Raw genomic sequence first — 72,089 nt, forward strand, 5'->3', positions numbered from 1 at the left:
AAGTCAGATTTTCTAATAGGTTTTAGATTCTCTCTAAACTCAAGTCATTTTCTAAGACTCTTAGTTATTTTCTCTTATTCTCTCTGTATCTATCTCGTGTGTTGAGAATTGCCCACACTATTCTAGGTAATTCTAAGGATACTTTGGAAGATTGTGAAGATAATAGAAGATTAGTTCAGTTTCTTGATAATACTCTGCGACAGAAAGGATACAAGGGCTAGAGAAACTAAAGGAATGACTCATTCATTCCGCTGTGTATACTGTAAGTATTCTTATCATTGTTTCTCTGCGAATTCAATTTTAGAAATATGTTCTAGGTTATCTCATATTAATTTGTTTAATATTAGATCTACATAAAAATAAATAAAGATCACGTATGAGTTTCCCAACAATGGCAATGACAAGAGCCCTAGACCCCCAACCACGAATGACAACAATCATAACAACCACAGCAGTCGTAACCATCACAACAATGATCGTAAATGCGGAAACCACCAAGACAACAAATTTGAGCGCCCCAGTTGCCCTAAATGCTCGCGTCGACATTTGGGGGAATGTCAGGCCAACACTAACAAGTGTTACAAGTGCGGTTAGACAGACCATCTGAAGAAACATTTCCCACGGTGGAAAGCACGAGCAGGGTAGGGCAACAATAGCAGTCTAGTGTCAGGAAGAGTCTTTGCAATGACCCAAAAGGAAGCATCCAACAGTAACACTGTGGTCACAGATCAACTCCCTATTTCTGATATGATATGTAGAGTCCTCATTGATTCTGGAGCAGCTCACTCTTTTGTTGCTATGAATTTAATTGATAAACTAGGATTGCCTGGTAAACTATTTGAGAGTAGTTTTAGTACCATGTTACCATCAGGATGTTGGGAAACTTATACAGGATCTTTATTTATTTTCATGTAGATCTAATATTAACAAATTAATATGAGATAACCTAGAACGTGTTTCTAAAATTGAATTCAAAGAGAAATAATGATATGAATACTTACATTATACGCAGCGGAATGAATGAGTCCTTCTTTCAGTTTCTCTAACCCTTGTATCCTTTCTGTCGCAGAGTATTATCAAGAAACTGAACCGATCTTCTATTATCTTCATAGTCTTGAAAAGTATCCTTAGAATCACCTAGAATAGAGTGGGCAATTCTCAACAGATGAGATAGATAAAAAGAGAAGAAGAGAAAATAACTAAGAGGCTTAGAAAATGACTTGTGTTTAGAGAGAATCTAAAACCTATTAGAAAATCTGACTTCTGAACTTGTCTTTTGACTTCTCTCTAAGCACTCCTTTTATAGACTCAATTAGGCCATTTAATTTAATTAAAAAATCAATAAAATAATAGCCAATTTGAAGCCCTAGGTCGAAATTATCATGGGCTTTAGGCCCATGAAATTTTCCATTTGATTATAAGCCCATTGGACTTAAAATCAAGGTCTGTATTATTTTCTATTGATTTAATTAATTAAATAATTATTCAAATCATTTATCAAATTAATTATTTATAATTTGAACCTTGATTTAAACTTATTTATAAATTTAGATACCAATTTATCTTAATTAATAAATCTGTCATAATTTCTCTTTTCTTCTCTAAATTGTATAACTCTGTGAAACTAACCAAAATTGACCTGGTCAACTTTGATAATTCTAATTGATAATTAAATCAATTAATTGAGACTATCGAAATGATTTTATCCAAGGTACAATGGGGACCATGGGCCTATGAAATCAAGCTCCAATAAGTTATCATAAATCTAACAAATAAATTTACTAACTTATTAATTCATCGTGACTCCACTAAAGACTCGGAATTGCACTCTTGAATTCATAGAACGCTCTATAACAAATATCGATACGCTATTAATTATCCATTGTTACAACCATAATTTTCACTCAATCCTCTATAGACGATCTACAATGAGATGGGACTAAAATACCATTTTACCCCTCATTGTATTTTATCCTTAAAACACTTAGTTCCTTGTAAATGATATTTCAGTAAACTAATATTAATTACTAAAATGAGATCTCTATCATTTAACACCTTGAACCAAACTAAAAAGAAACCATCATTTCACTTTTTCATCAGAAGCTATAGATGTTCATATCTATGATTAACACTCCCACTCAATTATACTACCGAGTTCCCAATATGGAAGTATGGGCTAGTCCGTAGGGTAAGCTGGTAACAAACAAGTCAAAGAACTCAAATAATACAATCAGTTAGAATACTAACCACTCTGGATTGAGATTGAATTGACCTATGGTCAACTATATGATATGACTAGAATAAATAATAATGGTATGCTTACTTATCTTATCCACTGTCAATATCGGTCATGTTCGATGTAACAAATACATCCCATCTTATCTACTTTGATAGTGTTCTGGAAAGAAAATTACACCACAATGTGTAAGTGGATCATACCGTAGATTGACAAGTCAGTGTAAATCCTGTGAACTGACTAATCTTAGGACTAACTTATATTTGAAGATATAATCATATTTATATTCCACTGTGATTATGTCACTATAAATATGATTAGCTATATACTCGGGATTTAATAGAAGTTTATATTAAACAAATATTCATGAAAATAAAACATGTGAGCAAAGTGATTGACTAAGTCAAAAAATGATGTCTATTCTTTTATTGATAATAAATGAGATTACAGAGAAATTGGGTTTTAATTAGGGTACAAAACCCCAACAAACTCCCACTTGCACTAATTGAAACTAATGCCTTAATTCTACTAATCTCATTTCTTTGATATGCTTATCAAATGTCGCTTCTGGTAGTGTCTTTGTAAATGGATCTGCAAGATTGTCTTCAGATGCAATCTTCATAACCTTCACATCTCCCCTGGCCACATATTCTCGAATAATGTGATACTTCCTTTCTATATGCTTACTCCTCTTGTGACTACGAGGTTCTTGCGAGTTGGCTATCGCTCCTGTATTGTCACAAAACAACACAAGCGGTTTATCCATTTCTGGAATAACACCAAGATCCGACTAAAACTTCCTTAGGCAGACTATTTCCTTAGCTGCTTCTGACGAGACTATGTACGCAGCCTCCATGGTGGAATCTGATATTGTAGACTACTTTACGCTTCACTATATCACAGCTCCACCCCCAAGAGTAAACACTGTTCCAGAAGTAGACTTCCTGTCATCGACATCAGTTTGAAAATCTGAATCAGTGTAGCCTACAAGGTTCAGAACACCACCCTTGTAATCCCTATTCCATCTTAAATACTTTAGGATATGCTTAACTGCTATCCAATGTTCTGGTCCTGGGTTTGACTGATACCTGCTCACTACTCCCACTGCATAGCAGATATCTAGTCTAGTACACAACATGGCATACATTAAACTTCCAACTGCAGATGTGTAAGGAACTTTTCTCATTTCATCTTCCTCTTCAGGAGTCTAGGGAGACTGCTTCTTTGAAAGATGAATTCCATGGTGGGACGATAAACGTCCTTTCTTGAAATTTGTCATTGAGAATCGTTCAAGCACTTTATTTATGTAAGCTGCTTGAGATAGAGCTAAGAGTATGTTCTTTCTATCTGGATAACTAGAGCATAACTTGCTTCACCCAAATCCTTCATCTGGAATTGAGTGCTCAGCCAATTCTTCACATCTGACAATTTCTTAACATTGTTTCCAATGATTAAGATATCATCTACATAAAGAACAAGGAATACCATTATTTGATTTGCCTTTAGTTGGTAAACACAAGGCTCATCAATATTTTTTTCAAATCCATAGGTTTTGATTATTTCATCAAACCTAAGGTTCTAGGAGCGAGAAGCTTGCTTAAGTCCATAAACGGACCTATTCAACTTACAAACTTTTCCTTCTTGTCCAACTACTTTAAAAACTTCTGGCTGATCCATATAAATGACTTCATTAAGCTTCCCATTAAGAAAAGCTATCTTAACGTCCATTTGCTAGATCTCATAGTCGAGAGCAGTTGCTATGGATAGGAGGATGCGAATGGACTTGAGTATGGCTATCGAACTAAAATTTTCCTCATAGTCCACGTCTTTTGTTTGGGCATAACCCCTTGCCACTAATTGAGCTTTATAAGTCTCGATGTTTCCATCAACACCTCGTTTCTTCTTGTAGATCCACTTGAACCCAATGGCCCTAAAGTAACTAGGTGCTTCCCCAAGATCCCAGATGGAATTTGAGTACATGGACTCCATTTCCTGTTTCATGGCTTCGAGCCATAGTTCCTTCTCAGGGCTAGCCATTGCTTGTTTGAAAGACAACATAACGTCGTTACCAATGTCACCAACAACCATATTGGTTTCACCATCCAAACCATAGTGAATTGGGTTCCTAGAAACCCTCCCACTATGACAAGGCTCTGTGACTGTTTGCTCAGAAACAGTGGTACTTTCTTCATTTAAATCGACTTGTGTCGGTTGGACACGAAAAGTGGGAATTTCATCATAACTTGCATTGATGATGATGGAACATTGGTTGGAGTCAACACTTTAACCATCTCCTCTAAAACTACTTTGCTGCGTGATTTGAAGTTTTGGACATAATCATTTTTCAGAAAAGTAGCATTTGTAGAAGTAAACACTTTCTTTTCTGAATGACTATAGAAAAGTCCACCCCGAGTACCTTTAGGATAGCCAACAAACATGCAAACTTTAGTTCGCGGTTCTAGTATTCCTTCCTTTTTCCTCGGGACGTGGGCGGGACACCCCCAGATTCTGTAATGGTGTAAACTAGGTTCACGATCATTCCAGCATTGTAAAGGTGTTTTGGGGATTGATTTTGACGGCACGACATTGAGAATGTCATTCGCAGTTTCAATTGCATGTCCCCAGAATGAAGTTGGTAGAGTTGAGTAACTAAGCATGCATCGAATCATTTCCAATAAAGTTCTTTTCTGGCATTCTGCTACACCATTTTGTTGCGGAGTACCTGGGGCAGTAAGTTGTGATAAAATCCCAAGTTCAGTTAAATGATCTTGGAACTGCATATCCAAATATTCTCCACCCCTATCAGATCGCAAGATCTTTAATGTTTTACCTAATTGGTTCTGAGCCATCACTAGGAATTCCTGAAACTTTGAAAATGTTTCTGTTTTTCAATGCATTAGGTAAAGACATGAGTTTCCAGAGTAATCATCAATGAAAGTGACGAAATACTCAAAACCACCATTGGCTTGTACATTCAAAGGTCCACAAACATCTGCATGCACAAGTCCAAGTGGTTCTTTGGCCCTATCACCCTTTGCAGATAATGGACGCTTGGTCAGTTTGCCTTATAGACAAGATTCACAGACAGGTAGTACACCTAAGGTGGGTTCCCTCAAAAGCTCGTCCTTTGTAAGTCTTTGAATCCTATCATAGCCAATGTGACCTAGTCTTAAGTGCCATAAATACGTCATATTATCTTTATCGATTTTTTGACTTTTATTGGTCCTAGGTTTAGCTACTTTGAATGAATCATTGTTAAGAGCGAGGGGTTTGTTAGGTCGCAGAATATAAAGCTCATTTTCCAAACATGCAATACACAATTGTGATCCATTTAAATAAATAGATATATTAGAACTTGTGAAAGTCATAACAAATTGTTCTAATTGCACATGGAAACTGAAATTAAATTTCTACTAAAATCTAGAATAAAAAATACATCTTTTAAAATTAAGTATTTATTTCCGAACTTCAGACGATCTATTCCTCTAGCTTGGACCGCAACGAACGCTCTGTTCCCAAATCTAAGCTTTAATCCGCCTTCGTCCACTTCCTCCCACGATTCAAGAAGCTGTAAAGAGTTGCAAACATGGTTGGTAGATCCAGAATCAATAATCCAAGCGGAATTATCATTTTCTAAAACACATGTTTCTAAGATAAATGAACTATAATCATTACCTTTGTTTTTTGCTGTTAGAAACTTGGGGAAATCTCGTTTCCAATGCCCCTTCTCTTTGTAGTGAAAGCACTTATCTTCAACTTTCTTGTTTTTCTTGTTCTTCCCCTTATGCGTCTATGCATTTGGTTGTGCACTCGTCTTTGCAGCCGTAGCAGGCTTGAGGTTGTTGTTTTGTCCATCATTCCTCTTGTTTCGAGCTTTCGAAGATGAAGCTGAATTAGCTTCAGTCTTAGCTGGATCAGCAGCAACCACATTAGTCTTATTTTACCCTCCTTTACTAGGTCCACTCATGATAGGCTCAAAAATATGAAGCTCGTTCAAGAGCTGCGTCAGACCATAGTTGAGTTGATCACGAACGTGCGAACATGGTGCCATTCGAGCATTCACGGTGTCATCACGTATGTGCGGAGATGGTGCTATCCAAGCATTTATGGTGCCATCATGAGCATTGACGATGCCATGACGAACGTATGGACACAGTGCTCGTTCTGGGAATTCCTCAATCATGATGAACTCGGAGTTGTCACCAATCAACACAATGTTGATGTTTTGCTTCCATTTAAGGAAGTTTTCTCCAATGAGTTTCTCCATCAAAAGTTGAGAAAGGATGGGATTTAGGTCATTTATTTAATTAAAAAATAAATAAAATAATAGCCAATAATCAGCCCTAGGTCAAAATTATCATGGGCTTTAGGCCCGTAAAATTTCCCATTTGATTATTAGCCTGTTGGACTTAAAATCAAGGTTTGTATTATTTTCTATTGATTTGATTAATTAAATAATTATTCAAATCCTTTATCAAATTAATTATTTATAATTTGAACATTGATTTAAACTTATTTATTAATTTAGATACCAATTTATCTTAATTAATAAATCTATCTGATTTCTCTTTTCTTCTCTAAACTGTATAATTTTGTGAAACTATCCAAAATTGACCTGGTCAACTTTGATAATTAAAGACTCGGAATTGCACTCTTGAATTCATAGAACACTCTATAAAAAATATAGATACGCTATTAATTATTCATTTTTGCAACCATAATTGTCACTCAATCCTCTATAGACTGTCTACAATGAGATGGGACTAAAATATCGTTTTACCCTTCATTGTATTTTATCCGTAAAACTCTTAGTTCCTTGTAAATGATATTTCAATAAACTAATATTAATTACTGAAATGAGATCTTTATCATTTAACACCTTGAACCAAACTAAAAGGAAACCATCGTTTCACTTCTTTATCAGAAGCTATAGATGTTTATATCTATGATTAACACTCCCACTCAATTATACTACCGAGTTCCCAAGATGGAAGTATGGGATAGTCCGTAGGGTAAGCTGGTAACGAACAAGTCAAAGAACTCAAATAATACAATCAGTTAGAATACTAACCACTCTGAATTGAGATTGAATTAACCTATGGTCAACTATATGATATGACTAGAATAGATAATAATGGTTTGTTTACTTATCTTATCAACTGTCAATATCGATCATGTTCGATGTAACAAATACATCCGATCTTATCTACTTTGGTAAAGAACATTACACCACAATGTGTAAGTGGATCATATCGTAGATTGGCAAGTCAGTGTAAATCCTGTGAACTGACTAATCTTAGGACTAACTTATATTTGAACATATAATCATATTTATATTCCAATGTGATTATGTCACTATAAATAGGATTAGCTATATGCTCGTGATTTAATAGAAGTTTATATTAAACAAATAATTATGAAAATAAAACATGTGAACAAAGTGATTGACCAAGTCAAAAAATGATTTCTATTCTTTTAAAGATAATAAATGAGATTACAAGGAAATTGGGTTTTAATTAAGGCATAAAACCCCAACACAGGAGACATTATGTTGTCGACTAGGTGGTTACAGTCAGCTTCCATAGTTGTTGAGGGTAGAGAATGCCCAACAGATCTCATAGAGTTAGACATACCAGATGATGACACTATACTTGGCATGGATTGGTTAGCCAAATATGGAGCAATGATAGACTATCGGTGAAAGACAGTATAGTTCAGACCAAAGGAAGGAGAACTCTTTTCTTTTAAGGGAGAAATGACGGGATTTCTTCACCCATTATATTGACATTGGAAGCTCGGAACATGATGTAGTATGGGTGTTCATCATTTTTGGCAAATGTTGTGGATAAATCTAAGGAGACGGGGTTGAAACCAGAAAATGTCCACATTGTTTATGAGTTTGCGGAAGTGTTTCCCAAGGACTTACCAGGTTTACTCCCGGACAGAGAAATCGAATTCGTGATCAAACTTGCACCAGAAACAGCATCAATATCCAAAGCGCCCTACCAAATGACACCTGTAGAGTTGAAGGAACTCAAGACCCAGCTACAGGAATTGTTGGACAATGGGTTCATACGGCCTTGTCATTCGCCATGTGGGGCACCAGCTCTGTTTGTGAATAAAAATGATGGAAGTATGAGGATGTGCATCAATTACCGAGAACTCAATAAGGTCATGATTAAGAACAAATATCCTTTTCCCAGGATATATGAAATCTTTGATCAACTGCAAGGGGTAGCAGTGTTCTCAAAGATTGATCTGTGATCCAGGTACCATCAGCTGAAAATGAAGGAAAGAGATATTCGTAAAACAACTTTTAGAACTGGCTACGAGCACTATGAGTTCTTAGTGATGTATTTTTGACTCACTAATGCCCCAACAACATTCATGGACATGATGAACAGAGTGTTTAAGGATTACTTGGATAAGTTCGTAGTGGTGTTTATAGACAACATCCTTATCTACTTAAAGACTAAGGAGGAGCATGAGGAGCACCTGTGGTTGACGCTCAATAGACTGCGAGAGCACCAACTTTATGCTAAGTTCTCTAAGTGTGAATTTTGGTTTGAACAAGTGACTTTCCTAGGGCATATAGTGTCCAATAATGGAATTGCAGTGGATCAAGCAAAGATCGAGGCTATTAGAGACTGGCCTCAACCCAAGAATGCCTCAGAGGTTTGAAGCTTCTTAGGGTAAGTGGGTTATTACCAGAAGTTTGTTTAGGGTTTTTCTAAGATTTCTACATCCTTGGCCAACTTAACCCGCAAACACCAAAAGTTCACATGGAATGAGAAGTGTGAAGAAATCTTCCAGACTATGAAAGATAAGTTGATCTCTGCACCTATCCTTTGTGTTCCCACAAAGGGCAGGAAGTTCGTGGTGTATTGTGACACATCTAAGAATGGTTTAGGTTGTGTGTTGATGCAGAATGGGAAGGTGGTAGCCTATGCCTTAAGGCAGCTCAAGGACTATGAGTAGAGATATCCCACCCATGATCTTGAGTTCGCAGTGGTGGTGTTCGCATAGAAAATTTAGAGACATCACCTTTATGGGGATAAGTGTGAAATTTACACTAATCACAAAAGTCTGAAGCACTTCTTCACTCAGAAAGAGCTGAATTTGAGACAACGACAGTGGTTAGAGTTTGTGAAGGACTACAATTGTGAGATTCTATACCACCCAGGCAAGGCCAACGTGGTGGCTAATGCATTGAGTAGGCGAGGACATGGAAGTGTCTCATCTCTGAGCACAATAGAGACACCTCTGCAGAAAGAGATTATTAATGCCAGTATTGAATTAGTAATAGGAGGCCTAGCAAACCTCACTTTACAGTCCTCCCTATTGGAACAAATTAGAGAAGGGCAGAAAGTGGATGAAGCCCTAATGAAGCAAGAGGCTTTGGTACTAAAAAGTATTGGCAGTGACTTCATGATGTCCTATGGTGGATTTCTGCGAAATAAGGATAGGATCTGTGTGCCTAACAATGATGAGATTAAGGAAAGTATTATGAAAGAGGCCCATACAACACCCTATTCCTTACATCTAGGGTCGACAAAGATGTACCAAGACCTTAAGGCATTGTATTGGAGGTCTGTAATGAAGAAAAATGTTGCTAAGTTTGTTGCCAAATGTTTGATATGCAAGCAAGTGAAGGCAGAACACTAAAGGCCAGCTGGGCTACTCCAGCCACTTTATGTTCCAGAATGGAAATGGGAAGACATATCGATGGATTTTGTGGTATGGTTACCTAGGACCACAAAATAGCATGATTCTGGTTGGGTAATAGTAGACAGGCTCACTAAGTCTGCCCATTTTCTACCAGTTAAAACCACCTACTCGGCGGATCAGCATGCAAAGTTGTATTTTAGCGAGATAGTGTGACTTCATGGAGTTCCAAAGTCAATTATTTCTGACCAAGGGTCAGTGTTCACATCAAACTTTTTGAAGGGATTGCAGAAAGCTATGGGTACAAGGTTGAAGTTCAGTAGCGCTTTTCATCGCCAGACCGATGGGAAGTCTGAGAGGACTATTCAGATTCTAGTACATATGTTGAGATGTTGTGCATTGGACTTTTCGGAATCTTGGAGTCGATATCTACCCCTGATGGAGTTCTCCTATAACAATAGCTATCAGTCCACTATTAGGATGACTCCCTATGAGATGTTTTATGGACGCAAATGTAGATCTCCCTTATATTGGGATGAGGTTGGGGAGAAGTAGATTTTAGGCCCCGAGGCGGTTAGGGAAGCCAGTGAGGCGATTGAGAAGATTCGCCAAAGGATGCTTACCGCTCAAAGTAGGCAAAAGAGCTATGCTGACCTTAAGAGAAGTGACATCGAGTTTTGAGTTGGCGAGTTTGTGTTCTTGAGAGTCTCGCCAATGAAGAGTGTTATGCGTTTTGGGAAGAAAGGGAAATTGAGCCCGAGATTTATAGGTCCATTCGAGATTTTGGACAGAGTTAGGCAAGTTGCGTACCATTTAGCACTGCCCCCAGCACTAGCCAAAACACGTAATGCCTTTCATATCTCGATGTTGCGTAAGTACGTGTCAGATCCCTCTCATGTTTTGAGTTATGAGTCGTTACAGTTGAAGTAGGACCTGAGTTACAATGAGCAGCCAGCCAGAGAGTATCATCAAAAAGGGAATCAAGGAACTGAGATCCAAAAGGATTCCATTAGTTAAGGTCATGTGGAAGAATAACATGGAAAAAGAGGCAACATGGGAGCTGGAGGAAGACATGAGAGAAAGATACCCTGAGTTATTTGGTAAGAAAGAATATTGGGACGAAATTCCTTTTAAGGAAGGTATATTTTAGCGCACCAAATTTTTTTTTATTTATTCAATTTTGTGCTTTATTTTATTATTAATTGTAAGTGTTAGGAAATTATTTTTAATTGTTTGGACTGTTTGGTAGAAATTATGTGAATTTAATTATGTTATTTGTTTTATTTAACTAATCTATTTTAAGAGCTTTCATGAATTTTTGTTGGGTGCACTAAGGTCCATGGTTAGTAGAGATGCACTTGAGCACTTTGTGTATATGCATGTGCATGGTTGCATGGTGAGAATGTAATAGTTTTTCCCATGCATTATTTCTTTTATTTTATTTTTATTTATTTAAGTAATTAAAAGAAAAAGGAAACGAAAGAAATAGGGAAGGAGATTGGCATGTGGAAGAGAAGGAAATAGAAGGGATTTCTTTTCCAATTATTTTTTAAAATTAAATCAAGAAAATAGACAAATAGGGTAAGGCTTTTTATTTGATTGACTTGTTCTAAGTATGGAAAGTAGAATTATGAAGAGGTTAGTGTGAAAAGGCCACACATAGCTGAAACATAGAGAGAGAGGGAGTGATGGGTGGTCGGTCAAGGCAAGGGATTTTGTTTCCCTTTTTGTGCTCCATCACTTGAATTGGGGAGAGGGAATTAAGGGAAATATTAAGGCCTTAATTTTAGGCAAGTGAATTAAAGGGGCTCGACTGGTTTAAGAAAGGGAAACAAGAAGAAGTTGGAACCATTTTGTGGTGGTTGTTGTGCGCATAGAGAAGGACGAGAAGGAAAGAAAGAAGAGAAAGAAGGAGAAGGAGAAGGAGGAGAAGAAGGGAATTTCAAACCCTAGGGTCTAGAGGTGCCAAAGGGTTAATCAAATCTTGTGTATCTTTGATCACTACAAAGGAGGCTCGTTGTGATGTATTCACACTTTACTTTTGCTTGGACCTGAGGTAAGGAAGCTAGTTAGAATTTTCTATGAATTATGTTATGAAAGGTATGACTTTTTATGTTGCAAGAGATAAAGTGTTATGGAAAGCATATGTTATGATAAGTCAAGTGTTATGAAAAGTGTAAATTCTATGTTTTGATATGAACTGTGACACATGTGCTTGTATGATGAATGAAAAGCAAAAAGGTTGCTAGCGTGTCGAACGCAACACAATAAAGGAATTACTAAGGATATGACGTAACTCAAAGGGCGGACACGTCAAGGTTATTCGAGGACATGAGATCTTATTTACCTCATAGAAGAGGTCTTACCAGTTTATGTTTTTGTTGGTTACCTCAAGATGTGATATGGAAAATAGATGTGTCATGATCACAAAGAGTATGATTATGATGTATGGCTATGATAACGATTATGATTATGATTTATGAGTATGAAGATGATATGTTTTGCCCCGAGTTACGATACAGATATGCTCTTCTTGTGTCTTCTTTGATATTTTTGTATTTGTTGAACTTCCTTACTCAGATTTTAGCTCACCCCCTTACTTTTCCCCCTTTCAGGTAAACAATAGGGTTTCTCCTTGGCACGCGTAGTGATGTGGGAAGTTTCGACGTCTGAGTATGTATGGCGTAGGGTGTCCTATGAACGAATAACGATCAAGTTGAGCGCCACGAATAAAAAGAACTTATGTTATGATTTTTATTTCAATTACGTTAGTGGGACTTACAACTTTATTTTACTTCTGAATATTGCATAAAGACACATTATTTTTATTTCAAAACTATTAGACTCAAATTGCATATTTTATCAAGACCCCACTGAGTTTTTTCTTGAAATGGTATTTTTTTCCTAATACTTGTGAGTTAAGCGGCGTTTTATAAAGGAATAGAATTAGGGCGCGTTTATTAATTATTTTTATTAAATTTGTATCATTGTCATATAAATTTCAAATAAGTAATCAATATTATATATAAAAGAATGACATAAACAAATTAAATAAAAAATAAAACCAAAATATTGTTTATAGTTTTTTTTAAATATATGTATAATATGATAATATTTTTAAACATAAATGATAATTTTTTTAATAAAAATTAAGATTATGCATTATATAGTATTATTATAATGATATTTTGTAATGTTTAATATAAGTACTAAATATATAGTCTTGTATTATATATTATTATAATAATATTTTATAATATTTAATTTTATATTAATATAATTAGTAAAAGAAATTAGGATTATATTTTTTTTGTCGCAAAAAAAAAGATTATATATTATTATCATAATATTTTTTTTATAACATCTAACTTTATATTAAGATAATTATTAAATATCTAGTCTTGTATTATATATCATTATAATAATGATATTTTATACCATAATTTGAATTTGAATTTATATTAATATAATTATTATATATGTAGTCTTAAATTAAATATTATTATAACAATGATATTTATAAAATTTGAATTTATATTAATATAATTAATAAATATCTATTTTTAGTTAGTTTTAAATATATATTTCGTTAAATATTCAGAATATTTCATTAAAGTTAACAAAATAAATCGTTAAAACCAAGAATTTTCGTTATCTATAAAACACTTGGGTAAATCCACTAATTACCAATTAGTTTTAGCTGGAGCCCCATGATTTTTGTCATGGTATCATGAGTCAATTTTCTAGCGGGCATCCGATCCAAAGAAACACTTGAGATCTGCATAGTGCAATAAGACACTTCAGATCCAAATAGTGAGCTAAGTCGCACGAGATCCGCATAGTGCAAAAAGACACTTGAGGTCCCAAAAAAATAAGCGAGCAAAAAAATTATCATTTGTGATAAGGTAATTCAAGATTGGTGAGTGAAAAATCGCTACCATCTTGAGGTGTATATTAGAGTATGGTGTCTCACATAAAATAAGTGTGGGAAAATTGAACCATTAATAAGAACATAGATAACTTCACTAATCACTAATTGATTTTTAGATGAAGCCTATGATTCTTGTCAAGCCTTACTACAAAATAAACTATTAAACTGTACCTTAGTGAAAAACACATACCATTTATCTCCATTGAAGGCCCCGATAGGGCCAACTCAACCCTCAATAAGGCCTTAGGCCAAAAAATATTTTGAGGCCCTATGCAATTTTTTTTTGGCGCTATTTTCAAAAGATTTTTTTGGGAGGCCTTATTACCATAAAATTTTAGGCTTTTTTTTTGTAATTTTTGGGTCTTATTTCTCATAAAAAAATTACAAAAAAATTATGGGTCTTGAGCTTTAGCCTAATTAGCCTTATGGTTGAGTCAGCCTTGGCCCCGAAAATTTAACTGACATTAGGCTTTTAATGAATTCCACACAGATACTGTAAATTGTATGATAGAGAAAGATAGAAAATAGAAGATAGAGGAAGGATGACTGTAAATTGTATTTCATTCCTTGAGTTTGGTAAAGGTACAGAGGAGATTTTGTATTACATCAGTACACATCTAAGCCAATAGATTCATCTATTAAAGAAAGGGGTAACGTGCCACACATCAAGAGGGACCACTACTAACATTAATAAATATGATAATTAAGCATAGTATAATTATGGTTTAACATCCCCTCGCAAACTCACGGGGCGAGGAAGCACATTGAGTTTGATCTGAAAATCATGAAACTAAGAAACAGCAAGAGGCTTTGTGAGGCAGTCAACAAGTTGAGACTGAGATGGAGTATGAACCACAGTAAGAGAGCGGCACATCACGTGCTCAAGAACGAAATTATAGTCAATCTCGACATGTTTCATACGGGCATGAAGGACGGGATTGGAAGCCAAATGAATGGTGCTGATGTTGTCGCAGTTCAAAATTGGGGGAGTAGAAAGGGGCAGAGACAATCCAGTCAACAATGATTCTAACCATGAGAACTCAGCAACACCATTAGCCAAAGTAGGATATTCCGATTCCGTGCTAGAGTGGGACATGACCTTCTGTTTGGCCGAAGACCACGAAATAAGATTGTCCCCAAGAAAAGTGCAGTAAGCACTAGTGCTTCAACGATCATCGGGGCAAGAAGCCCAATCAACATCGGTATAACAATAAAGTGTGTGATCAGTGTTGGGTTGGAGAAAAAGACCAAGATGACCGGTGCCTTTGAGATAACGAAGAACGCGTTTGGCAGCTTGCATATGAGTAGTAGTAGGCGCATGAAGAAATTGACAAAGTTTATTAACAGAGAAGGAGATATCCGGCTGCATAAAAGTGCAATATTGTAAGGCACCAACAATACTGTGATACTCAGTAACATTGGGCAAGGGATCCCCATCATGAAGAGAGAGCGAACCAAGAGCCATGGGAGTAGGTAAGGGCTTGGAGTCGAGGAGACCTGATTTAGAAAGTAAATCTCGAATATATTTGGCCTGATTCAAATGCAGACCAGCAGCGGAATGATGAACCTCACTACCCAAAACAAATGGAGCAGACCAAGTTCTTTGATAGCAAACTGGGAGCGAAGATAAGTCATAAGCGCTGCAATGGCAGAGGAACAAGAACCTGTGAGAATAAGATCGTCAACATATACCAGGAGAAAAATAGTGGCAGTGGTAGAGCGATAGATGAAGAGAGAACTATCATCTTGAGAAGCAATAAAACCCCAAGACAGTAACGCATTGCTGAGTTTGAAGAACCAGGCCCGTGGTGACTGTTTTAACCCGTATAAAGATTTGGTCAGACGGCACACATGATCAGGTTGTGAAGGGTCGAGAAAACCTTGAGGCTGAGACATAAACACTTCTTCAGTAAGATCCCCATGTAGAAAGCATTGTGAACATCAAGTTGAGTAATGGCCCATTGAGAAGAAACACTCAAACTAAGAATCAGCCACATAATAGCAGGTTTTATAACATGGGAAAAAGTCTCATGAAAACTAACCCTAGTTGTTTGGTGATACCCCTTCGCCACAAGGCGGGCTTTGAAACGATCCAAAAAACCATCGGGTTTGAGTTTAACCCGATAAACCCACTTACAATTGATTGCCTTATACCCGGGAGGATGAGGGACGATAGTCCATGTGCCTTGAGATTGGAGGGCCATAAACTCAGCGTTCATGGCAGCACGCCACTCAGTGCTTTTGAATGCTTCGGTATAGCAAGATGGTTCCACGGGATGCCCTGCAGCAACACTAAAAAACACATGAGGTTTAAACACACTAGATTTTGCTCTTGTCACCATGGGATGATGGTTAGTAGGTATGGTTCTATTGTTGTAACGACCCCAAATTCGCTAATGAGGCTTAAGGGCCTTGATTAGTGTGCCGGGAGGGCATTATTGGGTTAAATGTGATTTGAATGACTTTATTGATTTAAATGCATAATTATATGATTAAAATGCTTGTATGATTATATTGGTGTTAATGTGATATATATATGGTATATGTGAGAACCACATTATTATGTGGGTTGCTTTGCAGAGCACGACTCGAGGCGATCCTAAGGCTAGATAGCGGGGAAAAGTCATAATGGGGCTTAGCAGTAGACTTTGGATAAGTCATGGGTATTTTATGTATCGGATAGTTATTTAGACTATTGGGTTATGAAAATAAATATATGGAGATATATTTGAGGTTATGAAGTCTAGGAGGGAATATTGGGGAATTTTACCATTTTGCCCTCGGGGACGTTTCTGGCACCCCGAGCCTCGGGTTTGACCTAAGTGATAAAGGATAGACTTACAAAGAAATAGAAAATAGCAGAAAGAAATAAAGCGACCCTTTCCCTTCTCAGCTCTTTTCTCTCTCAAGGAAACTAAGAAGAAAACACAAGGAACACTGAGAATTTTGGAGAAAATTACAGGAATTTGGGAGAAAATTACTGGAATTTGAGCTGGGATTTCAAAAGAATTCAGAGGGGGATTAGAGGCTAGCTCAAGGATTATCTAGGGAACATTTATTCAAGGCTAAGGTAAGAATTAAACTGTGTGTTAAAGTTAGAAACTTTGAGCTTTTGGCTGAGTAATGAGGTGATTGTGATATTGATGTTTAAGGTTGAATTGGAGTTGGAAAACTTGGGAATTAACAGGGATTCTGCTTAGAAAAGGAGTTAAGCTGAAGAGGTAAGTATTAATTCATGCTGTAGAATCTTAAATTCGATTTTTTCATGGTTGGTTGGGTGTTTTGAAGTTCTTAAGTTTCAGAAATTGAAAAGAGATTTTAATGAGTGTTAGGCTAGGTTTTTCCGTTGAATTATGTTGTTTAAGTCATTCTAAAGGTGTTGGGATTAATTGGTTTTGAATTGGGGAGCTTTGGGATGGTTTTGGATGAGGTTTACATATTGGAAATGGTGGGTTTTCTGGGCACGAAGGGAAGGGTCGCGGCTCTGTTCTAGAGCGCTGCAGCCCTAGGATGAAGATGAGCCAGGAGGGCTCGGCCAAGGGTGAGCGCCACGGCGCGTGTCTCCTTCCAGGCATGCCCTTGGTTCTGTTTTGAGGGCAGGGCCGCAGCTAAGCTTCAAGGGTCGCAGCCCTTAGGTGCACACTTGAACATTTGGGGATCTTAGGCATGGGAATGTGGTCTAGAATGCTCGGGACCGATTTCACCACCGTGCTTGGTGGAATTCAGATTCCCGGAAGTTAGTTTTGTATCCGGAAACCCTTATCTGAATATTAATGGAACCTTATGCCTTGGTTGTGACTAGGTGATAAAAGCTAAGGCTCGGGTACGGATCGTGCTTGAGGAACGTTGCTCGTAACCAGTAACCGCAAAGATCAAAGGTAGGAAAACTGCACCTGGTTGAATATATGTGATGGGACTAAGGGTTCCCTATTGTGTATGCTTGAAAAGATGGTATTATGCCATGCAAGCTAAGTAGTGATCCAACGGCCTAAGGGTACCAAGGGGTACACTAGCGCACAGGGCGCGGCTTGGCCACTGGTAGCCGAGGACAGCTTAATATGCACTGAGCTCGATTTAAGCGAGCCGGAGTCAGTGGTATAAACAGAGGGTGCGGCCTAAGTTGTCAGCCTTGATTATTATGTGATATGAATGTTATAAGTGATTGATTGCATCCATGATTCTGAATATATGCTGAATGATTAACGTGGATTATTTAATGAGAGTTCATGCTTAGTGAATTTACTATCTGTTAATATTGTTGCGTTGCACATCATGTTTTATTGCTGGGCCTTGGCTCACGGGTGCTACGTGGTGCAGGTAAAGGCAAGGGCGAAACTTGATCATCCTTGATTAGGAGAGCTCTGCAAGCGGAATGTACATGGCCAGCTGCTCAGCCGCCACGATTGAGGTTCAGGCAGGGACGCGAGACCCAGAAATTGTCCATTTTGCCTTAGTATGGCTGACAGTTGTCCGTATTTTTTTTGGGAGTCTGTAATCCAACTTTTAAACTCTGTTTCTTTTGGGATCCCATGTATATAACTGCTTAATTATATGAAATGAAACTTGTAAGACCAAAACCTTTTTAACCCTAGCTCATACATGTTTAGTGACACGTTTTTAAATTAATGGCTTGATTAGCAAGTCTTGCACCTTAATAAGTACACAGTGTAGCGGTCTTGGCTATCCAGGGCGTTACAATTGTCATATGGGTCGTGAAAAGCAACAACTGAAGGAATGGTGGGAGGAGACAAGAGAGAAGAAGCAGGAGAGGAAATCGAAGGTGAAACAATGAGAGGAGGAGGATTAGAGAAAGAAAGAGGAGGAGAAGGACTAAGGATATGGGAACTCGAAGAAGGAGGAGAGGTAGAGAAGGATGAGAGGGAGAAACCGGGGTAAAAGGTAAAGAATTAACAGAGGGAAGAGAGATAGGAGGTGAAGATGAGGGAAGAGAGGACTGAAAAGGAAATGTGGATTCATTGAACACAACATGACGAGTAATGTAGAGGCGGCCAGTATCACGACAAAGGCAGAGATAGCCTTTGTGTTGGTTTCTGTAACAAAGGAAAACGCAGGGGTGAGAACGAAAGTGAAGTTTATGAGCATTATAGGGATGATGGAAAGGATAACACTCACAACCAAAGACACAAAAATGAGAGTAGGAAGGTTGTTTATTGTAGAGGATGGTATAAGGAGAGGAAAGGCCCAAGATGCAAGTGGGTAAACGATTGATAAGGTAAGTGACTGTGGAGAAAGCATAGGGCTAGAAAAGAAGAGGCATGGAGGCGTGAGCAAGAAGAGCCAGCCCAGTTTCGAAAACATGTTGATGTTTACGCTCAATGTGCCCATTATGTTGGGAAGTATGAGGACAGGGCAATTCATGAATGTTGACTGCGTTTTTAGCCAACGACGTGAGAACGTCAATAACGACAAGCCTTCAAGAGAATGTAAACGACACAGACGGTATAATAAAGAAAATAAAGAACACACAAGAGATTTTTATAGTGGTTCAGCCCCGATTGTCGGTAATAGCCTAATCCACTTAGAGTTGTGATTTATAGACCTATACTCAAGATCAGATGGACTGAGCCAACTGAGTTTCTTCAGTACAGATTGTGAAAATACAAGAATTCTCTCTAATTTCAGCACTTTCTCTCTCTAGAATAGACAGACCCAATTTTCTCTCTCTAGAAAGAAGAAGCTGAAGAAGACCTTCTCTCATCCCATAAGCTCTCTATTTATAGGCCTGGGATCCTCAACTGATATCCCCTTATAATAGGGATATTTTATTATATTTATTACATTTAAACATTCAAAATTCGAAATGTAACAAACCCCCCATTTGTGGGAAGAAATGAGAGATTCCCGCATATGTTGTTGGAGTTGTGTCTGACTTAGTCCCCTCTAGCTAGTTGGTCCACCTCTTACTCACTACCCATGCAAGTGCTGGTTGAACATGCATGGTGGTAGGATATGCATGGTGGTAGGACATGTTTTTGGTGGGTTGAACGTGCATGGTGGTAGGACATGCACTTCTCTCCTCTAACATGGCACTCTCCTCTAGCATGCCATGTTCCTCCTTGAACCAATCTCCTTGGCTTCTCCTCGGACCAAGGTGGTCCGAGGCAACCTCCTTGGCACCTCACCTTGGACAACATTGAGGCAACCTCCCCTTGGACAACATTGAGGCAACCGCACCTTGGACAACATTGAGGCAACCTCCTTGGCACCTCACCTTGGACAACATTGAGGCAACCTCCTTTAGCATCTCCCAAACATGTTCGATCGAACATTGTATAGACTTTCCTTATCAAAATCTAAGTCTCCATCCTCTTGCATGAGACTCATCCTCCTTAGCTACTTACCTTGGACACGTTCGATCCAACACTTAGGAAACCTTGGGAGGCTTGCCTCCTACACACCCTTGGGGTCTCTTAGGACCACATCCTCCTTGGAGTCTCCTAAGACCACTTTCTCCTTGGGGTCTCCTAAGACCACTCCCTTGGGGTCTCCTAGGACCACATCCTCCTTGGGGTCTCCTAGGACCACTCCCCTTAGCTCTCCTAGAATGCATTCTCCTTAGCCTCCTAGGATGCATTCTCCAATTTTTGGGTATAACAATGAAGAACACCAAGTTTGGAGAAGAAAGAAGATTAAGAGTGGTATTCGCCAACCCAATTAGAACGAACCCGTTGAATTTTAGAATTAAATTGAGTGTTGACCATTTTTTGGAAAAGAATAAATTTGTTGAATACTTCTTCTTTGGATTTAAGTAAGTAAAACCATGTAAAACGGGAATAATCATCAACAAATAACAAAAAATAACGATCTCCAGTAATAGGAAAAAAAGGGAAGGACCCTAAACATCAGTGTGTATTAATTCAAAAGGCATAGAAGCCCTGGATACAGAGTGAGAAAAGGGAAGTCTATGCGACTTAGCTAATTGACAGGAACGACAAACAGAAACAAAGGATTTCTTAGAAGTAGACAAATTACAAGCTGATAAAACACAATTAACAACATCATGTGATGGATGGCATAAGCAGGAATGCCATAGCGCAGAATCACGAGTGGAGACAAAACAAAGCTGGAAAGAAGAAGAGGAGCAGGTAGGAAGAGGAGAGCAGACACGGTAAATCCCTTAATCAAGAATGCCGCGGAGGAGGACCTGTTTGTGAACCTGATGCTTAACCAAAAAATAAGAGGGATAAAATTCAACAAAAGCTTGATTGTCATGAAAAAGACGAGAGACACTTAATACATTTTTGGAAATGCTAGGAGAATGAAATACACGAGTAAGCTTAAGAGGAACGGGAGAGGCAGAAAGAGAAGCAGAACCCACATGAGAAATAGAAATACACGTACCATTACCAACAATGATTTGATCATGACCAGGGAACGGTTAAGCAGCCTCAAGCATGTTTAAATCCGGTGTGAAATGATGTGAAGCCCCGGAATCAAGATACCAGTTAGGATCAGCAACAGTTTGAGGAGTAGCCATAGGGGTCATGGATGGAGTGGGAAGAAGAGGGGGCTGGGGCTGCTGGGTAAAATAAGCCTGAAAAAGGGCGAGATTGGGGAGGGGAAGGTTGATACTAAATATTGGAGCAGCGGTAACAAACATTAGCAGTATGACCCAATTTTTGGCAGATTTGGCAACGGGGACGAGATGGTGGGCGAGGGTGATTGGGGGAGGGGAAAATTGATTGGGGTAATGGGGAAAGGGAGAACGATAAGATTGTTTGGGAGGAAAGTGATGTGGTGGGGGTGGACGATAGGGCTGTTTGGGTTTTTGGTGAGGCGAATGAGAAGAATTAAGTTTGGCAACATTCGCTTGAAGGGAGCTCAAAGTATCAGCGACACTTTGACGATCTAAACGAGCGTCATAAGCAAGAAGTAGACTAAACACTTCTTCTATTGGGGGTTTTTCCGGCCGAGCTTGAATGGGTGAAACAAAAGCATTATATTCCTTGCTGAGTCCATTGAACAAGTAAATTAACTGATCTCGGTAGCTAACATGATCACCAGCAGCAGCTAGAGTATTGCAAAGAGATCTGAATTGGTGAATATAAGCAAGAGCACTCAGACCATCTTTCCTTGTATTATGAAGTTGAGTGCGCAGGTCGGATAATCGAGCAAAAGAAGAGGCAGCAAACATTTGCGCTAGAGCTTGCCAGATCTCATAAACAGTGGAGTACCCAACAATTTGTCAAAGCATAGATTCATTAATTGAAGCATATATCCAATTCATAAGTAAACGATTATACCTTTGCCAGGTGACATAATGGGGATTAAGTTGGGTTGATTGAGCATCTGAGTATTTGGATGGGCACGGTCGGGAACCATCAATAAAATCCTCTAACCCATTTGCGATGATAATTTTCAGGAGATGATTTTGTCAAACCATGAAGTTGTGGTCATCAAGTTTCACTGCTAAGGGCTGACTTACGGGCGGTAATGGTGGAAGAGGGAGGTTTGTAAGGGAGTCGTTATTGGAGAGAACAGGGGTGGTGGTTGTTGCGACTGGAGTTGAATCACCAGTACCGCCGATGCGCCGATGGGAGTGACGGAGGAGTTGTCAGGCGACGCCATGCACGACGTCGTTCGGACTCTGATACCAAGATAGAAAATAGAAGATAGAGGAAGGATGATTGTAAATTGTATTTCATTCCTTGAGTTTGGTAAAGGTACATAGGAGATTTTATATTACATCAGTACACATCTAAGCCAATAGATTCATCTATTAGAGAAAGGGGTAACATGGCACATATCAAGAGGGACTACTACTAACATTAATAAATCTGATAATTAAGCATAGTATAATTATGGTTCAACACTCTCTCACATTAACCAAATGTTTTAAAATCTTCCAATATGTTCCTACATTCAGATTCAACAATTGATTTTCTTTATGATTTGTATGTATGCCCTTAATACTAATTATAAAACTTGATTTCTTTATAAAAAAAACCAAATATACACTATTTACAGTTGTACTAACAGATTGTATTTTGACAGTGCTAAATATTTGTTACGAATATCAAAACAGATTGTTATTGAGTTGTGTGCTGGAAACATATTCTTATATTGAATTTTCTTTTTTAAAAGGATTTTCTAGTTTTTTTTTCTTTTCTAATTTCTGTGCTGGTTTTTATGTTGGCTTGATGTTAGGTTTTTAAGAAAATAGATTGCTAAAAATGTTTGTTGAAATTTAATATGTTATATTTGCCTAAAAAGAAAAGGGACCCAAAATGACAAGATTACTATGATTTTGATTAGAAATAATTTGTATAAAAGGATGTACTAGACATCCCTGTATTTTTTAGATCTTCTTAATCTCCAGTTTAATAAATCTCTCTCTTCAATTATACGTTTCGAGCTGCAAAATTAAAGGTCTCTACGATTCCATACAATATTACCCAAATAAACAGCCCCATTTATTTATTGTAGTGATTCCAATTATGAAACAAACACGTAATTGAAAAAGAAAAACAAAAGTATAAACCACCACTTTACCAGTATAATATTCTTCCATCGCATCATTTGTCTGGTTTCTTTCTTTATTTATTTTTGGGTAATGAATATAACTAATACATTAGGTATCATAACCTTTTAACCTTTCAAGAATGATAAGGTGCAGTAATACTTTAATTTTTATTCCACAATGGAATATATTAATATGGTATTGTCACCTTTTATTTATATATTCATATTAAATTAAAATGATTATTTTTGTGTCATTTATATGTCTATTGAATACAAACAAATTTACTTAGTTTTATTTATAAATAATTTATTAATTATTTTTATTAAATTTATATTATTATCATATAAATTTCAAATAAATAAATAATATGATATATAAAAAAATGACATAAATATGTTAAAAGAAAAATTAAACCAAAATATAATTTATGTTTTTTTAAAATATATATAATATGTTAACATTTTTAAATCTAAATGTATGTATTATATATTATTGTTATAACGATATTTTATAATATTTAAATTTATATTAATATAAGTATTAAATATTTAGTCTTATATTAAATATTATAATAATATTTTATAACATTTGAATTTATATTAATATAATTATTAAATATTTATTTTTGTATTATATATTATTATAATTATAATATTTTATAACTTTTAAATTTGAATTTAAATTTATATTAATATAATTAGTAAATATATATTTTTATTAATTTTAAATATATATTCCATTAAATATTTAAAATATTTTATCAAAATAAACTATCTAAAAATTCTCATTATCTACCCACATTTTATACAGAGGAGATATAAATCACACCGATGACAATTGCAAAAGAAAAATAACAAAAACTTATGTAAGAACAGGAATATAATACGAATATGCATTTATTCACTCTTATATTCTATGAAGGAAATTATGCCATTTGGAATGGACACCATATCTAATGGTGGGACCTCAAAGTGAGTTTTTGTTCTTTTAAATCAGGACTCTTCATCACCACCGTCCACTCAAACCTGAAAGGACCCATGAACACGTGTGACCTATTAGAAAATGCCACGTCCTGAATTGAGATTACGTCAATTAACTTCTTATTAAAAAAAATTAACATAAAAACAAAAGAAAAGTAACGTTTTCTAAGATTGGCTATTTTTTGTTTCAACAAAAAACAGTGCCAACGAATTTGGATCGAATTCCATTCTTATATTAATCACTATCACTGGCTCTTTATCCTCATCTCTGGCATTCATCGACTTAGCGTTTCAAACATCAGGTATTTTTTTTTTAATTTCCTGTTAATTAACTTAATAGCTTTGTGGAAGATTTGGTTTTAGCGTGGAAATTCGATTTTGCTGTGAAAGCTATTCAGGGTTATTTTGGTTTTGAGATTTTGGCTACCATTGGTTCTTCCAGTGTTGGGTGCTTTTTCATTGAATCATTCGGGAATGTATGTGTCTTTATGGGTTTTTGTTGTTTGTTTAGTTAACTGTTTGGTTAGTGAGAAAATGGGAGAAATGAAGAGAACTGGGGATTTTGGAAATTTAAATTTTGATAGTTGGGGTTTGGAGAAAAAGAAAGGTTCTATTGATTTCAACAAATTTTCGTCATAATCTGTCAGTATAAAACTTAGTGTTATTGTTAGTATTTTTATAAAATATGCGTCTTTGCTTTTTGGTTCATTGCCAATACTTTGGATTCTGTTTTACTGAATTATGGATGTTCTACTCCTTTAGTTGATGCTACAGTTGTAGTGAACAAACTAATGTTAAGAATACACACCAACTTAATTGATGCTATATGTCTGACACTGCGAATGTTGCCACAAGTTTAGTTATTGACAATTTATTTTCAGGTTCCGGTTGGAAATAGGATAATTATGGATCGGCTTAAAACTTCAGCCCGTCTCATGATTGTTTCAGATCTTGATCATACAATGGTAGGTTGGCAAGCGTTTGCATCACCGTGGTCTATTTAATTAACTTGGTGTGTTGATTAAGTGAACAATGCCTTTATTGCAGGTTGATCATCATGATCCTGAGAACCTTTCTCTGCTTAGGTTTAATGCCTTGTGGGAGGCATATTATCGTCATGATTCTTTGCTAGTTTTCTCGACAGGAAGGTCACCGACACTGTACAAACAGTTGAGGAAGGAGAAACCCATGTTAACGCCAGATATAACAATAATGTCTGTTGGAACTGAGATAACCTATGGTAACTCGATGATCCCAGATGATGGTTGGATTGAATATTTGAATCAGAAGTGGGATAAGAACATAGTTAGGGAGGAAACAAGAAAGTTTCCTGAACTTACTCTTCAGGTAGTAATTATATATAATGGCAATAAATAAGATGATAATTGTTGTCCGACTGTTTGACATGTTGACTCTTGGGTAGAACCTTTTAGAAAAAAATATAATGTTTATTAGGTTAGGAAAGGGTCAGGGTATAATATCTCCTGAATGATTATATTTTTTGCTGAATGCAGGCAGAGACAGAGCAACGGGCACATAAGGTCAGTTTTTATGTTGAGAAAGATAAAGCTCAGGCTGTGACAAAGGCTCTTGCAGAGACTTTGCAAAAGCGTGGGGTAATATATCATTTTAACCTCAATTCCGTCAAATCTTAGATAAATTTCTTTAATATATATATATATATTTTTTGATGGAGTGTGTTGATAGTTTTCTTGTTATCTTAACTTTGAAATGTTGCTTCAATTTTTCCAGTTGAATGTTAAAATAATCTACAGTGGAGGAATTGATTTGGATATATTACCTCAAGGTGCTGGCAAAGGACAAGCTCTTGCCTATTTACACAAGAAATTTACAGCTGAAGGAAAGTTGCCCACTAACACACTTGTTTGTGGAGATTCTGGAAATGATGCTGAGCTCTTTAGCATCCCAGATGTACACGGAGTCATGGTAAGTAGTTTACCTTATTATCTTTACACCTATAGCTTGTTTACCTTGTCAAAATAAAACTACATTTGGAAATTCCCTTCCTTTTTTCACATTAATTTGTCGTGCAGGTTAAGAATGCTCAAGAAGAATTACTGCATTGGCATGCTGAAAATGCTAAAGACAATCCTAAGATTATTCATGCAACAGAGGAGTGTGCTGCTGGAATCATTGAAGCTATTGGTGATTTTAATCTAGGACCAAATTTGTCTCCCAGAGATGTTACTGACCACTTGGAGTGTAAAATGGACTGTGTTAACCCTGGTCTCGAAACTGTAAAATATTTCTTGTTCTATGAGAGATGGTTGCGTGCAGAAATTGATCAGTCAGACTTGTATATTGCATGCCTGAAAGCAAATTGTGTACGTGCCAGTCTTCTTTTATTTTCAGTGTATAATTTGATAATAGGTACCACTTGATTGTTTCTGGTAGTTTTACCCAGTTTACTTAAGACATACATTGTTTTTTGCATTACATGTCAATCTTTCTTATTTTTTCTTAATGCTTCCTGGAAGTTGAGTATTACCTACTTTCATTGGCTAGTATAACTTGTAGTTCTCCTGCATCTTGGCATAACTGTATATTTAATATCTGAACCAATGAATTCATTTTATGTAGTATGTACTTATTTTCTCAAATTCTTTCTTTAGTTTTTCCAATGAGCATGGATTGGAATTTCAGTGGGATGTGGACTTGTACAATTTAATCTATTCTTGTCTTATGGGAGGAAATAATTTTTGTTAAAACACAATTCTTCCAGTCAAATAAAGTTATGGGCATAGTGCGTCTGTCTTTAGTACTTATTTTCTCAAATTCTTTCTTTAGTTTTTCCAATGAGCATGGATTGGAATTTCAGTGGGATGTGGACTTGTACAATTTAATCTATTCTTGTCTTATGGGAGGAAATAATTTTTGTTAAAACACAATTCTTCCAGTCAAATAAAGTTATGGGCATAGTGCGTCTGTTTGTCAACTTCAATATCTCTTCTTAATTTATATATCAACTTTTCTTCTCATATGAACTTCTGTGTTTTTACTCCATAAGTAGTGATTTGTTCAATGATAGGTCTTCTTTTGCTTAGTTCTTTGTACTTAATTGTGTTCTTCTTCCTGTCAGCATCCAACTGGTGTATTCATGCATCCATCTGGTGTTGAACTTCTTCTTACCGACGGCGTAAGTGAATTGAGCAAACATTATGGTGATAAACAGGGAAAGAAATTTCGTGTTTGGGTAGATAGAGTATCGACTTTACAAATCGATTCAAACACATGGCTATTGAAGTTCAACAAGTGGGAATCACTTGGTAGATTTTCTTCACTCATGTTTATTAATCCAACTGCCATTTTTATACCTGAGAGCTCAATCCCATCATTAATGGACTGATGCCACGAAATACTAAATTTTCTACAGAACTAAATGAAGTCTTTGCCGTTTATATGAGCTTTTCAAAACAAATTTATTTTTTCAGTTGTATAGTTTAACGATCCCATGCTGCTGATACATCAAATTTTGACCCTTTTGTAGGCGAAGAACAAAAAGGTTGCATGGCAACTGCCATAGTAAGTTCAAAGGTAAGATACTAAGATAAGAATTGATGATGGTTTAGTTTATTTTCTTGCCATAGTTGTGCCTTGTGATTTTGTAAGAGAATATGTGATTTCTTTTCAGGGTGGCAATGGTTCAACATTGGTGCATGCTCATCAGACATGGTTGGAAGGTTCAGAAGGGAAGGATGGTCCATCTTCTTGGATTTTCTAAATGCCATTAATTATTTTTCCATTTTTCCATTCAAAATAAATATTGGATCATGTGACTTTGTATGTCCAATTGTAATTGTTACATGTTTGTCTCTGAGAGTGGCTTAGCCATTGCCATTACTTTTTTTTTTGTCAAGAAATACTGAATTTGATAAATATTAATGTCATAAGTACTGATAGGAGAGGGATCTCTTCCATCCAAGAAAGCTCATTGTCTAGTCTGAAAAAATGAGAAAGTTACGACTAATATGAGAAAGAGATGCTCTCGGAAAGTTAGATAATTATAACTTTTATATCTGAAAAAATGACTCTCATGTCATTGTGATGCACAGTAGTATTATCTAAAGCTTGGACCAAAGTCAATAAATCAGTGATGAAAGCTTTAATAGGTAGACCAATTCTTCGAACTCATGTTAGTCCCACCAATAGAGCTAGTGTTTCTGTCTGTAATGTTGATAAGATACATGTATCATAAAACCACCACATATAAGAATCTTTTTAATTGACCATCCATGTAAGAAATTATTTATTTTGAAAGTTTCTAACCAAAGGGGCCTAAAGGGTGTTCCTTTGGTTATGTACTAAGGTATTTTCTACTTTGTAGCGGTTTTGCCAGGGATGCTATAATATTCTTATCTATTGATTTAATATCCATGTGCATTAGATATCCTTCCTTTAATTTAAAGATATCCCTTTTGTGGGTACTTGATCATGTTGAAGTAGCACATTTCTTATAGAGTCACATTAAGAGGATAGCCAAATTAACATTTGTTGTGGTGTTCTTTCTTGGCGATCACGGGTTCTCTTATTTCTTTCAAACCAAACTATCCATGCCACAATTAGCATCTTTCCAAATGAATCTTTTACTAAAATTTCAAAAGCATATAATAAAACACATTTGAACGATATATCTTCTTTTTTATTTAAGAGGAAAGGGTAGTCCAAGAGATTCCATATATTTTGTGGGAAAGGACACCAGAAAACTACATGTGCATTAGAGTCTTCCCCATAGCCACTTAAAGGACAGTTGCTAAGGGAGGATGTATTTCGACGATAAAGTCCACTAAGTGTAAGTAAAGTCTCATGATAACCTCTTCATCCGAAATGTAATATTTTTCTTGGGATTTTAATTCCCCATAAAGATTTCCACCATATCGAAAGAGCTTCAGTGGCTGAGGAGGGAAGAGACCTATCATTTTGCATAGCTAGATTGTATCCACTTTTAATAGAATAACTTCCATGATTGGTATAGTGTCATAGCCATGAATCTGTATGTTCAAATGGTGTAATGGGGATGGATAAGATAAACTGCAAATCAGGGGTATTAAAACATTGTTGAATAAGACATTTATTCCAAGTTTCCTGGGGGTTCCATGAGTTGGGAAACCATCATATACTACGTTATTCCTCTAGAAGTTGGTAGGAAAAAGGGTGGTTTTGGGATCCAAGGATCGTTAAAAGCCTTAGTGTTTTTTCCATCCCCTATTAGTCTTCGTAAGCCTTTGACAAGTAATTCTCTTCCCCATAGAATACTACACCAAATCACAAACGAATAATTTCCAACTCTAGATTCCACGAAGCTTGTATTATGAAAATATCTGGCTTTCTACATTTGTGCAATAAGAGATTATGGGTTCATTAGTATATGTCATGCTTGTTTAGCTAACAGAGCTTGATTATATTGGACAAACTTTCTGAATCTTAAGCCTCCTTCATATTTTGGTAAGCACATTTTATGTCAGGCCCTCCAATGAATTTTCCTTTTTGATTGAAAAGACCCCCACCAACATCGTACTAATAACCCTTCAATCTCTTGACATAACCCTTCTGGAATTTTAAAGCATGACATGAGATATGTAGGCATAGCTTGAATTACTGCTTTTAAAAGGATTTCTTTTCCTACTTGAGAGAAGAGTTTGTTTTGTGTTGAATGTAACCGTAGCCATATTTTACCTTTAATTGTTATGAACAAAGATTTCTTGTTCCTTCCCCCCAACATGGGCAGCCCCAAGTAGGTTTCTACGTTGTCAGTTGTTTGCATGTTTAGGGAGGACACATAAAGTGATTGCATCTCCTCAGGGGTATAGGTGAGAAAGATAGGAGAGATTTGTTGAAGTTGATCAACTATCCAAAAAGACATAGAAGATTGTAAGTCTTTAAAAAATCAAACTTGGAAACAAAATAGAATATTAGGAGTAAATTAGAATACACATATAACTACTTATTATAAACTTAGTATTGTACTTGTCCCGAAAAATCATAGTAAAAGGAAAAAATTATTTGGATTGATTGCAAGGATCTTTTAGAAGTCTGGATAGTAAGTAGACTATCATCTGTGGACAAAAAGATGACTAATAGGGGCATTTTTTGCTATCTTTAAGCCTAAAATATCTCTTCGACTTTCTGCTTGGCGTAGAAGTGCTGAAAAACCTTTTGCACAAATTAGGAACAGGTATGGTGAGAGAGGGTCTCCTTGTTGTAGGCCTCTTGAGAGAATCAATTCACCATACGCTTGACCGTTTATTTGAAATGAATAGTGGACTGAAGAAACAAATTTCATTATCTTGCATATCCATTGATCTTGAAACCCATTTTTAAAAGCATGCTTTCTATGAATGTCCATTCCACCCTATCATAGGTTTTGCTCATATCTAGTGTCATTGTTGCATAACATATTTTTCCACTATTTTTAAGTCTTAAACTATGCAAGCACTCATAGGCTATCAATGCATTGTCTGCTATCAGTCTGCCTGGAATAAACACACTTTGGGTTCCATGTATAATTTCTGGTAGAAAAAGTTTTAGTCTATTAATTAAAACATTTTAGATAATTTTGTAGAGAACATTACGTAGACTAATAGGTCGAAAATCACTAACTGACATCGGCTTCTTAACCTTATGGATAAGAATTACCAGCGTAGAATTTATTGGTGCCAAGTCGACCTTATCATCTAGGCAATCCAATACATTTTTTGGGGCCTACAATATCCCAATGTTTTTGATAGAACATAGCACCCATCCCATCCGGCCCTGGACTTTTATCTATAGACATAGAAAACACTGCCACCTCAATTTCATCAAGTGAGAAATGAGCTGCCAAGGATAGGTTCATCTCTCCTGTTACAATCAGTTGGACTGTTGTAAGCAATTCATCAATTATTTCTACTGAAAGGGATGTTGATGTAAATAAGCTATCATAGAATCGCCAAACAATATTGCTTAATTCCTTATCATTTGAGCACCATATATTGTTCTCATTAAATAATCCTAAAGATAGAAAAGTAAAACATTTTAGTATATAATTTAATTGTTAAAATATTAGTATATCGCCAATAATTCTTATTCTACAATACACACATCTACATTTTCCTTAAGAACTTGTATCAAATGAATTATCGTATTCGATAATATGTGTAATAAGAAGACATCAATCAAACAGGGAAAACTCATAACTTGATTATGAATTCAATTTGTACTCTCTTTCTAGTAGTTTGTGTGTGTAATGCACCGACTAACTCTAAGACCTCAGGCCATTAAAACTACTAAGCATAACTACTATTTTGGAATACATGCATAAAATAATAGAACTTTATTATAAAAATCTAAAATACAGGATCCCATTGTTATTACATAAAATCATAAGGAAAACAAAACCTTTAATTAATTGTTCAAATACTAAATGCGGAAAAACATAAATAAATAATTAAAAAGACATGAAACAAAACGTCATCCTAGATCTTTCCCATCAGTCCATTCATTTAGTCCTCGCCCAATACACAAGCCAAAGCTGCCATGAATCCATCCCGCTTTCTAAGCTTATTTTCCTGCACCATCTAAAATAAAAAGGAATGAGCCTAATGCCCAACAAGAAAAATCTACTAAAACATATCATAAATCATAAGACTAAAAACATAAATCATAAAACATATGACGTAAAAACGTAAAACATAAAACATAAAACATAGGACTACAATATTAATGGTCATTAACTCATCACCGTAGTATGTGATAGAAACCATCTAGGTCCTCTCGCTACTATTCGAGGTAGGTTTAAACAGAATATAGTATATGATAAACAATCTAGGTCCTCTTGCTACTATTCGAGGTAGGTTAAATCATAACTATAGTCTACAATAATGATAAAAATCTTGGGATTTGCTTATTTTCTATTTAAGCAACTATATTTCCCAAGCGACTACAACATAAACATATACATATATATATACATACACATAGCATATAAACATAATTATAACACATAAAATCTAACCTATTTTCCTTACCAAAAACCGAGATATTGGAGACAAGAACGGGATTGGAAACTCATAAAACCAAATAGTAAGATCCATAAGTTTTCTAAAGTAAATGAGGATAAAAAAAGATCTAAACCATCATGATAAGAACTTACCGAAAACCTTAAGTTTCAAGGGAATCAAACACCTAACCAAAAGCCATTATAACAAGTTAGGATTTTGCAGAATAGAGAAGAATAATAGGAACTATAATGAACTAAACCTAAGGATAAAGAATACCTTGGATAGATTAGAACTTTGATCTACACCTCAAATACTGAAATATCGCTCTATCTTACTTCCCAAGTGTTTAGAAAAGCTTAGATTGGAAAACTTTTAACCCCAAAACCCTAGTGTTTCTCTCTAGAATGAACTTAGCAGCTTGGAGGCTCTGAAGAATGCTTGAATGATGAAGTAAATGGCTAAATGAAATGTCCTATTTATAGAGTTCAAGGAGTGAAACTAAATCCTTTTAAAATAAATAAATAGTTGAATAAAATTTGAATTTCTGCTCAACAACTGCCTAGAACTCGGTAAAAAACGTTCAAGAGCAAGTCCAAGTTGTTGAGGGCTGTTTCTAGCTCGGATTCCACGGACTTTCAAAATATGTGTGTGGAGCCGATATATCGCCCCCTATAGGCGATATATCGACTCCTCCATATTCCCGAGCCTCCGTGGTTTCGTTCGTTCGAAGTCGACGTGTTTTCCGTATCAAACATATGCGATATATCGGCTCTTATAGCTGCGATATATCAGCATACAATGATATATCAAACACGTTTTTGCACACTTTCAGCACACTTAAAGTTTGTTTAAACAACTTTGACTGAATAAAATGTGATCATAACAACCGAGGGAAGGTTCTAGACTTTCTAGGTTTATCTTTTATTAAATTATTCATCTAAAATCATTAAATCCTTAATAAACATGCATGTGACAAGTGTCACGTTCTTAATTATTCTATCTAAACCTTAGGTTATAATAAATATCATTTCTAGGACTAGCTATATTAATCAAACCTTATGTTAAAATTAATATTTCTAAACTATAGGCTAAACTTATAAAATCCATAACTATCTCTATGAGTTTCCAACTAAATCCTGGCTTGAACCAATAACCACGAAAACTAAAATACTACAGCACAAGCTATTACTATCTAGCCAAGTAAAAATCTGAGAACCTACAATGTGATCTTTATAATAAATGTACTATTGAATTTGAAATGGTAAAAATTTGCAATACTTTACTCATTTTGATCCATATGATGCCAAATATTTATACATTATCATTATTGAGATGGAATTAGAACTATTTTCCTCCATTTTCATACTTTATAATAACTACAATCATTTGAACCTAGTTCCTTTTATAAATTTTAATTGAGTGTATTGAATCTCCTATGCTAAATTACTAAGTTCCTTTCTAAATAAAAATAGTGATTTCGGTAAGGTTTGTACATATAAAATTTGTACCTTTGATATCATTGTTCTTGTGCCTTATTTTTGCCTTTTGGTGGAAATTTTTTATATTCTGATCCCCTGCTTGTAACCATAGGATTCTGGAGCGTTGTTTCCAATACACTTCCTCCTTAAGTAGCAAATCACTTTGTTTTTGTTCCCGCTGTCGGAGATGTATCGAATTTTCCAATTGGTCTTGTATGTTATGAAGATGTAAAATTTATTGGTGAGTCTCTTTAATGTCCCCCAACAATGTACCAAATTTTGATTGGTGCCAAGATGAAATATTTGTGGTACGAAGTTGTATATATTGTTGATGGTTGAAATTAGAGAAGATGGAGATGTTGAGTTCCAACTGTTTTTTATAATGTCTTTGCACTCAGTATCTTGAGTCCACATATTTTCAAATCTGAAACAAGATCTTTTTCTACTAGTAAAGAGAAAAGAACTTGAATTGTCTTGGAGAGATAAGCTGAGAGCTCTGTGGTCTGAGTGATAGAAATCTAGACGCATTAAGAGATTATTTGGAAACTGCTCAATCCACTCCTCATTGGCCATTGCCCAGTCCAATCTCTCTTTGATGAAACCAGCAGAAGTATTTTTGATCCAGGTGAAATGTTCGCCTTTATAATTTAATCGTTGTAATGCACACACATCTGATGTACTACAAAAAGCTTCAATTTGTGAGTCATTTCTATCGTTTCCGCCTACTTTGTCATTTTGGCTTAGAATTTCATTAAAATCTCCCATAACGAGGCAAGGACAACTAGCTACTATCCTAAAATGTTGTAATAAATCTCAAGTATAATGTCTATTTGATGTCTTGGGATCTCCATAGAAACCACAAAAATGCCAAGGCATTGAGTGATTGTCAAGACTAAAGAAACAACTAATATGATTTGATGTTGATGATAGGATAGAGATCGCAACATCATCTTTCCATAGAAGCATAAGTCCCCCACTTAATCCATTTCTTGGAACTTCAAACCCTTTCTCAAAGGAGAGACGTTTGAGATTTTTGTTTCCATCAAGAAGAGCAACACCAGTTTATGATATTTAACAAGGAACTTAGTCTGCCTTAGAGCTTCTTTTCCATTCAATCCCCTTACGTTCTAACTTACAATAACCAGTATACTACTACTCACGTAGAGATAAGGAAGGAGGTGAAATTTTGCATCTACATTATATGTCCCCTTTTTATTTTAAAGTATTTATGTGGTCAAAGGTCTTTTAAGCATAATCTTCAAAAACATTTTTAATGCTTAAAAGTTGATTTTTATATTTAATTGGCATAATTGACCAATACTCTAATAATATATATATATATATATATTAGAGATCAATGGCTTTATTCTATATCATTTTCTCACAACCTTTTCTTATTGCTATTATGACTTACTACTCAGTTTGACCTTTTTGTTGTCGTTTTCTAGTTAACCGTCGTTTACATTTTTTTACCCTGCTCATAGTTTTGTTTCTTTCTCTGGTTTAATTGATGTAATGTTGACAGTACTTTTCGTTTTGATTTTTTTGTCGTTTTACAAAATTATTGTGGTTGATTCATTCCTTGCTCCTGCTTCCGCTTTCATGTTTATTGTCGCAAATCCAAATTGGCGTCGTTTATAAATTTTTTTCGCTTCACCTTTTATTATCAAAACCCCTATTCTTTGGAAAAGCTATAAGTGTCTCTCTATGCTAAAAAAAATATTTAATAAAATAAAATAAAATGTTACTTCTAGTAAATACAGCTCTTTTTTTTAAAAAAGAAAAAAGAAAAAAAAATCTACGATACAATAAAAATTGTTTATTTATTACACAATCAAAACTATAACACTTAAGGAATGATAGAAAAGAATAAAATAATAATAATAAAAAAACGGGAAATTTGACTATTGATGCATTAAATGGGGTACCATAACAAAAATACCCTACCAACTATATACATGTCCATTTGATCCTAGTATCTTCCTTAGTTCCAAAAATACCCTTGTCATTTGTTTCCCACTTTCTCGGTCCAGAAACCAAAATCTCTAAAATCTCTCACTCTCTTTTTGCATTCACTATCGAATCTTTGGGCATTGTCTTCCACGAGCACAACCGCACATCAGTGGGAGGAAATCTCGACCGGAGTAGGCGGGTAGGTGAGAAAACCCGAGAGATTGATGAAACACCTGAAATAGTCAAAGGTGAGGGATTTACTTGTTTATTCTGCAATAAATTGTCTTGGCCTGGTTTATTTGTTAGTTTTTTGTTCATAGGATAGATCGGGGTTGGGGAATGAAGCAATATGGGTTTATTTTCGAGATTTTTGTTCACCTCGATAGAAATCGATAGGCCTCGATAGTATATGTTATGTTCTAGGTTTGATTGTGCATCGACAGGCCTCGATAGAATTAGACATATTCTGATTTTACATGTGCATCGATAGGCCTCGATATAGTTAGATATATTCTGATTTTGCATTGCCTCGATAGACCTTGATAGGCCTCGACAATAGTGTCTAACATCAATATTGTTTGAGGGCTCGATAGGCCTTGATAGAATTAGGTATTTTTTTTTTCTATTTTGAATGGGCTTCGATAGGCCTTGATAGAATTAGGTCTATTCTGATTTTACTTGTGCCTCGATAGGCTTGGACAATATGGTCAGCATCAATATTGTGTTGTACCTCAACAGACCTCGATAGGCCTTGACAGACCTCGATATTTTATCTGCCTTTTGATTTTTTTAAACCTTTTTAGGTCTCGACATGCCTTGATGGTCCTCGATGTTTACCAGATTGTTTAAAATATATTCCTAACAATTTTTTTTTAGATGCCTGACCTTATTGTACCATTGAAGAAGCACTTTCCTGGTCATGTCATCTATAGGGGTAGTGCTTACTTGGATACCCTTATGGAGTCGTTTAGGAGGCATTGGATTATTGAATGGGTAAAGGCATGCCGGTTGGGACAATTCTTTAAGGCGAAGCCCTTTAGTTTTACTGGGGTTCTACTGCATCAGCTTATGTTGCATAAGGTGGAAAACAAGAAGCCTGAAGAGGGCCAGTTCTACTTGGGCAACACTCTTTGTAGAATTGGGATTGCAGAGTTTGCCCTAGTTACCAGGCTGAATTGTGGGAACACACCGTCCCCATATGAGTTGAGAGAGCATGTTTCAAGTGATCGGATCATCCATGAATACTTTAATGGTGATTCGAAGGTTAGTTTCGACCAGTTGGAAGATGCTTTGAAGGCCTCAAAAAACCCAAAGATGCATTTAAGCTTGGTTTGTGCTATTTGATAGAGGGGGTGCTGAATGCCCCAGTGAAGACAACACATATATGGGGCGATTCCCTGAAGATGGTTGATGATCTTTATTACTTTTTCAAGAATCCGTGGGGGAAGCTGTCCTTTAAGAAGGTTATTAGAGGAGTTCAGAAGGACATGCAGAAGCAATTGAAACATTATGAGGAGAAGAAGAAAGAGGGTTCAAGAAAAAAACAGAAGGAGTCGAAGTATAGTTTCTATGGCTATGCCCCCACACTTCTGTACTGGGCTTTTGAGGCCATGCCAGCTATTGGGAGTAAGTTCGGTGAGAATAGTGGGAACCAAATTCCTAGGATGCTCAGTTGGGCTACGAAGACCGATATCACTCTTTCGACAGCTGAGTTGGTTCTTATGTTTGCCAAGCGTCGAGTAAGTTCCACTTTATCTTGTTAAATGTCACAAATTAATTGATGAAGCCAAGTCTCGGTGAGGTAGTCTACTATAATATCCTCCCAGACATTGATTCCAAGTTATTCCCTAAGTTGGAATCCATTGTAGTGGAGGTTGGGACTGTAGCGGAGGAAGTAGAGCCCGAGAAGGAGGCAAAGAAGCTGGAAGAGGTTGCAAAGGAAGCTTCTATTTTTTACGAGGATGTCCCGAGGGTTGAGGAGGGCACTTCACAGGCTTGTGCACCTTCCTCTAGTCAGGTTGCCCAACTTGATTATGAGCAGTTGATGTAGAGGCTCAAGAGGATTGAGGAGGGCCAGTCTAATTATGCCCAAAGGCTACAGAGGGTTGAGGAGGGCCAGACGACCATACTTCAGAATCAGACTACTATCATGGCTCAGTTGGCGTAGCTGATTTCAGTGGTCTCAGATCGATCCATGGAACAAAGCCGACCCACCCACTTACAATCAGATATAGAATCTGATATCTTGCCTGCTAACTATGAGCCCAGTGATCCACCTTCCACTCCACAGACCCAGACAACTCTTGTTTCCAGTGACATTGATAGTCCCAGTGTACGAGTACTACAACCTAAGGAGGCAGCTGGCCTTGAAGTTGTCAGGAAGAAGCGCAGGCCCAAACCTTTTGATGACTTCACCGACCCTACGAAGAGGTTAAGAGTAGATAAACATGGGCTAGTTACTGAACCTTTGAGGAAGTGTGACCCGCAGCAGGAGAAGAGCTTCCATAAGTGGATGGTCGGGAAGATCGACAACAAGAAGGATCAGAACGTCCATACTGGGACACACGGTGTGGCATGGTTCTTGCAGTTGCACACAATTCAGACTTGGCTTTGGGATTTGGTATGTAATTTACAATTATTATTTCAATGCAATCATAAAATATATTGATGGTACTAACGAATTTTCATATTTTTACAGCATATTGATGCCGCTTCGCACATGCTATGCCGGTGACACAACTTTTATCATGCCGCATTTTAGCAGGGTGCTTCGATCATGAACACCACCTTCCCCCAAGTGTGCCTAGGTCATTGGAATCATTTCAAGGAGACCAACACTAAGTATACACGGGACGAGGATGTGCTGAAAATGCTGAAGGGTGATGAAAATCAGTTCCTCGTATCCTAGCACAATGTGAGTGAACTATATTTTTCCTTGCACATCGATCAAAGCATTGGATTGCCATTGAAGTCTCCATTCCATTGTGGTGAATCAACATTTATGATTCCAACCATAGCGTGCTTAGTCCGACTCTGTTGGCGGAAGTGACCAAGCCTTGGTGCTTATTGATGCATTCGTTGTTGTGGTGTTCTGGCATGTTTGACGACCACGAGGACCTCCAAACATATCCTGAGCAGAAAGTAAATCCTTTTTCGTACTGTCGTATTTCTCTTGAGGAGTGTCCTCGGACTAAGACAAGGTACTCCCTTATTTAATTAGTATTTTTTGAAATCTAATTATTGAAGTTATTTTTATCTTGCATTGACACAAAATTGATTATATGCAGGGGGATTGTGGTATGTTTGCCATCAAGCATATCGAGCATTTGATTTCCAGGCTGCCACTCGATACTGTTATTGATGAGAACATGCATCATTTCAGGACCAAGTGGTTTGTTGACCTATTCTATCAGAATTTGTCACCACGATGCTCTTTACATTTTCTTGATACACCTCTTGTATAATATAGTATATAGTTAGTTTTGTATATGGTTTTTTATCAAACATTTTTTTTGTACGACATTGACCTGCCTCGATATAATTTGATTAGGACCGTCCAAATATTTCAAAATTTATTAAATAAAAAAATACTAAATTCACAAAATATGTCTGCCTCGACAAAACTTGATGGGTCAAATGAAAAGCCTCGATAGGACTCAATAAGGCCAAATAAATACATCACAAAGCCTGCTTCGATAGGTCTTGATTAGCCTCGACAGGGTTAAATAATACGAGACAAAGTCTGCCTCGATAGGACTCGACTGGCCTCGACGGGTCTAGATTAATACATAAACTAATCTGCCTTGATAGGCCTCGATAAGACTCGATTGGCCTCGATGGATCCAGATTAATACATAACCAAATCTGCCTCGATAGGACTCGACTGGCCTCAATGGGTCCAGATTAATACATAACCAAATATTTCTCGATGAGCCTCGATAGAACTCGACTGGCCCCAATGGGTCCAGATTAAGTTTGGCCTCGAATTGCCTCGATTTGCCTCGACTCGCCTCGATGGGCATGATTGATGTAATGTCCCAAATTCCCTAATGTGGCTTACTGCCTTGATTAGGGGGCCAGGAGGGCCATAATTGATTTAATGGATTATTATGTGATTATATGCATGAATATGTGAATTATATTATTATATGATGATAATTGCATGCATGTGGGCCTACTTCTTATAAGAAGAGCATTTTCGTAATTTTGACCGTTGAGGGCATATTTGTATATTTATGTGCATGTATGTGATATATGAGTGATACCACATTTTTATGTGGATATGTTTGAGCTATTCAGCATGAGACGATCTTAGGAAGCAAGTTAGCGGTTTGGTCATAACGGGGTTAATTACCAGGCTCTGGGTGAGCCTAGGGGTAATTTGGCGTTTAGTGGGTAATGGGAAAAATTGTCGTTTCCCACCTATCCCGGGAATGAGTGGGTAATGGGATATGATTTAATCATTATTTTAGGATGTTGGGAATAATGGGAATTGAAGGACGTTAATTATGATTAGCGGGATAGGTGGGAAATGACAATTTTTCCCTTGCTTAGTTTTGAAGTCTTTAGATGGCCCTAGGGGCATTTTGGTCTTTTATACCATTAGATAAACTTAGCCAAGGAAGGTTGTACACAGGAAAAAACAGAGTTCTCTTCCTTATCTCTCGATCATCTCTCTCTCTCTCTCGGTTAGCTTTTGAAGCAAGGTAGAAGATTAAGCATAAGGTTTTGAGGCTTAAGAGTTTAGGTTTGTGTTGCAGCTATTGAAGGGATTGAATTCACAATTGAGGTAAGGAATACTAAGTTTAAACCTTTAATTTTACTTTGTTTCTAAGGTGGTTTGTAAGTTGAGAGTTTGATTGTGTAATTGTGAATTTGATGGTGTTTTAAGTGTTATAGAGCTTGGGTTTTGCTGTTAAACTAGTGATAATGTTGTGGTGATGATTAATTGTGATATTGGGATTCGTTTGATGAGTTTTGGCTGAGGTTGGATTGAGGAAAAATGCAGGGGAGCTGGGTTCGCGGGGTTAAGTCGCGACCGAGTTCATGCAAGTCGCGACTTGAGTGAACCCCAGGGCTTTCTTTGGGCTTTGCTTGGCAAGGGCACCGCGACCCTCAGGGGCAAGTCGCGGCCCGCCCCTGGAACCCAGACAGGGGGCTCTCTATCTTGGGGGTGCGCTGCAGCCCTTGGGGGCAAGTCACGGCCTGCCTGTCCCCTTTGAGCCAGGGTGGGTTTTTGTTTAGGCTTAGACGCGAGTTTCGAATTTCAAGGTTTGGGATCGAATCTACTAACCGTTTTAGTAGGATTCGAGGTCCCGGGGGTTGGGTTTTAGTCCATGAACCTTTTATTACTCATTTTATTGATGTGATTTCATATTTGGTTATGATTAGGTGACTGCTAAGGGCCTAAGGACAGAATCGTTCTCAAGCGTCATTATTTATTTATTTATTTTACGCTCGAACCTGAGGTAAGAAAACTGCACTCAGTATGTTACATACATGATTATTGATGAGGCATGTTGAGTGCTCTATATATGAACTTGGTTGCATTGTAAATGCCTAGAAGCATAGCTTACTTGTGAATGGCATTGAATTATTAGTCAGAAATGGCAATGGTTTTTAGTACTGGTCGCGAAGCTCTGACTTATCAGTCATGTTCGATAATAGTACTGAGCGCTGATCGTATGGAATTGACTTATGAGTCAAGAGCAGCAATAGCATATTAACGCGGGCTGAAATGATTAGATCTAATCAACATGAGCATTAAATGCTTGACCGACCCATTGGTCAAAGAAAACTAAAGCGCTTGGATAGTCTATGACTAGTTACTCAGAGCCAGGGCTAAAAGGCTCAAGTGACTTGATAGTCACATAGCTTAGGGCAGAGGACCCCCAAGAGACTTATTAGTCATCTATTCAGAGTGCAGGACTCTAGAATGACTTACTAGTCATCTATTTAGGGCGCAGGTCCCCAGAACGACTTAATTGTTAACAATCCAGGGCGTAGGACCCCAGAATGATTACATGATAATTTATTTATATTGTATACATGCAGTAATAAGTTTTCTTCCTGAACCTTGGCTCACGGGTGCTATGTGGTGCAGGTAAAGGGAAAGAAAAGCTTACCCAGCCTTGAGTGGAGAGCTTAGGTGGTGACGTGTACATATGCGGCTGCTTGACCACCACGGCCAAGGTGTTTCTCAAGGGAAATAGGGTTTAACCCTATTTTTTCCGCTTATGTCGACGGATTGTAACTTTTGAACTATAATGACCATTTTGGATTGTAAACAACTTTGTAAACACTTTTATGGGATCCCATGTATAGTTTAATGTTTTTAGTAAAATGTATCCATTCCTTTTGACCGAGATTTTCACCCTGGCCCATTAAAAACACTTAGATGCACATGTATGGCCTAATAAATCTTTTAGCAAGTTAAGCACTATTTAAAGTACACAGTGTGACGTTCTTGGCTAACCAGGGCATTACAATTGAAATTCTATTGTGTCGAGGCCTATCGAGGTAGATGGGAAAAAAATTGTAAAGAGCTATTTATTTAGATCAAAACCAAGAAAGTAATATAAGAGGAACCTGAATGAAATAAATGCAGAAAAATCAATTGAATTATTACAGAACACAAATTTTTAAAGCCTAGCCTTACATGACTTCCTATTGTGCCTACTGTTGGAAAAAGCTTATACATGATCTTTATTTATTTTCATGTATATCTAATATTAAAAAAATTAATACGAGATAGCCTAAAACATGTTTCTAAAATTGAATTCAAGAGAAACAAAGAATAGAATACTTACATTATACGTAGCGGAATTAAGAGTCCTTCCTTCAGTTTCTCTAACTCTTGTATCCTCTCTGTCGCAGAGTATTATTAAGAAACTGAACCGATCTTCTATTTTCTTCACATCTTCCAATGTATCCTTAGAACCACCTAGACTAGTGTGGGAAATTCTCAACACATGAGATAGATATAGAGAGAAGAAGAGAAAATAACAAAGTGGCTTAGAAAAGGACTTGTGTTTAGAGAGAATCTAAAACTATCAGAAAATCTGACTTATAACTTATCTGTCGTCTCTCTAAGCACTCCTTTTATAGACTCAATTAGGCCATTTAATTTAATTAAAAAGTCAATAAAATAATAGTCATTTTGAAGCCCTAGGTCGAAATTATCATGGGCTATAGGCCCGTGAAATTTCCCATTTGATTATAAGCCCATTGGACTTAAAATCAAGGCCTGTATTATTTTCTATTGATTTAATTAATTAAATAATTATTTAAATCATTTATCAAATTAATTATTTATAATTTGAACCTTGATTTAAATTTATTTATTAATTTAGATACCACTTTATCTTAATTAATAAATCTGCCATAATTTCTCTTTTCTTCTCAAAATTACACAACTCTGTGAAACTATCCAAAATTGACCTGGTCAACTTTGATAATTCTAATTGATAATTAAATCAATTAACTGAGACTATCTAGATGATTTTATCCAAGGTACAATGGGGACCATGGGCCTATGAAATCAAGCTCCAATAAGTTATCATAAATCTAACAAATAAATTTACTAGCTTATTAATTCCTCGTGACTCCACTATAGACTTGGAATTGCACTCTTGAATTCATAGAATGCTCTATAACAAATATAGATACGCTATTAATTATCCATTGTTACAACCATAATTGTCACTCAATCCTCTATAGACGGTCTACAACGAGATAGGACTAAAATACCGTTTTACCCCTCATTGTATTTTATCCTTAAAACACTTAGTTCCTTGTAAATGATATTTCAGTAAACTAATTTAATTACTGAAATGAGATCTCTATCATTTAACACCTTGAACCAAACTAAAAGGAAACCATCGTTTCACTTCTTCTTCATCAGAAGCTATAGATGTTCATATCTATGATTAACACTCCCACTCAATTATACTATCGAGTTCCCAAGATGTAAGTATGGGCTAGTCCGTAGGGTAAGCTGGTAACGAACAAGTCAAAGAACTCAAATAATACAATCAGTTAGAATACTAACCACTCAGAATTGAGATTGAATTGACCTATGGTCAACTATATGATATGACTAGAATAGATAATAACGGTATGTTTACTTATCTTATCAACTGTCAATATCGGTCCTGTCCGATGTAACAAATACATCCGATCTTATCTACTTTGCTAATGTTCTGGAAAGAACATAACACTGTAATGTGTAAGTAGATCATATCGTAGATTGGCAAGTCAGTGTAAATCCGGTGCACTGAGTAATCTTAGGACTAACTTATTTTTGAACATATAATCATATTTATATTCCACTGTGATTACGTCACTATAAATAAGATTAGCTATATGCTCGGGATTTAATAGAAGTTTATATTAAACAAATAATCATGAAAATAAAACATGTGAGCAAAGTGATTGACCAAGTCAAAAAATGATTTCTATTCTTTTATTGATAATAAAATGAGATTACAAAGAATTTGGGTTTTAATTAGGGCATAAAACCCCAACACCTACTACCACCACATCTGCTATACTTACGTGGCTTCACGATCTTTTCCCCGTGTGAAGCATAGCGGTTTGTCTTTCGCCTACCCACTTTCTGCTTCTTGGGCCTTCCTACAGGGGTTTTCTCAATGGGGACGCCGACAACCATATCTCTGATATGTTCACGGATTATCCATTCATACTCGTTCCCAACAGGGTAAATAGTTTCCTTATAAGTGTCCCTCAATGCCTCGATTCTATAGTGAGGGGAACACGATGACTAAATGCTTATGCTTCTTTTTCTGGTTGCAGCAAAAGCAAGGACACATGGTATCCCAATGGTTTGGAACATGCAACAAGAGCATGATTTTGTGGCCAAGTTCACCTCACCATCACAATCATCATCGACCACCAGAAATTCATGATGACCAAGGACTTGGACATCTAGGAAAATTGCTTTCCCACCTATTTGCTTCACATTTTTTTCCATCTCAGGTGATAACACAGTTGTTGCATTTGAAGCTCTTTCACATCTATCGGCAAACCAAGATTGAAGAGTGAATCTTATGAATTCAAGGAAAGTGGCAACTGGAAATCTCCTTGCCTCCTTCATTTTATTGTTTAAGCTTTCTGCGTAGTTACTCGTCATGATATTGTATCAGTTTCCAGGAAAATGAGCGCTACTCCACCATTCAAAACCAATTCCCTAAAGATATTGAGCAATGGACGGATCAATTACCTTAATCTTGTAAAAGAAATTGTGAAATTCTGTTCTTCAAAATGCGTACGCTACACACCCCATGATGTCTTGACAGTGGTCTATTTTGAATTTTACCACCACATTCATATAGATATGGTGGTAACAAGTACCGTGATAGGCATCTGGGAACACAAGCTCCAAAGCATGATTAATGCTTTTATTCCTGTTCGATACAAAAGCTAGGTTGTCAATGTCCCTTATGGCTTCCTTCAATTTTCTCATGAAATAAGTCCAAGAGTTATGGTTTCCACTGTCCACCAATGCAAACAAAATTGGAAACAGCTGGTTGTTTGCATCCAACGCAACAACACAGAGCATGTGGCCTCCATACTTATTCTTCAAGAATGTGTTGTCCACAAAAATGGCAGGACGACAGTACTGGAATCCACGCCTAGAAACACCGAGGGAGAAGAAGCAATACAAGAAACGACCATCTTCTGCTACAAAATTAGTAATTGCACCTGGGTTTTTATGCTCCAACTGACACAGGTATCTTGGAGTATGATTCCTCAAGTGTCCCTTTGACATACATACAAGCCTTTTCTCTGCATCTTCGTGCCTTCTCATAGCTCATTTTGACCCCAAAATGGTGTTTCTTGTCCTCCTTTATGTTGTTTGCCATGTATCGAGTACCATCGATAGCAAATTTCCTCTTGATTAGGTGGCCAACAACCCTCGGTGATGTTTGACGGTGGTCCTAATCTCAAATTTCTTGTGAGCAAGTATGTACTTCGTTGTATACAGTAATCTTGAACATTTCAGATCGCATTTTTTTTTTCCTCTCAATCTTCAACCACAATCAGGATCCTTGTAGGTAATGTACCACATATCATTACCATATTTCTTCATCATAAACTCAAAATTATTCTTCAACACAAATATGGATGCTTTGGATTTCAATTCAAGCTTGCTCTAAAAGAACTTGCCAAGGTGCAATTCTCCTGAAGCTTTGCCGGTTGAGGAATGATGTTGATGTGAGTCCTCTATATCCTCTTTGGTGAACATGGGAGCACTCCATGTTCTACGATCTTCACCTAAGTCCAATGGAGAACTCCATCTAAAACTATCATTGGTTCTACTTGGACCTACACGACTACTGCTTGTCCCAGGTGTTTGTCGATCTTCTATTCTGCGCTCCTCAACTACCATAACATCTAAACTCTACGTTGGCAAATCTGCCCTAATATCTGGCCCACCAACATTTGCTCCATCAACAACACGATCATCGTTGACAAAAGGATCATAGCCATAGGGATCGTACTCCGCTGTGTCATGAAAATATGACAGATCTCTAACAGGGATATCATCATGGACTATAATGTCTGGATTTATCTCGGGAATAAATGTCCCAACCTCACTTTGAGTTCCTTTGAAATCAAACTTCAAATCAAATCAAACTTCTCTTCAAATCAAATGGGAGAGAAATTTTCTCTTCAAATCAAACTTCTTTATTAACGCTGGGAGAGGCCGATGCATTTCTTATACCTCCCTTCTTAACCAATGTCACACATAAAGGAATCAACTTCTCTACAGATTTCGATGCTAACCCAATGAATGCACACACATGCCTATCATTTTTTATAATGGTAGGTTTGATGGATTGTGAGAGGCACATGTATGGGACCTCAATTTTCAAGTCATACACACATTTATCCACTTCAAGCTCATCATACAGAATGTCAAGCAATTGCTCATACATCAAACCCTTCTCCAAAGGCAGAACTTGATTTTCAGCATCCCTGAAAATCCAATCCCTATTTTCCAGTTCTCAAACGCCATTGAATGCAACAAATATAGAAACCATCGAATATGTATCAAAAAAACAAAAAATAGGTCAAAAAATAAAACTATAACATAAAACAACAAACAATCGATTTCTATCGAGATATGTCGAGACCTATCGAGGTCTATCGAGTACAATCGAGGCAGACAATCCAATGTAATTCTTATTACCTATCGAGGATAGTCAAGGTACATCAAGGCAGATTGCCCAAAAAAAATTTCTTATGAACCGATCGAGCCCCATCAATGCACATCCTACACACATTAAGTTCTACGCCTCTATCGAGATCCATCGAGGACCATCAAGGAATATCGAGGTAGCCAATTGACATAAACGTATGAGGGTTTTATTGAGGTCCATCGAGGACCATCAAGTCTCATCGAGGCATATCGAGGTAGCCAATTGACATAAACATATGAGGGTTTTATTGAGGTCCATCGAGCCTCATCGAGGCAGAAAAAAAACCAATAAAGGAAGGAAAATCCATTTCGACAGTGAAAAATTACAATAAAACATGAAGGCATACACATATATGTTCGAAATAGCACAAGCAATGTAGATAAACAAGTTTCTTCACTACATATAACAAATATATACTTAACCATATGATTTTTGCCCCTAAATCCGAAAGAGAAACCAAAATGAAGTTTCTTAACTTGAAATGATTCACAACTTGCTCATAGATCCGAAATACAAAATGAGCTCAAAAATTAATATAGATTAAGATAATGGTGGCTGCCTTTGTGTATGAGAGCTTAGAGAGATAGAGAGAGAAAACGTGAGAGATGGAGAGGGAGAAGACAATAGGAGAAAAAAAGAGGGAAACTTATGTCAGGGGCATTTTGGGTATGAAAGAGAATACTAAGATAAAAATGTGATGTTTTTTTAGCTATGTATTATTTTGACATATGACCTCCTATTATGCATAAAAAATCAAATTTTCCGAAAAAAACATTGGAGACGAATTCGCTTAGAATGAGATGGGAAGAGAAAGACCTTTTTCTCATGCTTTTGAAAAAAAAAAAATCTTTGTTTGGAACTTAGATAGATTTTAAGGGGAAAAAATCTAACACATTTTATATTCTTTTTTTTAGATTCAATAAAAATAATAAAATATTATTTAAATAAAATTTAAGGGTTGTTCTCCGGTGCACTCCCAAAAAGGGCTCACTTGTGCACCCCCTCTCCAGATTTTGGCTCGAGAAGTATTTTCGACGCAAACTTTTTTAGTGGCCGTGTATATTGTAGTTATTTAAAGCATCCTGCAAATTTTCAAAAAATTCCAAATAATTTACAGTGCTGAAAAATAGTGTTCAAATAAGTTACTTTCCACGAGCATAAAAAATAGTCACATATGCAACAAACTATTTGAACCTTATTTTTCAGCACTGTAAATTATTCAGAATTTGCTGAAAATTTGCAGGATGCTCTTAAATAATTACAATATACACGGCCATAAAAAAATTACGCCGAAAATACTTCATGAGCCAAAAACTAGAGAGGAGTGCACCAGTGTGCCTCTTTTTAGAGGGTGCATCCTAGATTTTTCCTAAATTTAATATAACTTCATAAAATTTAGAATATTCAGACATGTTTATATATTTTTTAAAATATTCTTTCTCACTAAAATTTTTCTTTATAAAATTTAAATTCGAAACAAAGATAATTCATCTTTTAGTTTGTCATACCTTAAATGACTCATTTTAAAAGTTCATAAATCATGTCAAAACTGATCAATCATAATAAACTAGGTTGGATATATTGATAAATATTAAATGTGTAGATAACAGAAACTCTTGGTTTTAACAATTTTTTATTTTTTTAATGTTAGCTTTAACGGAATATTCTTATATTTAACATAATATTATTATATTTAACGGTAGTTTGTAAACACTTAAATTTAAATAAAATAAAATAGATAATTAAAAAAATTAAAATGTGATATTTTTGAAATATTTTACAATGAAAATTATTTAAAAATAATAAATAATTAAAGAAATTAAAATAAGATATTTTAAAAATATTTTACAATGATAATTATTTAAAAATAATAAATAATTAAAAAAATTAAAATATGATATTTTTGAGATATTTTACAAAGATAATTATTTAAAAATAATAAAATCATACATTTTATAACTTAAATAAAATTGAATTAAATATAAACTCACTTATTATAATAATATCATATTAAACATATAATATAATCTACTGTGAACAAATTGCTTTTTTTTAAAAAAAAAAAAACTAGCAAGAAACTTAAATTTAAAATCCACGTATAATATTTAATTTTACATTAAATATATAATATATAATCTTTTGTTGTCATTCTCAAATTAAACATATAATATAATCTACTGTGAATTAGCAACAAATTACTTTTTTTTTTTAAAAAAAACTAACAAGAAACTTAAATTTAAATCCACGTATAATATTTAATATTATATTAAACATATTATATATAATCTCTTGTTGTCATTCCCAAATTCAAAAACTAGAACAAACATGAATTTAAACAAAAATAAATAAATTATTTAATTAGAATAGGATAACTATTTCAAAATTTATATGACATTAATATAAATAATTAATAAATTCTATAAATAGAAATATGCACGAGTATCTAGTGTATAATCGGTTTCTAAATCAAAAAAGTCGTATTCAACTTTGTCCGACAAGACTAAGTCTTGGACTAGGACTAACATTCAAGACGATTTTACATTTTTACTTGGGATTTTTTTTCAAAAGTAAGTAATTTAATATTTTTTTTTTCAACTTTTCGGGTGAAACTGTTTATTGCTTTCAAAAGTATGTCAACTATTTTTTTTTTCTTCATTCAATTTTTTAGAGATTGCTCTTCAAATAGTTGATGAATCTGAAAAATAGTTGATGCTCAATTTGAATAGGAAATAGTTGATATTTTTATCAATTTCTCTATAAAAAACAGGTGATTATCTAGGAAAACAATTAATGTGTCTTTTTTTTTTTTTTCTTTCCATATTCAATTTTTTCATAAACTATAGATGTTTTACAAGAAACAAAAATGTTCACTCAACCGAATCTCAATCGAGAGCAATACATCAATAAAAATAATAACGACTAAAAAGAACAGTATCAACGAAAATTCCTACTTAACTAGAAAATAATTTACTTCGATATATACTTCAAAATAATGCTGGGCCAATATTATTATAAAAATAAAATTTAGACATTATTAGTAATTAAAAAATATCATTAATTTTAGAGATTTTTATATATAATACTTAATTTCGCTAAAAAAATTATCAAATTTTTTTTTTTCAATTTTACAGATTTAAGAAATTTTTTATATTTTTACAGTTTTGTCTTTTTTTTTTTTTTTTTTTTGCTGTTTTCAAGTTATTTTTACATTGTTTTTTAGGTTTTTTTTGTTGATGTTTAATTATTTTGATATATGTAGTGACAAAAAATGGTACTAGAGGCCTACGACCCAAAGAATACATTTTCAATCAAATAAAGCAACAACCTACAAACTTGGTAAAATGACCCAAGAATAAATCTGCCTGGGTTCGTAAGCCCATACCGTATAGATATACAAACCCATTTAAGCAAAAGTCACAGCTACTTGAGTAGACAAAGTCAATAAGTAATTTGAAATCTTCTCCAAGCAATTCACTTTACACAAAAGACTCGGTCTACACTCTCCCAATTGCAAAATGGAGAAAATCTCGGAAGACGTGTCACTCTATGCGTCGTTTGACCAAGCATTACGGAGAAAGGGTTGTTCAGTCTCCAAATGAGATTCCTATTTAAGAAAAAGATCATTCTCAGAGAAGGGACATAGACTGCACACTAAACTCTCTTAATTCTCTCAATTCGTACTCTCTAAGCATTCTTTTTTCAATCAATCTCCGGCCTCCCGACGACGACCTTAGCTAAGTATTCTACTCTTATTACCAGCCTACTTGTTACAAACTATTTTACTAACTTGATAGTCGGAGTCTCTTTGGCCGGCACCACTCCGGTGTCCCAAAGACTTTATGACCTTTTTCCCTTTTTGTTGTGTACAGGTTGCCGGTGCCCACCTTCGATCGATTCAATTGTAGATTCGTGCGTCTACAATATATATTGTTTCTTTTAGTTTATTTTGGGTTGTTGCGGTGATTTTAAGTTGTTTTTCCTAAGACCGTATTTTTGTAATTATGAAACCTTAAAAATGTTATTTTTGAAAACTTGAGTAAGTATTTTTGAAAAAAATTTAGGAACAGTAAAAAAGTAAAAAAATATATATATATATGTATTTGAGAAAAAATCACTTATTTTAAATTGGACTTTAAATATATGATTGACTTATTTCTTAAAGAATAACACTTGGACCAATTAGTATTTCAAAAGGATCACTTTTAGGCTTAATAGGCTATGTTTGGCAGGAATGAGAGAAAGTATAATGGATGAAGAGTTAGGAATGATGAAGATTATGATGGATGGAGAGTATAGTAGCTTTCCTTTATATTGTTTGGTATTGGAGATGAAGTTGGAAGGATGTAAATGAGATTAATTATTTAAATTACCATATTATTTTTTGTGGCATAAACATTTGTTACTATTTTTTAAAAGGATAATAATAGTATTTTACATATTTTGTTTATCTTTTTCTTAAATCCTTCTAAATAGGGAATGATTGAATTTTAATGGTTTGGAGAGAGAGGGCTCCCTCCATCTCTCCTCTCATTTCCTCTCTTCCTCCGGCCAAACAAGAGATTCTACTTCTCCCTTCATCTCTCTCCTTCTACCCATCTCCATCCACCATTCTCTTCTCTCTACCAAACATAATGTAAGTCGAGAATGCATGTTGCAATTAGCAACATGCATCGACTTTGATAACTCTAGCAAAGGGTGCTCAACATCTCTAAGTCTCACCCAATCAAACCTTGTTGGCCATTCCACGTCCGACATCTCAAGTGGTGTACGACCATAATGACTGACTTTGTCTATGGCTACGTGGGTGTCATCACCCTTCTCCAACACTAGCTCCGACAACTCTAAATAGATCTCAACTACACCAAATCGAAGCTTGCCAAGTAGCATAATCTTGAAATCATGGGAGTACTGCGTGATAGTGGGTGGCTATTGTGGCCAACTTTGGTGCCAAATAACCTGCTATAACACTTGGAGTTCTACATGTAAACACCGTAGAAATGAAAAAAAAACTGTATAAATGCTACAAAAATAACAACTTTGCATAAAACGACATTTTTGAGTAAAATTTGGTACACCCAATAGTAATCTTTTTTAGTTAAAAAAAATATCACAATCCGATATTTTTTTGTTGTCTAAATATAACATTTTTTTTTTCTCATAAGGAAATATATAAATATATATATATATTTAATGACTGACACATTAATTTTTTTTTTCATTGTTCATATGTTAATAACGTTGTTAGCTCTAAGTAACAAAATTCTTAACAAAATATTTATATACACATTTTCTTTTCTTTATCTTTGTTCAATGTTCCAAACGTTCCAATATTAAAATATATTAGTTACAATTTGGTAACATATTAGTTTATAGAAAATAAAAAAAATCCTCTACAAATAAATAAATAAAATATGGCTTATTAGTTACTGAATGAAAAAAACCCGGGAGGCGTGATACTCAGGCTCTCTCTCTTCCATGGCGAGGAGGCGAAAACCTGGGCTGAAGCTTGCAAAACCTGTAATCACTTCGGAGCTCCCTTCATCCAATGGTGAAGAATCTGAACAAAAACGACCTGTGATAGCAGAACCTGAAGAATTAGGGATTACAGAAGAACAGGAGTATGAGATTCGGTCTTTGGATGATGATTCGAAGAAGGATTATGACCTTGATATGAACCATGAACAAACGAATTGGGCTGCAGAAGTTGAAGAGCAATCCTTCCAGGATTCTGCCAAGGAAACCTGGGCAAAGTTTTGCGAATCGATTCCCTCTCATGGTGGTACAAAACTTCACTACTCAGAACCATATTAGAAGGATGGCCAGGTCATTGCGAAATTGGACATGGAGGAGATTGAAGTAGAAGCTTCATTCTGGAAATCAGCTGTGATATGTGTAGTGATTGGGGCAAATCCACCTCTGGCAGTGTTTGAAGGGTTTGTTAAAAGGATTTGGGGAAACCTTGGAATTGTGAGTGTTGCCCGAATGAATGCTGGCTTTACTATGGTGAAATTTAGAGATGAGGCAACAAGGGATTTAGTGTTAGAATCAGGGGTAGTGCACTTTGATAGGAAACCCGTTGTCCTCTGCCCATGGACCACTGATATTGAGTCTCTGAAGTCCATTAAATTAGTACCTGTATGGATTCGGCTACCTGATCTTGGTTTGCAATACTGGGGAGTGAACTGTTTGAGTGCTCTTGTTAGCACAATAGGTAAGCCCATAATGATTGACAAAATTACTCAGAATCGTTCAATGATAAAGTTTGCTAGAATCTTAGTTGAGATGGAGATTGCTGATACACTACCGAAGTTCATTAGCTATTTTAACGAGAAGGGGCAAATTATGGAACAGATTATCGACTATGAATGGCTGCCAACAAAGTGTTCTAATTGTAAGGGGCAAGTTTAGTGTTCTTCAAGAATGTCAGAAACCAACAATTACAGTCCCAATCATTTCAAATAAACATGGATTGCAACAACATAATGAGTTGGAATGTTAGAGGTCTGAATAAGGTGAATAAACAGAAGATAGTTCTGGATGTGTGTAGGCTGAATAAAGTTGGGATTGGGGCGGGCTCTTCTTGAAACAAAAATCAAGGGAGCTAAAATAAAAGAAGTTATGAGTACTACTTTTTACGGTTGGGAGTATTACAGTAGTAAAATTGTGGAGGGTCGAATTTTAGTGATTTGGAAATCTAAGGTGGTGCATCTTGAAGTGATACAGGAAAGTGATCAATTTTTACACTGTCATGTAAGGCTGTACAATAAGTTTGTTTTCTATATTACTTTTGTTTATGGCTCTAATAATTTGGAGACGAGGAGATCTTTATGGAAGGAATTGTCCCATTTGCATTGGACTAGCAAAGCTTGGATGGTTCTTGGGGATTTTAATGCTGTTTTTAATCCTAATGACAGACTGGGTGGCAGACCAATCACAATGAAAGAAATGGAGGATGCTAGACAATGGTTAGATCTTGGGTTGGTTGAAGAAATGAAGACTATAGGTCCGTTTTACACTTGGTCTAATAATCAAGAAGGAGGGGCTCGAATTTTTTCTAAGTTGGATAGGGTGTTTGTTAATGAGTCTTGGCTGGATGATCACCCTTTAGTTTCGGCTGAGGTTCAATGGGAGATTGGATCAGATCATTGTCTGATTCTGTTAAAACAGCTGCCTGCTATAAGGGTTGGGGTGCAACCTTTTCGTTTTTATAACATGTGGATCTCTCACCCTCAGTTTAGAGAAACAGTTTTATCTAACTGGTGGCAATCTCTGAGGTTTTCTGGTAGAGGTTTAGAGCAAATCAGCTGGAAACTAACCCATCTTAAGCATGTCTTGAAGAAATTTAACTGGAAGGTAATGGGGGATGTAGCTTGTAATTATTAGAGGAGCAAAAATATGTATCAGCAAGCTCGTTCTAAATGTCTTGCTGATCCATCCAATAGATTGTTATGCAATGAAGATCGTGACACTTATCTTGAGTTTAAGAGGCAAGAGAAATTGTATGCTAGCTACCTTTATCAAAAGAGTAAAATTGATTGGTTACGGTTTGGAGATGACAATTCCTCCTTTTTTCATGCTAGTTTAAAGAAAAGAAAGTTAGCTAATAGGATTGTCTCCTATGTATCTAATGAAGGGCAGATTGTTGATGAGTATGATAAAGTAACCACTCATTTTCTGAATCATTTTAAAAGCTTTCTGGGTACAGCAAGCAAAGCTACATGTGTTATTGATGCTCAAAAAATTTGTTATGGATCGATTTTGAGTAGTGATGCCCAGCTGAGTTTGATTAAACCGTTCAATGTCAAGGAGGTTAAAGCAGCAATGTTTAGCATCCATTCTCTCAAAAGCCTAGGCATGGATGGGTATGGGGCAGGTTTCTTTAAAGCTTTATGGAAGGATATTGGTAAGGAAATTGCTTTGGCTGTTCTTGAATTTTTTGAGACAACTAACATTCCCCAGTCTTTAAATAGTACTCTATTGTCTCTAATCCCGAAAGTTGATCAGCCAGTTAATGCCTCTGATTTTAGGCCTATTGCTTGTTGCAATACTTTATATAAATGCATTTCCAAAATGTTGTGCAATAGGCTTAAACTTGTTCTTCCTTCTTTGATAAATCAGAATCATGGGGCTTTTATTAAGAATCGCTTTCTTGCCCATAATGTGCTTATTCTCCAAGACTTGCCTAAAGGTTATAATAGGAGAAATAGTTCTCCTCGATGTCTTATGAAGATTGATATAAGCAAGGCTTATGACTCAATTGACTGGGATTTTTTGGAAAACCTCCTTAATGCTTTTTGCTTTCCGAAGAGGTTTATTAGATGGGTCATGGTTTGCCTCAGGGGGTCTTCTTATTCCTTAGTGATGAATGGCAGCATTCAAGGTCAATTTCAAGGAGCTAGAGGTCTCAAACAAGGAGACCCAATTTCGCCTTTATTCTTTGTTATGGTGATGGATTATCTTACTCGTTTGTTGTTAAAGGCTTCTAAGGAGAAAGAGTTCAGATTTCATCCTTTATGTAAGTCTTTAAATCTGGTTAATCTTTGTTTCGCTGATGATCTTCTCTTATTTTGCAAAGCTAACCCGAACTCTGTCAAGATAATTCAGCAAGTTTTTACAGATTTTACAAACACTTCGAGTCTTTCTATCAATCAAAACAAGTCTAGAATATATATTGGTGGGCTTGCTGCTAGGGATAAATCTAATCTGCTTCAGTTTTCTAACCTGTTTGAAGGGCAGTTTCCCATGAGTTACTTGGGAGTCCCCTTAAGACCAACAAAATGGAGGGCAAGTGACTGTGAAATTATTCTTGAAAAAAAGAGATCTCGTCTGAAAGGGTGGGCTAGTCGTCACTTATCATATGCTGGTCATGTCCAATTAATAAATTCTGTTATGTTGGGGATTTGATCCTATTGGATGAATATTTTCCTATTGCCTCAAAAAGTTGTCAGAGCAATAGACAGTCTTTGTAGAAAGTTTCTATGGGGTGAGAAGGATAGTAGAAGCAAAATTCATAGGATTTCATGGGAGCATGTCTACAGACCAAAGTGCTTTGGTGGTGGTGGGTTTCAGGGACAGTTCTTCTTGGAACAAAATTTTGTTGGCTAAATTCATTTGGGCAGTCTCTTCCAAGCAGGATATGCTATGGGTTAAATGGGTTAATTGTGTTTATCTAAAAGAAGCTTCAACTAGGGAGTATCAGTTAAAACAGGATACCAGTTGGTATTGGAGGAAAATCATTAAATTTAGTCATGTTTTGTATGGATCTGAGTTGGATGCTGCTGTTAGGAATGGAAAACTTCATCTGGGCATACTCTACTCGATTGTTTTTCCTGGTTCTCTGGTGCATTATGAGAAGGCTGTCTGGTGTAGACTCTCGGCTCCTAAGCACCAGTTTATACTTTGGCTTGCTGTGAACCAGAAATTTTGTTACCAGAGATTGGCTTCATAACTGTCATGTGCCTCTTACATCTTTAAGCTGCCCAGTCTGTTATCAAGCAGATGAAAATCATGCTCATCTGTTTTTTTATTGTGTTTTCTCCAGAAAAGTTCTGCTTTCTGTCCAAGGGTGGCTGAGAGGTTTTTCTTGGCCGGCTCAGTACAAGAATTGGGTCTAGTGGCTGTCATTGCCTCGGACTGGTTGGATTTCGATGGTTATTCATGCAGCTTGTGCAGCAGCTGTGTATCACATTTGGCTGAATAGGAACCATTGCTGGCTTGAAAAAAGTTGCTTGCCAGTGCATAAGATTGATCAATTGATTAGATATTCAATCAAAGCTAGAGTTATGAATTTAATAGGCTGTAACTGTACTCATAGAGAAAAACAAATGCTAAATTTTGTTAGTAATATGTAACTTGTGAGTTTTTCTCTGAGGTGGTTTGTCTCCAGCCTCTATTTTGTTGTAATTGGTTGTTAATCAATAAAAATTTTCTGTTTGATCAAAAAAATAAAATATGGTGTTATAAATTTGTAACAACGATAGTAACACAAATGACAACCTTCTTGGGGCAAGCAGGTAAATGACCCTAAAGTGATCATGTGTTTTAAGTAAAGACCATCAAATATATTTAACTTCCCTTTATCATTGCCCCTTTCTTTCTTTTTATGACATGTTTACGCATAGGGAATGAGAATCACTTAAATGGTAACTATTTCCATTCAAGTGTTTACTAAATTTTAGGAATGAGAAATATTAGTGGGACCCACATAAATTTAGGTGAAAAGAAAAGGAAATGTTCTCCCCTCATCTCCTTAATGAATGAGATTACGTTGAAAACTTTTTTTTGATTTTTTATATTTAAAAATTAATAAACAATTCTACCCTATAAATACTAGTCTAATTTATCTAACATAAGCATCATTTTTTTCTCTTCTTATCATTTTTATTCTGACTTCTTCTCTTCTTCATCATTGTTATACGCTTTCATCATTTTTTTCTCTTCTTGTTTTTTTTCTTGACTTCTGTTTACACAATCAAATCTACACTTTGTTTCCATTGTGGTTATTCCAAACGCGCACTTCACCTTTAGGTAATATATTATATTTTGTTTTAATTTTTAATTCTTTTAAATTAGAGATATGTTATGTTATAGTATAGATTTGTGTTTGTGTTTTTCACTTTAGTTGTAATTAATCTACTTGCATCTTGTTTATATGAATAGTTTCAATTCCCAACATGTTAACTCAGGTATAATTATTTACACATATATAGATAGTGAACATTAAATTCTATGAATATTTTTTCATTATCGACTTCCCAAAACAATACATGATAGAAGCAAATTTAAATGATATTAATCAAAACTAATTCACTCCATTTTTTTATATAAAAAATAAAATAGAAAAAAAATCGACATATGGATATTCAAATAGATATTTAAGAATTTGAATTTGAAAAGTTATTATTTTCATTATTAATGTTATTGTGATTATTATTATTTAGGATAAATATTTTGTTGGAAATTTAAATAAAGATGCATAACTAGAATGCAACTGTTTTGAATAAATTTAAAATAAAATTTTGGTAGGCACGTTATTTTAGAACTAATATATATATATATAATAATACTTAAATACTTTTTTTTAATCATTTCATAAAAAACACTTTTTTTAATAATATTAATTCTTAAGCAATAATATATTAATTGTATATATAATATATTAATATATTTTTTCTTTATATAATTGAGAAATTATATATGAGTTACTAGGGAAAAAAAACATAATATCATTACTCATTTTAAAATTTTGAAAATTTACATGGTTTCTTGATTTGTTTTCTTAAAGGTTTATGTATATATTAATTTTTTTGTCTTCTAGTACAATGTATTGTATTATAATAATAGTATTTATGTAAGATATTTTTATTAAAGAAACAATAGTTTTTGTTTTTGCAAAAAAATTATTATTTAATTAATTATTACAAAATGTTACAATAAAATAAAGTGGCATAGTAGTTTTTTTTTTAATAAAAGAAGTCTAACTCATTTATGTACAATATAGTGGCAAGAAGAAAAGAGAAAAATCAATTAAAAAAACAAAAATAAATAATAACAAAACAAAAGAAAATGATAAAAGAAGGTTGAGAACCAAATTATTTATATATATATGTATGTTGTTAATTAACTGGTTGCTATCTTTATATATTGAAAAGAGAATTAGACTATTTATTTTTTATATCAAAATATTTTTTTAATTTATATATATATTTTTGTAGACGAATGACTTTGTTAAGTTTGACAAGGAAACAAAAAATTATTGTTGTAGAACAAAATTTGATTGTACTATTATAAATTATTTTGAGTGTATGTACAACTACATGCGCTTATGCATAGATAGGTTACAAAAAACGTCTCAATCATTAATTATCTATTATGAGAGTCTATAGACAATTAGAAAACTTACATGATTTAGTGTATGAAAGTGATGTCAAATGTGTTTCACAATTAAGAATGGACAGACAAACTTTTCAAAAATTATGTAACATACTCACTACAAGAGGAAATTTAAGGACACGCAATGTATCGATTAAGGAGATGGTAGCAATGTTTCTATATATTCTAGCACACCACCATAAGAATTGTGTTGTTGGTTTTAGTTTTAAAAGATCAGGAAAAACAGTTAGTAAATATTTTCATGAATGTTTAAAAGCAATGATTCGTTGCCAAAAAGAATTTTGGAAAACACCTGAGCCAGTATTAGAGACCTCAATCGATCCAAGGTGGAAGTGGTTTATGGTATGAATTATGGATTAAAAAATTTAGTTGTTGATTGTTAACTAAAATTTGTTATAATAAGTGGAATGAATTTGATGTAGAATTGTTTGGGAGCATTAGATGGAACCTATATAAGAGTGCATGTACGTGAAGCTGATAAACCAAGATAGAAGAAAATGAAAGATCGCAACCAATATTTTGGGGGTTTGTTCACAAGACATGAAGTTTATATATGTTTTACCAGGTTGGGAAGGTTCAACACACGATGGACGAGTATTGAGAGATGCTGTGACTAGGAGAAATGGCTTAAAAGTCCCTAACGGTAAAATAAATTATAGCAAACTTGTAAAAGTTTAATCTCAAACTAACAATGTAGTTAACCATCGAATAAAAAAATTTATTTTATGTTGGTGGTAGGTTATTATTATTTAGTTGATGCTGGATACACCAATGGTCAAGGTTTTCTTGCACCTTTTTGAGGAATACGATACCATCTTAATGATTGGGACGATGGAAACCTGCCAAACACACCAGAAGAGTTTTTCAATATGAAACACTCAAGTGCTAGGAATGTAATTGAGCGTTGTTTTGGACTGTGAAAATACGATGGGCAATTCTTAGAAGTCCATCTTTTTATGACATGAAAACACAATGACTTATAATTTCTGTTTGTTGTATGTTACACAATTTTATTCTAAAAAAGATGAACATTGATCCAGTGGAAAATGAGATGGATAGTTTTCCAGAAAATCATACTACAACAAATAATTATTATATAAATAGTGTTGAGTCTTCAAATTCTTGGACCACATGGAGAAAAAATTTGGCAGAAGAAATGTGGAATACATGGCGAGCAAATAGAGGATTAGGATATTTTTTTTTAGTATTTATTATTCTACTATTTGTTTTTGAGCACTTTTGATCATATTTTGATGTATTAACGATGTATATACATTAATTTGAAATGTGCATACTTTTTGTTTGTAATGCCCTGACTAATTCTAAGACCTCGGACCATTAAAAACTACTAAGTCATAGCTACTATTTTGAAATACATGCATAAAATAATAGAACTTTATTATAAAAATCCAAAATAAGGGATCCCATTGTTATTACATAAAAACATAAAGAAAACATAAACCTTTATTTATTTGTTCAAATACTGAATGCAGAAAAATAAATACATAAATTGAAAAGACTAAAAAATATAAACTTCATCCTCGATCTTCCAGCAATTCATCCATTCAGTTCATCCCCAATACACATGCCAAAGCTGTCATGAATCCATTCCGCCCTCCAAGCTTATTTTCCTACACCATAAAAAATAAAAGGAATGAGCCTAATGCCCAGCAAGGAAAACCTACTAAAACATAACACAAATCATAAGACTAAAAACATATACTATAAAACATATGACGTAAAAATGTATATCTTATAAACATAGGACTACAATATTAATGGTCATTAACTCATTACCGTAGAATGTGATAAAACCATCTAGGTCCTCAGTCTACTAATCGAGGTAGGTTAGATCACAAAATAGTATATGATAACCCATCTAGGTCCTCTGTCTACTAATCGAGGTAGGGTAAATCAAAACTCTAATCTACGATAATGATAAACAATCTTGGGATTTGATTTACTATCTAAGCAACTATATTATATTCATACACATATATAACAACATAACATAACATATCATAACACATATATCTAACCTATTTTCCTTACCAAAAACCAGGATATTGGAGACAAGAACGTGATTGGAAAACTCCTAAAACCAATAGTAAGAATCACAAGTTTCTAAATAAATGGAGATGAAAATGAGATCTAAACCATCAAGATAGAAACTTACCGAAAACCTTAAGTTTCAAGAAACTTAAACACCTAACCAAAAGCCATAATAATGAGTGAGGATCTAAAAGAAAATGAAAGGAAATAAAAGAACTATAATAAACTAAATCTGAGGATAAGAATACCTTGGATAGTCTAGGACTTTGATCTTGTTACACCCAGATTTTGAGAATGGAAATATTTTCTCGAAACTCAGGCTTGTAAGGTGTAAGCTCGAAATAATCATAGTCATCATGTGATCCATAAGTCAGAGACAGTTTCGCTGTAAGTGACAGCCTCTTGAGCTCGAGCATTATGTGGCTTCGAAGGTGCTCTAAGCTAACGCGTTAGGCTCGCAGCTCATAGTACCAAGGGTCCAACACTTGTATAAAATTCTTGATTCATTTCATGCCCTCAGACAATATGGTTCGAGCTCGGGAGATGTAAGCTTGAAGGGGATGGCTTCGTCAATGGTTACTCGTTGGGAGCATAGGCGAGTCAATATGACGAGCTCGTAATAGGCAAACAGTCTCGAAGGCACATGGATCTAGTGTCTAAACTCGTTGTCTGTGTGTGAATGTATTTATTGTTATGAATTCCCTATGTTTAAGGGATTTGATGTAATATGTTATTAAATCCCACATTCTGTGGGATATTACCACGTACGTAGTAACTAATGCATTTAATGGCATTATTTTATTTGATTTATAGAATATCTTCTCGAAATATGTGGGAAGCAATTCAGAAAACCCCTCTATAAATAGAGAGGGATAATGCATTTGTAGGGGACCGGAATATTGAGATTTGGAGAGAAAACTCTGGACAATTGCTTCTTGAAAGTTTCCAGGGAATTCCAAAGAGTTAATAATATAGACTCGTGGACTAGGCAAAAAAAATAACTGTTGAACCACGTAAAAGATCATGTCTACCTTTTTCATTTCCTTTGGTATATTTTTGTTTAATTACACTTCTTTTCTAAGTTGAAGAAAAATGGCGTCAACAGTTTGGTGATTTCATTGAGAGCTATTAAACAAGACGTGAAACTGTTTAGTTAGAGAGCCTCTCAGATTATTAATGGCCGCTACAAGTAACCCTAACATACCTGAGGAGGAAGTTCCTCATGATGAGGATTACCCACGATGACCTGGAAAGCAACCCGTGGTGGATCCCAATCCCGAAGAAAGGAGTGAATCATCTAACTCACGAGGACCACCTGTGTAATGCCCCAAAATCCCTAATGCGGTTTAATGGATGGATTAGTAGGCGGGGAGGGCCATAATTGTTTAATTATGCCATTAGATGATTATATGCATGTTTTTGTGAATTATATTATAATATGATGTTAAATGCATGCATGTGGGTCCACATTTGATTATTAGGGTGTTTTGGTAATTTGGCTCGTTTAGGGCATATTTGTGTATTTTGGTACATATTGTGAGTTATGGATGAGATCCCATTATTATGAAGATATATTCGAGCTATTCGGCATGAGACGGTCTTATATTGTGAATTAGCGGTTTTGTCGTAACGGGGTCATTTATTGGAATATTGAGTAATGGGAATGTTTATTTGATGATAAATTGAGAGTTATTGTGATCAGGAGGAAATTCTGGAAGTTTTGACTATAATGTTCCCGGGGGTGTTTTTGGGACCCCGAGCACTAGGTTTTTATTTGAGGTTACTTAAGCTTGAAGTAGCTTGTCAGATAGAACCGTACGTTAGAAAACCCTTTCTCTCTTCCCGTTAGTTCATTTTACCGTTCGAGGCATTTTCAAAGAAATCTTGAGTTCTAGGAGTCAGAATCAAGTGAGGATCGAGGCATAGCGATCCTAGGAAAGATTAGAAGCTTCTTGACCGAAGGATTTAACGAGAAACAACCCAATCAAAGGTAATCTAAGTTTTAAGTTTTGAGTTTTTAGAGTTTCTAAGCTTCGAATTGGATTTTGTGAATCGTTGAGTTTTTGGTTCGTTTGAGCCCCGGGATTTGATGATTTTGGATCATCGGGAAGTTTGGGAACTTTAATTTTTGGATTTGGAAGTGTTTAGGTGTGTTTTTGGAAGGTTTGGGATGAAGGAAATCGAGTTTATGACTGGTTCTGGGTGGGGGGCTGCGACCTTGTTCTTGGACGTCGCGACCCTAACTCGAAGAAGCAGGTGGAGGCATTTTGGCCTTGCTGGGCGCCGCGACCCTGGGTATGGGGCGCCGCGGCCCATGCTCTTGTTGTGGCTGGGGGCCGCGACTCAAGGTGCTAGGGTCGCGACTCTTGGGTGGTTTTGTGGCCGTTTGAGTGTTTTGGCCTCGGGAACTTGGTTTTAGGCCTCGGGATTGTTCCTACTACCCGGATTAGTGGGGATTGATGTCCCAGAGGCTAGATCTTGGTTTGGAAACCTTTGTTATTCATTTTATTGATGGTGTCCCGTTATTGGTTATGACTAGGTGACCGTTAAGGAACTTAAAGGTTGACCGTTCTCAAGGGTCGTTCTTTTATTCATTCTCACTCGAATAAGAGGTACGAAAACTGCACCCTGTGTATATGTGACATGCATGGTTATTCTTGATGAATGTTGGATGCTTAAATGTGACATGCATGGTTATTGTTGAGGCATGTCAAGTGATTAAATGTGATGCATGTGTTGCACGAGAAACATGTGGTTAGGGCATGTTATGAATATTGAATATGAGATTGTTCAGAGCTTGAGCCTCTGTGTTTATGCATGGTCCTAATAATGCTAGCAGTTGTTAAGTAAGCATGCTGAATGCCCTATATTCAGATATTTGACATATGATATATGTTCGGTAGCATTGCTTGCTTATGTGTGGCACCAACTATTCAGGATCGGCACTGGTCGCGTATTACTGACCTGAGAGTGAGAAACGGCATAAGCGTCGAGGACGCAGAGCCGATAAAAGATTAGATCTAATCGATATTAGCATTGAATGACTCATATGGGGTATTAATGCTGGACCGACCCGAAGGTCGATGAAAATTATAAGCACTTGTCTAGTCTAAGACTAGTTACTCAGAGCAAGGGCCAAAGGTCTAGGTGACTGTTTTGTCACATGGCTGAGGGAGCAGAATCCCATGTTAGTGACTTGATAATTAGTCACTTGTTTAAAGGTATTGATCCCATGTTAGTGACTTGATAATTAGTCATTCATTTAAAGGTATTGACCCCTTGTTAGTGACTTGGTAATTAGTCATCGATTAAAAGGTACAGACCCCCTGTTAGTGACTTGGTAATTAGTCACCGGTTAAAAGGTACAGACCCCTTGTTAGTGACTTGTTGATCAGTCACTCGTTCATTGTTTGAACTTATTTGCCTGCTTGAATAGGGCTATATTTGCTAGGCATGTGCCTTATGATTTGATGACATGTTATTACTGTTCATGAGCATATTGAGTTTTCTTACTGGGCTTTGGTTCACAGGTGCTATGTGGTGCAGGTAAAGGAAAAAGAAAGTTAGACTATCCTTGAGTTGAAGAGCTTAGGTGGCGATGTGTACATATGCGGCTGCTCGTCCGCCAGAGCCGAGGGTTGAAAGAGGAACTAGGGTTAAACCCTGTTTTGCCGCTTAGATTAGCTAGTTGTATATATTTTCTTGTAGTAGACCTTTAAATTATATTTTGGGATCCCAATGTATACAGTAAACGTTCTAATGAAACGTTATATCTTAACCAAAAATTTTAATCCCTAAACCGCTAATCATACTTAGTTACACGATTTTGACCAAATGACTCGATTAGCGAGTTTAGCACTGTTTACAAGGCACACCATAACGGTCCCTGGAGTTTAGGACGTTACAACCTGGCCCTAGGCCCGACGAGGGTATGTATTACAATCCTGAAAGGTATGTTCCGATTGTGGAACTTGAAAATTGCCAACTGCGAAAATAGTTGGCAGAAGCAACGAAACACAATGAAGAGTTAGCTAGATTGGCTGCTGACGCCCAGGCCCCTCCTCGAAGGCCTAGGGGACGTCCACGTAAGAGCACGCCCGCCAGAAGGGCAGATCAGGCGCTGCCACCAGCGTCCTAGCCTGTTCGGCCAAGACCCCGGAGGAGTAACCGTGTTGAGGGTACCGCCAACCCAACTGCAGAAGCACACACAAGAATGGGGAATAACTGAGCCCCCTCAGTGGCTCGGACCCCAAATCCTGATGCTACGCAGAACGTCTCGGAGCCTGACCGGACAAATTCGGGACCATGTAGGCCTAACAATGGGAGGCAGCCTCCATCTCCCATAAGACACCCACCATCACTAATAAGGCATCCCTCGCCAGTCTAGGAAGTTCCACGACCTGCCCATCAAGATAGGGATTGACGGGCTAGGCGCGAACAAGGAAATGAAGGAGAAGCTGACCGAGATCGCAGGGCTCCTCAGCCTACAAGAAGTCAAATGTCACGATCACAAAATGTTGGGACAAGGAGGCTAATAGGAGATCTATCTCGTAATAACCAAGCAGCAAGCTATGGAAGTGAAAGCTCAGATTACACTAGGTCCGTGAGCATTTACAACACAGAACCAAGGAATGCCGGGAACCGAGGAGACCACCCTGATCTACGGGAACACTTAAACCATAATCGAGGGTGTGGCAATCCCCCGAACCCAGATCTAAGAGATCATCTAAATGGCAAACAACCAATTTACAATCCTACACCGAGACAGGGAGCTGGAGTTGTTATCAACGATAACCAGCCCCCTCAGGTCCAGGCTAGGCCTCCCGTAGATCTAGTCCAAGAGAGGATCGAACAATTGGGGAGAGCATTTAGGCTCTTACAAAACGAACATAGCCGGGAGAAAGATGAAGAGTTTGACGAGGAGCTCGAGCCATTTTCCCTTCATATCTCCAACACCCCGTTTCCTCATGGGTTTAGAATTCCTCATGTCTCGCCATTTGATGGAAATTCAGATCCATATAGCCATCTGAGCACGTTCAACACTATTATGCGAGCCAGCAATGTGGGCTACGAGCTCAGATGTATGCTGTTCCCAGCCACACTCACAGGACCAGCAAAAAACTGGTTTGAAAAGTTCAAAAGGCATTTGATCGCATCCTGGGATCAATTTTCTAGGGATTTCAAAAAACAATTTAAAGCTATGGTTTGCATTAGGCCCGAGGCTTCAGCCTTGACCAATGTCCGACAACAACAAAACGAGTCACTAAAAGGTTACCTCACAAGGTTTAACTTAGAAGTGGCTTGAGCTCGAGATGTCGACGATAGTGGTCACTTAATGGCAGTTCGAGCTGGTGTAATGCCAGGAAGTCCCCTCTGGGAAGACTTATAAAGGAAACTTGTCAGGTTGTTAACCGAGTTCAATCGATGAGCCTAGAGGTTTGTCAATGTAGAAGAGGTGAGGTCAGCGTTGAACATGACCTCTCAGCCCATAACTACAACGACAAATGCAAACTCTGCTTCGATCTCGGCAGACCCCTCAACTTCAAAACCCCCCAGGGATAACCCTTCCAAAAGGAAGAAAAACAAAGGGAATAACCCCGGGACAGATGGGGGAAAGAAGAAGAAAAGGGAAAGATACTTTTCCGTATACAAAGTGTATACCGAGCTCAATGAGTCTCAGGAGAACATCTACCTGGCTAATGAAAACCAGGTCCCATTTAGACGACCTGACCCTATGAGGAACCAAAAAGCAAAGAGAGATTCTAGTAAATACTATAGATTTCACCGGGATATCGGACATACAACCGATGAGTATCGACAGGTAAAAGACGAGATCGAAGGTTTGATCTAAAGGGGTTATTTCGGACAATACGTAAGAAACCAAAACCCCAACCAGGCTTCCACTAGCCAAAGGGCAACAGCTACACCACCTGCCCAGAACAGTAACTCCCGAGCTTGGGAGGATGAGCCACCCCCTCCAATTGATAGAGAAGATGTAATAACCATCTCGGGGGGACCCCATATTGCAGGATCGGGCAGGAATGCCCAAAAGAGATATGTAAATGAGCTATAGACAGGTGATGGTTCTCCCTACGAACCCGAACCAAGAGCTCCGAAACAACAAAGGGTTGAAACTCAATCCATAACCTTCACTGAAGAAGACGCATCTCATGTCCATTTTCCCATAACGACCCCCTGGTCATAACCCTCCAGCTCGGTAACAAGAGGGTACACCGAGTCCTGATTGATAACGGAAGCTCGGTGAATATCCTCTATAAAGCCACTCTAGAAAAGATGGGACTCGCGCTTCATGACCTAAAAGGCTATGCAACCATGCTGTATGGTTTTTCAGGAGAAGGGATTGCTTGTATGGGATCCATTGAACTCCTTGTGACCTTGGGAGACTATCCAGTCTCTGTAACCAAGATGATGGAGTTCGTTGTGGTGGATCTTCCATCTTCCTACAATGTACTGCTCGGAAGACCCGCCCTAGTTGGGCTGGGGGCAGTGTCATCTGTAAGACACTTGACCATCAAGTTCCCAACTTCTAGTGGCATCAGGATTCTGAAAGGGGACCAGCTTGCGGGGAGGGAGTGCTATAACATCTCCGTTAGAGGAAAGAAACAAACAAGTGCACATGCGCTTTTGATAATACAGAACAAGGGGACGATTTTCGAGATTGATGAAGAGATTGACCCCATAATAGAGGAAATGACTGACCTCAAACCTCTAGAAGAGCTCGAGGAGGTCAAGCTCAAAGACCCCACAAAGATTGTAAAGGTTGGCAAGAGTCTTTCCGAAGAAGAGAAATATCAATTAATTCGCTTCTTAAAAGAAAACTAGGATGTATTCGCATGGTCATATTTAGACATGGTGGGAATAAGTCCAAATTCATCAGTCATGCACTTAACATCGACAAGAGCTTCCCCCCAAAGCAGCAAAAACGAAGACTCCTGAACGATGACAGAAAGAAGGCCCTAAAGGAAGAAGTCGACAGGCTAAAGGCAAATCGATTCATACGAGATACCTTCTATTCTGATTGGATTGCCAATCCAGTGCTAGTTCTGAAACCCAATGGAACATGGCGAACTTGCATCGACTACTCCGACCTTAACAAGGCATGCCCTAAAGATTGTTTTCCCTTACCTCGGATCGATCAAATCGTAGATGCCACAGTAGGTCACGACCTCATGTCGTTCATGGATGCCTATTCTGGATATAACCAGATCGCCATGCACGCACTAGACCAAGAGCATACAAGCTTTGTAACCGATAAGGGACTATACTGCTACAATGTCATGCCTTTCGGGCTTAAAAATGCTGGAGCAACATACCAAAGACTTGTGAACAGAATGTTCTCTGAGCATATAGGTAATAACATGGAAGTTTATGTTGATGACATGCTAGTCAAATCTAAACATAACGATAACCATGTGGATGACCTCGAAGAATGCTTCGTCGTATTACGAAAATATAACATGAAACTCAACCCACAAAAATGCTCTTTTGGAGTATCTTTGGGAAAGTTTCTAGGTTTTATAGTGAACGTGTGAGAGATAGAGGTTAATCCTGACAAGATCAAGGAATTGATTGATATGCCCTCACCTCGAAAGCATCAAGATGTCCACAGTTTAACTAGACGAATGGCGACATTAAGTAGGTTTGTTTCAAAATCTACAGACTGTTGTCTTCCTTTCTTCAACCTTTTGAGAGGGGGCAAAAAGTTCGAGTGGACAGAGGAATGTGAGCTCACATTCCAGGATTTAAAGAAACATCTCGTTGAACCTCCGATCTTGTCAAAGCCTATCACAGGAGAAGTTTCATACTTGTATCTCGCTACTATCGAACACGCCATTAGTGTTGTGATCGTCCGAGAAGACAAAAAGGTACAAAAACCAGTGTTTTATGTTAGCAAAAGGTTACTAGGAGCAGAATCGAGATACCCTTTAATGGAAAAATTGGCTCTCAGCCTGATCCACTCATCTCGAAACTCCGACCTTATTTCCAAGCACATCCTATTCATGTGTTAACTGACCAACCACTGCGACAAGTTTTGTCTAAACCAGAAGCCTCGGGGAGATTGTTAAAGTGGGCGGTCGAACTCAGACAGTTCGAGATCACATATCACCTGAGAACAACCATAAAGGGACAAGCCCTGGTAGATTTCATCGTAGAATGTACTGGAGTGTCTGAAGATGAAGTTATAACCCCAGCTCACGAGATGTGGAAACTTTATGTCGACGGATCATCCAACGAAAATGGATCGGGGGCAGGAATCATACTAATCACTCCAGCAGGAAGTCATTTTCATTCTGCCTTGAGGTTCAACTTCAAAGCATCCAATAACTAAGCTGAATACGAAGCATTATTGGTAGGGCTTCGATTAGCTAAGGAACTCAAAGCAAAGGCTATACAATGCTACAGTGATTCACAGTTAGTGGTCAACAAAATTTTAGGAGAATATCAAGCTTGTGGCATAAGGATGGCTGCGTATTTAGAGAAAGCCAAGGCTGCACTCAGACAATTCGAGTTTTACGCTATAGAGCAGGTTCCCCGAGAGCAAAATTCTAATGCAGACACCTTAGCCAGGCTCGCTACGACCAACGAGGCCGACATACTGAACGTGGTCCCAATATAATTTCTATCAACCCCGTATCAGCGAGCCTGACGAGGAAGACATGTGCATGATTGATTCCCAACTGACCTGGATGACCCCAATACTCGATTACCTCGAAACTAGCATTCTCCCAGCAAAATGGAACGAGGCTCGGAGATTGATGTATCAGATCCCGAGATACACTATTGTGGAAGGACGATTGTACCGAAGAGGATATTTTATGCCACTACTCCGATGTGTAACTCCATCCGAGGCAAAGGAAATTCTAGAAGAAATTTATGAAGGATTTTGTGGAGATCACACTGGGGGGCATAGTCTGTCCAAAAAAGTTATAAGACAAGGATATTCTTGGTCCACAGTCAAAGCAGACACGAGTTAAATAAGTTTGGAACAAACCAACTAAAACTAATCGACAAAAAATTGGGATATAAATAAACCTACTTCGAATTAAGTCGAGATTGAGGCTGGAATATTTTGCAAAAAGTTAGTTTCAACCTCACAAACCTTGGGGAGCTACTCGAGGAAGAGGAAAAGTGACTAGAAAAGCAGGATATAACTAAACTTCCTATCTTACACGCCATATAAAGTACTTTCGAGTGCATGGTAAAAATAAGGTCCGACCTTGATAAATAACGAGATCGGACATGGATACATAGAGTAAACTGTGCATGAATGCATCGAAATTTGAACTTAAATCCAACAGATGTGTTTGTACGAATAAATAAACATAAAAGAAAACCTTTAATATCAAGTGCTTAAAATATTTCAACCTAAGAAATGTAAAGCAAAAATGTTAAAGTAAAAACTTAATATAAATTAAGTATATAAAAATTGTCGAGCATTGAATGTCAAACGTTAAAGTTTGAACAAATTTTAAATAGCCCTTAAACGAACTAAAGATTTTCTTTGCCCTAAGGGCATAATAATAAAAAAGGAGTATTACAAAAGTATTAATGGGACGCAGCCCATGGCCTCACTTCTATGAAGCAGGAGCATCCCCCCAGCGGTATTTGACTTCTCCTTTGCCTTTTCAGCCTCCTCCTCGGCATCCTCCGCTTTCAGTCGAGCTTGCCACCTTGCTAGGAACTCATCCTCGAGAGTATCCAAGAAGCTTGTATCGAGATCGACATTGTTGGCCCAGATTCCATACATGGCCATATCAATTGCGCGATCCTTCTTTTGCTTGAATTCTTCAAGGAGGCAAGCCTTTTCACCCTCGATTATGTCAAAGGTGGCCTTCTTCTCCTCCTCGATCTTGGCATTTATCTCTTCAAGCTCCTTGATTATCGAGTCCTTCTCCTTAATCTCAGCCCCCAACTTTGACTTTGTAGCTTTGAGCTTGTCAGCGAGCTTGATTTAGAGATTCTTTGATTCCTGAGCATAGGACATGCTCGAATGGACTTCATTGTTCAGCTTGTAGTTCAGCTGAGCAAATACAACAATGGCCTACACACAAACAAATTGGGTTAGAACATATACCTAGTAAACTCGAACAGACAGCATGACAGAGTAAAAAGAGAAAATTACCGAGGAGATGAGCTCGCTACCCTTGTCATAAAGGGTGTTGGTGTCCTGACAATTGTTTAGGAACTGCCAATGAGGAGTGTCAAGATTGCTGAAGCTTTGGCCCACTCGAGACAGAACATCTAAGCCAAGGGTGGCTCCATGCGTCCCTGCGACATTGTCGATCATGTACTCACTGGAATGAGTCAAAATCGGCAACAGATGCTCCTGAGTTGGAACTATCTTCTTTGGAGCTGGCGTGGTTTTCTGGGAGGCTTGGATAGCAGGAGGTAGGGGGAGAGTGACCTTGGCAGGTACCTCGACCTTGGGGTCTATGGCAGTAGCTTGGCTTGGGCCCTGGGAGTCCGGAGAGGAGGGGTCGCCTCGGTTCTTTTCAGGACCATAGAAGGTCGTCCTGCCCTCTGTGAAACCCTCGGGCGTTTGCTTTGTTTTGCTCCTGAGCGGCGGTTAAGTACGTTGTCGAGGTCGGACTCCATATCGTCTGCATAAACAAGTCACACATTAGTTAATGAGTTTAAGCTACTAAAATGAAACAAAGGTTCAAGTGACAAGAAACCTAACTGGAACTCTTCCCCGAGCTTGTGCTCGGACCATGTAATCCCCCTATCTTCAGAGGAGGCTGGGGGAGTCTCTTCCCTATATGTGGGAGATAGCCTCGAAAGGTCTCTATAGTCATTTGTCCCGTACTAAATGGCGACCCCATCCCATACTTCATTTAAACTAAACATAGTTTGGAATTTTCCTAACTAGCTATCGAACCTATGAACCCTCTCATCTACCCAAGACCACACATGGAAATTATCCCTAGAATCTGGGAATAGGATCAGGGTATCTGGCTTATGCTTTAGTAGGGAGGGAGACCATATATCTGACCTGAGTATGACTTTACCTCCACTACTCGAGCTCGAAGGCTCGTCGTTTGCTTCATTTCCGGAGCACGGGCGTTCATGACGATGAGCCATCGGGGAGCGAGCCCTTGAGCTTGTTGACCTCTGTCTTGGAGGAAGATTTTCGGTCGGAAGAGGTACATGCTCCCACTTGGTATACTTGTGGTA

General features: G+C 36.6%; 1 protein-coding gene across 2 annotated transcripts; it reads left to right on the forward strand.

Annotated features, from left to right (window-relative positions):
• The first annotated feature begins 24,444 nt into the window (after window positions 1–24,444).
• Window positions 24,445–28,244, forward strand: LOC133823539 (probable sucrose-phosphatase 2). Of its 2 annotated transcripts, none has more exons than XM_062256368.1 (9): window positions 24,445–24,598; window positions 25,178–25,261; window positions 25,344–25,643; window positions 25,811–25,912; window positions 26,049–26,243; window positions 26,351–26,641; window positions 27,397–27,583; window positions 27,805–27,851; window positions 27,949–28,244. In XM_062256368.1, the coding sequence occupies exons 2-9, from the start codon at window positions 25,202–25,204 to the stop codon at window positions 28,036–28,038; spliced, it is 1,272 nt and encodes a 423-aa protein (XP_062112352.1). In that variant the 5' UTR covers window positions 24,445–24,598; window positions 25,178–25,201; the 3' UTR covers window positions 28,039–28,244. The 2 variants fall into 2 exon arrangements, with proteins under 2 accessions (XP_062112352.1, XP_062112353.1); XM_062256369.1 differs by lacking the exon at window positions 24,445–24,598 and adding an exon at window positions 24,646–24,772.
• Window positions 28,245–72,089: the final 43,845 nt, after the last annotated feature.

This window comes from Humulus lupulus, chromosome 3 (genome assembly GCF_963169125.1).
Source record: "Humulus lupulus chromosome 3, drHumLupu1.1, whole genome shotgun sequence".
Taxonomy (NCBI): Eukaryota; Viridiplantae; Streptophyta; class Magnoliopsida; order Rosales; family Cannabaceae; genus Humulus; species Humulus lupulus.

Coding starts and splice junctions, on each gene's coding strand:
- LOC133823539 (XM_062256368.1), top strand. CDS start 25,202: ATGGATCGGCTTAAAACTTCAGCCCGTCTCATGATTGTTTCAGATCTT. Junction 25,913..26,048: donor AGACTTTGCAAAAGCGTGGG/GTAATATATCAT, acceptor CAATTTTTCCAG/TTGAATGTTAAAATAATCTA. Junction 27,852..27,948: donor CTGCCATAGTAAGTTCAAAG/GTAAGATACTAA, acceptor ATTTCTTTTCAG/GGTGGCAATGGTTCAACATT.